Source organism: Crocuta crocuta, unplaced genomic scaffold (assembly GCF_008692635.1).
Source record: "Crocuta crocuta isolate KB4526 unplaced genomic scaffold, BGI_CrCroc_1.0 scaffold382, whole genome shotgun sequence".
NCBI lineage: Eukaryota > Metazoa > Chordata > Mammalia > Carnivora > Hyaenidae > Crocuta > Crocuta crocuta.
In genome coordinates this window covers 3,784,482-3,856,570 of record NW_027531873.1, presented here as the reverse complement: position 1 = coordinate 3,856,570, position 72,089 = coordinate 3,784,482, and the positions used below count along the sequence as shown (strand labels likewise).

Sequence of the window (72,089 nt, the reverse complement as noted above, 5' to 3'; positions counted from 1 at the left end):
CCTGCAATTTGTCAGTTATAGTTCAGGTTTTCCTGAACTGATATTAGTTCCTGTGTAATTTTCTGCTTGTAAGTTTCTACTCAGATAAGTTGAAATTTTCTGTACTGCCTATCTGTCTCTCCAGTTTGGGGGGCAGTGATTTAGCCCTGTCACCTCACTTCTCTGACAAATATAAAAGTTGTTGCTTTTTACAGTTTGTTCAGTTTTTATTTACCGTTCAGATGAAGACTTTTAATTTCCTTACATAGATACCAGATGTCAGAAGTCAAATCATTTACTTTATAGAGGCTCAGTTTCATTGTATGTAAATACACTAGTCTGCATCCTCAATAGTAATTAACTTTTTCAAAGAATTAAGTGGTCATTCAGAAAAAAATTTGTGTTAAAAAAACACATTTGTTTTTCATTTAAAATGAAAATTATTTGATCACATCTCAGGAAAATATACACATTTATAATTTAAACTGAGTATACTAAAGAGCAGTAAATACGGAGGCACTTTTCCAATTATTTGTGCTGAAATTAGATCTTAGATCCCAAGGAGAAGCTGGGCAAGACTCATCTTCTGAGACAAACAGTTGCTCATCAAGGACTACATTCCATTTTAGGTATAAAATTACATAGATACTAAAATCTTATGTGATCCCACTACCCATTACAAGATATTTAAAGCCCCAGGAGATAAAACATTGATGCTATGGGAAAATTATTTAGATAGTAAATTCTATAGTAAGTCACAATGATAGATTTTAAGAAAACACAGAAGACTGGGATGATAGTTTACTTTTTTTTAACCCTTTAATCAATTTCTGAAAAATGTGATTTTGGCTATGAGCAAAAAATCTAAAATAAGACACAAACATAGAAAAGCTCCAGAGATGTCATATAAACTCCAGAGCTCATGTGTTGCTCAACAGAAACCTGACATATTTCAGACTTCACATAAACCTTCTGTGAGTATGAGTGAGAAGGATGGAGGAATGATAGCTGCTGGATTTTTAAAGGAGGCAGCTCATGGGGTTGAGATTCATTCGAAGTGTTAAGTGGAGCAGAGCAAAGGATGAAAAGAAGGATCTCATTGGAGTAGAAGACCTAAAAAGATTTTCTGAAGATCATGAGTCAAGAGAATGAAATAGATGTGAAAGCTTTTGGATTTATATAGACAACTGTTGAAAGTTTGCATTTGACACATTATTTAAATGGATCCAGATTTGCAAAGGTGAAATGTGGACCTGCTAATCTAATGTATCTCTAAGCTTTGGAAGACAAGAGACTATATGTGTAATTATTATGCAAGGGATAACAGATGAAGATGATTCAAATGATTCAAGTGATGGAGTTGTTGGATTGTTGAGCAAGCAGAAAACCTTTATCTTCCCCAACACATTGAGTGTCTGCTCCCTTCTGAAAGGGACTGCCTGACTTTCTGCTCACTATTTTCCTAGTTATTAAGAAAACAAACTAATTGCCTCCATAGACTGCATTATGTTCTTTGCGATTACAATTATTTGAAACCCCTTATCAGCAAACCCAAATAGAATAAAGCTTCTTCTTCTATCTCCCTAAATGCTTGTACATATCTGTGTTGTAGCCCTTATCACTCTGTATGGCATGGGTCTCAACATTTTGGTTTTTGAGCACAAAACTTTTGGCAGAATATTCAAAGGCATTAATTTGTATCTATCACTATAACTGTGTTAAATGGGTAGCACTTCCGCTTTGTGTTGTTATTTGAGAGGGTTGTTTAACTCAATAATTTATACACTCAGGAGGCAAACTTCTCAAGATTTTCAGTAAATGCACAAGTTCTCAACCTCTGTATCTTTTACTCCTTACCGTCTTTATCCTACAATCTGTCACATTGCATGAGCTCTTCAGCACCTTATCCAATCTCATTGTATATATCCTAGTTAGTAATAAATAAAATTTTCCAAATGATCCAACTTTGGCATATACCAAAGTTTGGAAGATTCATAGTATACCAGTATCACTTCATAGTGGTTGAAAACCAATTGTATCAAAATGGTTAGATTTTGGGGTGCCTGGGTGGGTCAGTGGTTTAAATGTCTGACTTCAGCTCAGGTCATAATCTCATAGTTTGTGAGTTTAAGCCCTGTGTTGGGCTCTGTGCTGACAAGCTCGGAGCTTAGAGCTTGCTTTGGATTCTAGTCTCCCTCTCTCTCTTCTCCTCTCTCACTTGTACTCTGTCTCTCCTTTTCTTTCTCTCTCTCAAAAATAAATAATAAACATTTTATTATTTATTTATTTATTTAAATTTTTAAAAATGTTTTATCTATTTTTTTTTGAGAGAAAGAGACAGACAGTGTGAGCAGGGGAGGGTCAGAGAGAGACACACACACAGAATCAGAAGGAGGCTCCAGGCTCTGAGCTAGCTGTCAGCACAGAGCTCAACACAGGGCTCCAATCCATGAACCCTGAGATAATGACCTGAGCCGCAGTTGAACACTTAACCAACTGAGCCACCCAGGCACCCCAATAATACACATTTTAAAAAGTTAAAATGGTTAGGTTTTTTTTTTTTTGTTTTTTTACTATTTACTATAATTGAATGAATGATTTGAATTGCGCATGAGATACCATAAGTATTAAGTCTATATATTAAAAATGGAGAAGTGTAAGGGACTTTATTTAAAATTTTTTTTAACATTTATTTGTTTTTTGAGAGACAGGGACAGAGTGTGAGCAGGGGAGGGGCAGAGAAAGAGAGGGAGACACAGAATCTGAAGCAGGCTCCAGGCTCTGAGCTGTCAGCACAGAAACCAAGACAGGGCTCAAACACATGAACCATGAGATCATGACCTGAGCCAAAGTCAGACACTTAACTGACTAAGCCACCCAAGTGCCCCTTAGAGACTTTAAAAAATATGCCATCCTGTACAATTTTAGTGTTTAATTTTTAAGTCCCATAATTCTTTGAATAGAGCCACCACTAATTTTCAGAACTTTCATATAAACCTTTTTGCAAACATGCTTGCTTTTTCTTCCTTCATCCGGTATCTTCTTTCCCTTTTGCTTGACACAAACTTTCCTTAGTCTCTTCCCTAAAATTTCAGTACAACTGAGAAGTTACATAAACCTCAGTGTGAGAAACTTCAAAACATTAAATCTTTTTTTTTAAGCTGAGGAATGTATTTTATGGGGTTTGCCCAGGAGAGTTCATTATTGCAAAGCTGGTTGTGGCACCTAAATAATTAACCTATAACCAATATATGGGTGAAATTACTGCCTTGAGCTCGCCTTGGTGACTGTTTGCCAGTAAATTAGTAGAATAAATAATTTACACCAAAATGCAGGCCTGAGATAACACTATTAAAATGGATAGGACTTGTTCATTAATTGTAAGAAATTAGATGAAACACAATTCCCCAAGTGTGAGCTCTCCTGTGGTGTAAATGGTATGTTGTTTCTATAGTTGCATGAAGGAATAGATGAAGATCCTGGAATTGCTCTGTTGATGCAATGCCTAATTGAGTAAGGTGTGTGTAAAGCATTGTGCTAAATATACATGGAAGAAGGGGTGGGTGTCTGTGTGAAGCTTTGAAATGATTAGAAGCAAGCAAATGAGAAGAAACATTTTTTGGATTAAAAAAATAAAATTACTTATTTTTGTTTTCAGTTTATGACAATGGTTCTTGAACTTTTGTTGGTTTAAAATAATCGGGAGTACAACCCCCCCAAAACAATCTGATTCAGTAGATGTAGGGTGAAGCCCCAGAATATTCCTCTTAAACAAGTACTGCAAGGGTGATCCTGATTCAAATAATTGGTGGACCAAATTTTAGGAAGCACTAAATTGAGTACTTTTAGGAAGCACCACCGTTTTGATGGGTCTGACCCCCTTTTCAACAAGGTCCCTCTCTTATTTGCTTGTATAGCTCCAGTACTTAGATTGGTGCCTTTATTTAATAAATATAATTTCTGCAGAGAGTACTGTGCCTACCTCTGTGGATTAAGTGGTCAATAAGGCAGGTAGAGCTTTGACTGCTTGGGTAGAGGGGGCAGTTTTCAACACTTCACCTCCTGGCACGTTCTCTCAAAGTGACTCCTTTGCAACAATTTCAAAGTAATTTATTGACATGCTGATAGAGACTATGATGAGAAGATGATGTCAAAGGAGGCCGTGCAAACCAAGAGTTAGAATGTTTAACACATAATGGAACAGTGCTCACATGATGAGTGTCTTAGTCTGTTCATGCTGCTATATCAAAATGCCACAGATTGAGTATCTCGACCAAAATTCATTTCTTGCAGTTCTGGAGGCTGGGAAGTCCAAGATCAAGGCACCAGTATGGTCTGCCTCATTCTGGTGAAAGCTCTCACCCTGGTTCACGATAGGTGCCTTCTCTATGCATCCTCACATGGTGGGAGAGGCATACAAAGGAAAAACTCACTTCCTCTGTGTTTATACTTTACTCACATGCTACTACCACATTTACAACACTTCTGACACCAGACGTATGGATTTTTTTCCCCTACTCCAAGCAATTTTCTGTGACACCAGGTGGGTGTCCTACAATTCAATTTAGTTCTGACACTAATTGGAGTTAGCACAGACTCCACTGGTTGAGGGCTTAGTCCTAAGAGACTGCCCCCACTTCAGATACCAGTTGCAAGTAAGAGGTCCCCAGGTCACCTAAATCTTCGTCTGACTTGGCTATAAATCGGAGGTTCCCATGAACTCCATCCCCTTTGGATTGGATTATTTGCTAGAACAGCTCATAGAACTCAGGGAAATGCTTATTTATGTTTGCCAGTTTATTATATAATAAAGGATATGATAAAGGATACAGGTGATCATCCATAAGAAGATAATTTTCCCATATAAGGGTGAGGTCTGGAAGTTGTCCAAAGTGCAGGCACTTCTTTCCCCATAAAGTTGGATGTGCCACCCGCCTGGCACATGGATGTGTTCACGTACCTAAAAGCTCTCCAAAACCTATACTTTTGAGATTTTTATGGAGAATTCATCACATAGGCATGATAAATCATTATTGCAATTTCCAGACCCCCTTCCCTTCCAAAAGACTAGGGGGTGGGCCTGAAAATTCCAAGCCTCTAATCATGGTTTGATTTTTCTGGTGACCAGTCCCCATCCTGTAGCTATCCAGGAATCTACCACAAACTGCCTCATTACAACAAAAGACACTTATCACCCAGGCAATCCGAAGGCTTTCAGGAGCTCTATGTCAGGAACCAAGTCAAAGATCAAATATTAGAGGGGCACCTGGGTGACTCAGTAGTTTGGGCGTTGGACTTAGGCTCAGGTCATGATCTCAAGCCCCTCAAGGGGCTCTATGCTGACAGCTCAGAGTCTGGAGCCTGCTTAGGATTCTGTCTGTCTGTCCGTCTCTTCTCCTCCCCCATTCCCACTCTGTCTCTCCCTTTCAAAAATAAATAAACATTTAAAAAAAGCTTTTAAGAAAAAGATCAAATATTAGACCAAAAGATGCTCCTAGTACTCTTATCACGCAGGAATTTACAAAAGTTTTAGGCACTCTGTGTCAGGAACCAGAGGCAGAAACCAGTGTATGTATTTTCTATTATTTCATCAGGGCTAGAAAACTTTATGGGGCCTCTTTTACAGAGACACTGCTCCCATTCATGAAGGCTCTATCCTCATGACCTAAGAACTCCCAGAAGGCCTCACCTCTAATACCATGACACTGGACTTTAGAGTTTCAAACTATGATTTTGCAGGGGACACAGACATCCCGATCATAGCAGTGAGACAGATAGGAAAAAGTTGTGTTGCCTTCTTTATGTTTTGCTTCCCCATGAGCTGACAAGAGTGACCTTATTTCCTGGCTTTGACCCTCCTCAAGGATGCTCTTCTGTTGTTAGAACCACAGCCTAGTGGATGACACAATAGCAAACAGATAGTTTTCAGTCTGGTGTATTACATAAAAGATGCTAAGTGAGCAGGTAACAATTGTTGCTGACTTAGTCTGTGGTGGTCGGGGGAACATTATTGAATTGTTTTTTAGGCTGACAAATGAAGTCAGTGTAATTTAGCTAAGCCAAGAGTGTGGGGGTGGCGATTGATGGGGGTAAGGTTTTCATGTGAAACAAATTGAATGAAGGGGTGACTTTGAGGAAGAAAGCCTAATTTGTGACAAAAGCTGAAAAACCAGTAAGGCTGGATCCCTAGAGAGTGATGGGAGATAGGCCAAAAAGATAAACAAGGGTCAGACCAAGGAGAACTTTGCAAGTCACTGAAGATTTAAGCTGAGTGGCTAGGCACTTAATACATATTGTAGTTGAATATCACAATAATCTCAAAGTTGAGAAATAATCTCAAGATTAATAAATTTCCTTGATATTGAATATGGCAGACTCTCCAAATTTTCTAACTCCCCTTCTTGCATGCTGAAAGGGCTCCAGCTTGAGTCCAATAATATACCCAGCCCCAGAGGATGAATCAAGGTAGGTCTAATATTATAATTGTGTCTGTTGTGTCTTTTTAAGCTGATAAATGAAGTCTTCCCATCTTTCTTCCCATTTGCCAGCTACTTATTACCCCAGCCTCCCTTGTGTTGAGGAATGGCTTACATATGGTTTATATCTGGCCAACTAGATGTAAAGGAATAATACATGCTGAGTGCTTGTATGAGTTTCCTATTGCTGCTGTAATAAAATGCTACAAACTTAGTGCTTTAATGCACAAATGTATTCTCTTAAAGTTCTGGAGTCCCAGAGTCTGGACTCCATCTCATTGAGCTAATGTGGTATTATCAGCAGGGCACTTCCCACTAGTGACTTCAGGAAAGAATTAGTTCCTTTGTCTCTTCTAGCTTCTGGAGGCCACCTGTGTGTCCTTATATTGCTCCTATCTCCCACCTATAATTATATTACCTACTTTTCTTCTGTGTCATATCTTCCTCTGCCTCTTTCCCTAAGGATATTGGTGATTTCATTTAGGGCCCACCCAAGTCATCCAGAAAAATCTCCCATCTCAAGCTACTTAATCACATCTACAAAGTCCTTTTGCCATATAAGGTAATATTCACAGGTTCCTGGGACTAAGGCAGAGATATGGTGGCCATTATTCAGCCCACCACAATGCCTCTGGGTAAGTTTTTACTTCCTGAAACTGGACAGCTTCTTTTTAAGTCTTCCCTTTCCTTGTCAGGAATTTTTTTTGGTAGCCATAGTATTTTATTAATTAAAAAAATATATATTTTCCCAGCTTTAGTGAAGTATGGCTGACAAGTAAAAATCACATCTATTTAGGTAGTAAAATGTGGTTTTTTGAAAGTGTACAACATGAAGATTGTATATATACACATATATACACACATACATATATATATATGTATACATATATGTAGCGAAATGATTACCACAATCAAGTTAATTAATACATCCATCATCTCACATAGTTATTTTATGTGTGTGTGTGTGTGTGTGCTGAGAACACTTAAGATCCACTCTCTTAGCAATTTTCAGGTATATAACAGAGTATTATTAACTATAGTCACCAGGACTTAATCATCTTATAACAGAAAAACGCGGACGCTTTGACAAACATCTCTCTATTTTCCATACTCACCAGCCACTGGCAACCACCTCTACTCTACGGTTCTTTGAGTATGATTTTTTTTTTCAGATTCCACATATAAGTGAGCTCATACAGTACTTTTCTTTCTTTTTCTAACTTTTTTCACTTAGCATATTGCCCTCCAGTTTCAGCCTTGTTGAGGCTTTGATGCCTAGAGCTGCTACAGCCATTTTATAACCAGTAAATTACATCAGAGTGTGAAAACCCCACACACTGAGGTCAGAAAAAGGCTGGGCTCTTGATAGCAATGTCAGGGTGCTGAGTAGAACCTTGAACAATATGCCTCCAAATACCCTGTTAGGTAAGATCATTGTCTTTTCTCTTTAAGTCACAGTTAGTTGATACTGTTAACTGTAGCTGAACACAATCCTCACTGCTCCATTTGGCAAATTAAGTGTGGTGTTATTTGCAGCCAGGAAAATGTTATGACTAGGACCTTAATACTATGAAAATAAAAGAAATCTCGTTTAAGATAGAGTTGGGAAGCCCTAAAGGGGGAGCTCTCACACACTACCACTTGGACTAATTAGCAAATGATGCATTCTCCCACAGCAAGAAGCTTAGTTTACAAACAGCAGGAGGAAGGAAGAATTTCTCCTCACCCAGCAACAGCCCAGCCAATGAAAATTTGTGAAACAGCCCCTCCCAGCTTCCTCCTTTCCCTGATAAAAGCAAACCCCTCTCCATTGTTCTCTGGACTTGCCTATAGTTCACCATCGTTTCTTTGTCCCAAATTGTAATTCCTTTTCTGTTAGCACATAAACTCATTTGTCCGGTAAAATAACTGGCTCCTTTGTTTTTTTAAGGTGAACAATATACATATAGAAACAGAGACTTTCCGGGATAAAGGAGAATAAAGAGAGCATCTGGTTCAGCCTTGCTATTTTAAAGCTTACTAATTTGAAGAAGATTACTAATTTGAGGCTTAGAGAGGTGATAGATTTCTCCAAAATCAACAACCAAAATTTAGTTCACAACCTGGATTACAATTACATTACCTGGATCCTGCTTCAATTGTATTTCCTCTCAACCCATGAAGCCTTGGAACAATTGAAATAGCCTTGAGCGGGGGAGAAAAAGGCAAAGAACAAACATGTTACACTTGTGATGCTGGCTTTAACCAGGTTTCAAGTTCTTCTAATGTAATATAATTTAATGGGGAGAGCTCTTGACATTAAGAGGCAAAATTTATATTTAAACGGCTAGGATCGTGACACAGTAAGGCACTTTAAGGATGTTGGCAAGGAGAACTGTGAGTTACTGATGGTTGTTATTACACAAGAACAAAGAAATTGTTTCTCTAGGATTAAAGGTGTTTCAGTGCCATTGTTCCTCCTGGGAGGAGTAGGTTTCTGGATTCTCTTTTTCCCCCCTCAGGACAGCTTTATCCAAATAAAAAACAGTGTGTTTTATCACCCATAATGGAAAGTGCCCATCACTCTTTGAACATCATCATATGGTTGGTGGCCGGTGGATAATGGAGCACGGAGTGTCAAGGTGACTGGCTTTCAATGCACACAAAACTAAAAATTATAGACCTGTCATTCCAGAGGCAGGCCACAATTAGCTGTCTATGCAACTTGAATTTTCCATTTTGCCAGCTGAGTAATCAGTTGACTGGAGTTTCTCATTTTGGATGTATTTCTAAGCCTTTTGTGCACTGCTCTTTTAAAATGTGGATTCTCAAGTAAATAAACAGTGCACCTAATCAGATGTATTCTTTTTAGAAACACTTCTTCCCAAACATAAAGGCAAACAACAATATTGTTATGATAGTAACAACAGTAATATGATGAAATAATAAAAGCCTTGGGTATTTCATTCGGAGATGGTAAAGGTTCAAGCCAAAAAGTAAGAATCATGCCTTAATATCTAGGAGTCCAGAGTTGAGAAACAAAAACAGATTCTGGCAGCAGGTAGCTTGATAAGGTCACCAAGTAAGAAGTAAAATCAGTCCTAGAAATTAAAATTGGGAATTTCTGTCTTAGAAACAATCACTCACTCAAAACTGTTTGTTTTCTTTTCTTTTTTTTTTTTAAGTTTATGTATTTATTTTGAGAGAGAGAGAGAGTAGGGAAGTGCAGAGAGAGAGAGAATCCCAAGCAGACTCTGCATGGTAAGTACAAGCTTGATGCCTGATGTGGGGCTCAAACTCTCGAACTATAAGATTATGACCTGAGCTGAAATAAGAGTCGGATGCTTAATCGACTGAACCACCCATGTGCCCCTCTGTTTGCCTGTTTTCTATCTAGATTTAGTTTCTAATTCAATACCTGGGTTCTATCTCTACTCTACCCTAGTCTTTCATGGCTAAAAAAAATAATGCCAAAATGGGTCTATTGAAAAATTGTATTGCAGTTTCCTCTCAGGTTGCTGTAAGTGCAGTAAGTTCCAGGGCTCCACAATCTGAGAGCAGATTCTAGAGCATTTAATTGAACATGGATCTTTACCCTCCTTGTCCTTTGCCCCCTGTCTGCATTACTGTATCCCTTACGTGAATGTTCTCTCTTTAAATTTAAATTGCCAAGTGATGAGGACCTAAGTGAAGTTGACAATCAATGTGAATTAAAGAAAATATCAGATGTTTGAGATCAGAAGTCTTTGAGTGAAATTCTCTTTTCAAGTCTTGTAAATCTTGTGATTTTATTTAACTTCCCATCATGGTTTTGATGATTGGTAATGTTAGGCAAGTTTACACAGAATAGAAGAGATTTGCCCAATAGAGTAACAGCACTGTATTTGTGTTGTATTGAAATAGGTCCTAACTAGACCACTGATGGTGAAATATTGACTATTCTGGTGTTTTGAATGATTGAGTGTCATATTTTACTGGGAATTGATTTCTGAGCCTCCGTCAAGGAGTGATTGAATTTGCAATTAGAGTCACTCTGTTGTGTAACTCAGATTATGCAAAGATCATTCTGAAACAGCAACTGAGATATCACCCAAGATTGGTATATGTCTTCTCTTCAATTTCTCTCTGTCTCTGTCTTTCTCTCAATTTTTGGTGTATATTCAGTTTTTAAAGGACCAACAGACTTTTTTTCATCTCTCCAGAGAAAAAAGACAGTCTAAGATTACAGAAGACTTGACTATCTATTTTATAAGAATCTAAATCTACCAATTGGTTAATATTCTGTCTCCCATTTAAAAAATAGTAAGCTTTGCCATTGATTCCTAATGATTAGCATGAAAAGGGAAAGGCTTTTCAAAACCAAGATAGAATCTCTTTAATTCCAAAAATGTCCATTTAAGAAATATAAACTGAAGATAAGCAAGGGCTATTTTCTTTAAAGGAAAGCATTTTCAAATGAATAGAACAAGCAAATGTGGACTTAATTAGGTGGAGTCAGATGGGTATTAATTATTCACCTTTCCAGTGCCAGAATAGTGTTGTTGCTAAAGAAATGAAATAAGGCATGCTATTGGCTTCTTTCCTTTCCTTTCTGTTGCTGCTGCTCTGATCTGAACTGGCTGAAGATGCGATAGCAGGAAGACAGGATGAAAATTTGCCCTTCCCTTCACTATTGAGGGTCGATTGTTTTTGGGAAGTGTAGTTTACTCATTGAAATCACATGTTATTGACTATCTGCTTTGAGATATAAGGAGCTTTCTTATGTTTGGGAGATGCACATACCAATATGTTATACCTTAAAAATAGCTAAATAAACTTTGTCCTCATTTTCAGAGTTCCATGTAGTCTAGACTTAGTATTTCAGATAGTAGCCAAAGTGGCCAATAATTCAAATTGATGATAATCGCATAGAGACTAGGTTTGTTTACTTTTGCACCGTCTCTTTTAAAAGCACTCTTACACATTTGCTCCCTTACCTGGGTGAGTCTGTATGATGCACATGCACATGATGCACATGGAGTCTATCCATGAAATATACTTAACACCAGCATAGTAAAAGATCAACACTTATATGAGTACCAAAAATGTGTTCATTCCAAGTGGGAAAAAGTGGGGTCAGAAAGAATCTAGGGATGAGGGATTTGGGTTCTAGGCCTGACAATGATAGTGACTACTTGTTATCTACCTCTCAATATTGATCAAACTCTGTGTGTGTGTGTGTGTGTGTGTGTGTGTGTGTGTGTGTGTGTACGTTGGTGGAGGTAAGACTGTGTGACAGGATGGGGCTGGAGAGGGTGGAGGCAGTGAGAAACTCACCGACCCTGAAGAGTGTTTCCAAGAAGTAGATGCCTTTGTTACCATGTTTACATACTAATTATACTTGTACTCTATACACTTTTAATTCTTTAGGTAACCTCATGTTAACTGCTTTTATAGCGGAGGAAACCAAAACCCATGAAGACAAAGTAACATGGCCCAAATTGGACAGCTTGTCAATAGCAAAGCTGGAACCAGATTCTAAGCTTCTGATTTTCTGTGTAAAATACATTTTTCATTAGGGGTGCCTGGGTGACTCAGTTGGTTAAGTGTCCAACTTCGACTCAGGTCATGATCTCACGGTTCATGGGTTTGAGCCCCGCATCGGGCTCTGTGCTGACAGCTCAGAGCCTGGAGCCTGCTNAACCACCTCTACTCTACGGTTCTTTGAGTATGATTTTTTTTTTCAGATTCCACATATAAGTGAGCTCATACAGTACTTTTCTTTCTTTTTCTAACTTTTTTCACTTAGCATATTGCCCTCCAGTTTCAGCCTTGTTGAGGCTTTGATGCCTAGAGCTGCTACAGCCATTTTATAACCAGTAAATTACATCAGAGTGTGAAAACCCCACACACTGAGGTCAGAAAAAGGCTGGGCTCTTGATAGCAATGTCAGGGTGCTGAGTAGAACCTTGAACAATATGCCTCCAAATACCCTGTTAGGTAAGATCATTGTCTTTTCTCTTTAAGTCACAGTTAGTTGATACTGTTAACTGTAGCTGAACACAATCCTCACTGCTCCATTTGGCAAATTAAGTGTGGTGTTATTTGCAGCCAGGAAAATGTTATGACTAGGACCTTAATACTATGAAAATAAAAGAAATCTCGTTTAAGATAGAGTTGGGAAGCCCTAAAGGGGGAGCTCTCACACACTACCACTTGGACTAATTAGCAAATGATGCATTCTCCCACAGCAAGAAGCTTAGTTTACAAACAGCAGGAGGAAGGAAGAATTTCTCCTCACCCAGCAACAGCCCAGCCAATGAAAATTTGTGAAACAGCCCCTCCCAGCTTCCTCCTTTCCCTGATAAAAGCAAACCCCTCTCCATTGTTCTCTGGACTTGCCTATAGTTCACCATCGTTTCTTTGTCCCAAATTGTAATTCCTTTTCTGTTAGCACATAAACTCATTTGTCCGGTAAAATAACTGGCTCCTTTGTTTTTTTAAGGTGAACAATATACATATAGAAACAGAGACTTTCCGGGATAAAGGAGAATAAAGAGAGCATCTGGTTCAGCCTTGCTATTTTAAAGCTTACTAATTTGAAGAAGATTACTAATTTGAGGCTTAGAGAGGTGATAGATTTCTCCAAAATCAACAACCAAAATTTAGTTCACAACCTGGATTACAATTACATTACCTGGATCCTGCTTCAATTGTATTTCCTCTCAACCCATGAAGCCTTGGAACAATTGAAATAGCCTTGAGCGGGGGAGAAAAAGGCAAAGAACAAACATGTTACACTTGTGATGCTGGCTTTAACCAGGTTTCAAGTTCTTCTAATGTAATATAATTTAATGGGGAGAGCTCTTGACATTAAGAGGCAAAATTTATATTTAAACGGCTAGGATCGTGACACAGTAAGGCACTTTAAGGATGTTGGCAAGGAGAACTGTGAGTTACTGATGGTTGTTATTACACAAGAACAAAGAAATTGTTTCTCTAGGATTAAAGGTGTTTCAGTGCCATTGTTCCTCCTGGGAGGAGTAGGTTTCTGGATTCTCTTTTTCCCCCCTCAGGACAGCTTTATCCAAATAAAAAACAGTGTGTTTTATCACCCATAATGGAAAGTGCCCATCACTCTTTGAACATCATCATATGGTTGGTGGCCGGTGGATAATGGAGCACGGAGTGTCAAGGTGACTGGCTTTCAATGCACACAAAACTAAAAATTATAGACCTGTCATTCCAGAGGCAGGCCACAATTAGCTGTCTATGCAACTTGAATTTTCCATTTTGCCAGCTGAGTAATCAGTTGACTGGAGTTTCTCATTTTGGATGTATTTCTAAGCCTTTTGTGCACTGCTCTTTTAAAATGTGGATTCTCAAGTAAATAAACAGTGCACCTAATCAGATGTATTCTTTTTAGAAACACTTCTTCCCAAACATAAAGGCAAACAACAATATTGTTATGATAGTAACAACAGTAATATGATGAAATAATAAAAGCCTTGGGTATTTCATTCGGAGATGGTAAAGGTTCAAGCCAAAAAGTAAGAATCATGCCTTAATATCTAGGAGTCCAGAGTTGAGAAACAAAAACAGATTCTGGCAGCAGGTAGCTTGATAAGGTCACCAAGTAAGAAGTAAAATCAGTCCTAGAAATTAAAATTGGGAATTTCTGTCTTAGAAACAATCACTCACTCAAAACTGTTTGTTTTCTTTTCTTTTTTTTTTTTAAGTTTATGTATTTATTTTGAGAGAGAGAGAGAGTAGGGAAGTGCAGAGAGAGAGAGAATCCCAAGCAGACTCTGCATGGTAAGTACAAGCTTGATGCCTGATGTGGGGCTCAAACTCTCGAACTATAAGATTATGACCTGAGCTGAAATAAGAGTCGGATGCTTAATCGACTGAACCACCCATGTGCCCCTCTGTTTGCCTGTTTTCTATCTAGATTTAGTTTCTAATTCAATACCTGGGTTCTATCTCTACTCTACCCTAGTCTTTCATGGCTAAAAAAAATAATGCCAAAATGGGTCTATTGAAAAATTGTATTGCAGTTTCCTCTCAGGTTGCTGTAAGTGCAGTAAGTTCCAGGGCTCCACAATCTGAGAGCAGATTCTAGAGCATTTAATTGAACATGGATCTTTACCCTCCTTGTCCTTTGCCCCCTGTCTGCATTACTGTATCCCTTACGTGAATGTTCTCTCTTTAAATTTAAATTGCCAAGTGATGAGGACCTAAGTGAAGTTGACAATCAATGTGAATTAAAGAAAATATCAGATGTTTGAGATCAGAAGTCTTTGAGTGAAATTCTCTTTTCAAGTCTTGTAAATCTTGTGATTTTATTTAACTTCCCATCATGGTTTTGATGATTGGTAATGTTAGGCAAGTTTACACAGAATAGAAGAGATTTGCCCAATAGAGTAACAGCACTGTATTTGTGTTGTATTGAAATAGGTCCTAACTAGACCACTGATGGTGAAATATTGACTATTCTGGTGTTTTGAATGATTGAGTGTCATATTTTACTGGGAATTGATTTCTGAGCCTCCGTCAAGGAGTGATTGAATTTGCAATTAGAGTCACTCTGTTGTGTAACTCAGATTATGCAAAGATCATTCTGAAACAGCAACTGAGATATCACCCAAGATTGGTATATGTCTTCTCTTCAATTTCTCTCTGTCTCTGTCTTTCTCTCAATTTTTGGTGTATATTCAGTTTTTAAAGGACCAACAGACTTTTTTTCATCTCTCCAGAGAAAAAAGACAGTCTAAGATTACAGAAGACTTGACTATCTATTTTATAAGAATCTAAATCTACCAATTGGTTAATATTCTGTCTCCCATTTAAAAAATAGTAAGCTTTGCCATTGATTCCTAATGATTAGCATGAAAAGGGAAAGGCTTTTCAAAACCAAGATAGAATCTCTTTAATTCCAAAAATGTCCATTTAAGAAATATAAACTGAAGATAAGCAAGGGCTATTTTCTTTAAAGGAAAGCATTTTCAAATGAATAGAACAAGCAAATGTGGACTTAATTAGGTGGAGTCAGATGGGTATTAATTATTCACCTTTCCAGTGCCAGAATAGTGTTGTTGCTAAAGAAATGAAATAAGGCATGCTATTGGCTTCTTTCCTTTCCTTTCTGTTGCTGCTGCTCTGATCTGAACTGGCTGAAGATGCGATAGCAGGAAGACAGGATGAAAATTTGCCCTTCCCTTCACTATTGAGGGTCGATTGTTTTTGGGAAGTGTAGTTTACTCATTGAAATCACATGTTATTGACTATCTGCTTTGAGATATAAGGAGCTTTCTTATGTTTGGGAGATGCACATACCAATATGTTATACCTTAAAAATAGCTAAATAAACTTTGTCCTCATTTTCAGAGTTCCATGTAGTCTAGACTTAGTATTTCAGATAGTAGCCAAAGTGGCCAATAATTCAAATTGATGATAATCGCATAGAGACTAGGTCTGTTTACTTTTGCACCGTCTCTTTTAAAAGCACTCTTACACATTTGCTCCCTTACCTGGGTGAGTCTGTATGATGCACATGCACATGATGCACATGGAGTCTATCCATGAAATATACTTAACACCAGCATAGTAAAAGATCAACACTTATATGAGTACCAAAAATGTGTTCATTCCAAGTGGGAAAAAGTGGGGTCAGAAAGAATCTAGGGATGAGGGATTTGGGTTCTAGGCCTGACAATGATAGTGACTACTTGTTATCTACCTCTCAATATTGATCAAACTCTGTGTGTGTGTGTGTGTGTGTGTGTGTGTGTGTGTGTGTGTGTGTACGTTGGTGGAGGTAAGACTGTGTGACAGGATGGGGCTGGAGAGGGTGGAGGCAGTGAGAAACTCACCGACCCTGAAGAGTGTTTCCAAGAAGTAGATGCCTTTGTTACCATGTTTACATACTAATTATACTTGTACTCTATACACTTTTAATTCTTTAGGTAACCTCATGTTAACTGCTTTTATAGCGGAGGAAACCAAAACCCATGAAGACAAAGTAACATGGCCCAAATTGGACAGCTTGTCAATAGCAAAGCTGGAACCAGATTCTAAGCTTCTGATTTTCTGTGTAAAATACATTTTTCATTAGGGGTGCCTGGGTGACTCAGTTGGTTAAGTGTCCAACTTCGACTCAGGTCATGATCTCACGGTTCATGGGTTTGAGCCCCGCATCGGGCTCTGTGCTGACAGCTCAGAGCCTGGAGCCTGCTTCAGATTCTGTCTCCCTCTCTCTCTGACCCTCTCCTGCTCACTCTGCCTCTCTCTCTCAGCAATAAATAAAACATTAAAAAAAAATTTTAAAAGATACAGTTTTCCTTAAATGAGTTGTTTTAACCATGGGACTCTGAAAACAAGCAATCTTTTCAAAATAGCACTACATCCCTGTAGGTTCTCTCAAATAGCTCTTTTAAAAGTTGAAATAATTATATCATCTTAACAAGTCCATTATAAATTTTGATCCAGTATAGAAAAATGATTTATATATGTTAATTAAGCTACCTTCTAAATTCTATGACTATAAATGGAAAGAGTTATAGATAATACAGCACAAGATTCCACTCTTCATTTAAAAACATGTTTTGTTGGGGCACCTGCATGACTCAGTCAGTTAAGCATCTGGCTTCATCTCAGGTCATGATCTCACAGTTTCTGAGCTCAAGCCCTGCACTGGGCTCTCTGCTGTCAGCACAGTGCCTGCTTCTGCTCCTCCTCGCTCCCTCTCTCTCTGCCCCTCCCCAATCATGTTCTGTCTCTCTCCCAAAAACAAATAAACATTAAAAAATAAACAAACCGGGGCGCCTGGGTGGCTTAGTCGGTTAAGCGTCCGACTTTCGCTGAGGTCATGATCTCGCGGTTCGTGGGTTCGAGCCCCGCGTCGGGCTCTGTGCTGACTGCCAGCTCAGAGCCTGGAGCCTGTTTCAGTCTGTGTCTCCCTCTCTCTCTGACCCTCCCCTGCTCGCGCTGTCTCTGTCTCTCTCCTAAAAATAAATAAAACATTTAAAAAAATTTAAAAAAAATAAACAAACCAAGTTTTGTTGAGGGGAAGGTATATAAAGACTAGAACATGAGTCAAAATCACTGAATCAACTTGTGTGATGCTGTTTAGGTAAAATTCCCTGGTGAGGCTGGAAATCGCTCAAGAAATGTGCATTTGTAGACGCGTGGTAGAAGTTTGCCTTAAACTTGAGTCAGTTGTTATTATCTTTAAAAGCAATGTTCTGTTTGGTAAAGTCCGGGAATCATGTAGCAAAGTATCCTTTTCTTTGTGAGAAGAGGTAAATTAGGCCACAGTTCTCTTAAAAGATTGAAAGATTTATGAAAAATACTGTGAATCATAATAGATATTTCATTTCTACTAAAAATAAGACTTTCTACTAAATATAAAATATTCCATTTCTACTAAATTAAGAGAAATTCCAAAACAGTTTTGTAAGTAGATATTTTTCATGTAAGGTGCTACATTTGTAAAAAGGCAGGTGAGTCAGAAACAATGTCATGAAGAAGGTTATTTATACACAAATGAAATGAATTAAACTACACATTAGTACAGCTCTAATAATGTGTTCTACTTCTCTTCCAAATCTCTGTTTATTACTATTTTGTAACAAACTTTATGTATATTATAACTCACTGATGCCGTGGTGGTTTTTCTGGGGGAAATGTACCCTTTTTCCCCCCAATGGAATGGAGGTTAACCAAATTTTATAGCTCCATTAAACTATTTTTTGCAGATCACCAGAATTATGCCATTACTATAAATTATCTTAAAATTAGATGTACATAAAGATTGGCCATTTAATGAATGTATTATTCTTTGTTAAGATTATAGGTGGGCTTATATCCCACACTAAAGTGGACATAAATAATGTAGTGACTGCTAAGTCAGGTTAATATTAAAAACAGAGTTTTGTGGTGCATCTTAAATACCAGCATTCTTGATCCTCTAGTTAAAAAGAAAAAAAAAAGACAACAAAAAGTCATGTAGCAGTAGTTTATCCTTAACCTCCCCTCCCCACCCCCCAACCCCAATTCATCCGGCTAAGTTTTGTGGGGCTTTTTCTTTTCATGAAAATTATTCTGTCACATCATGTGCGTGTATCTGTCACTGAATCTGAATTGCATGTGAATTACACCTTGAATAGATTCCCCAAACTGGAGGAGCGAAAATGTGCCCCTTCTGAATATTTTAGACTTGTATGAGTTCTCTAATATTTTTGTTTTTGTGCAAGGCCGCTGGTAAGGCGGCCTGGAGCCTTGAATGCTGACAGCCTCCATTAGCATGAATGCTGTTCTCTTATCTCCCCTCGCTCTCCTCCACTCCCCCCTCGCTCTTTCTTGTCTGACGGTTCCCTGACACCGTTGACAAGGCTGACACCACCAATCAGCTTCGACTCAGCAAGGTCACTGTTCAGACTTGACTCGTGATTGGCTGCTGCGTTTCAGCGTGTTATTACTGTCTGATTTGATCGGAGGCAGGGGGTGGTCTCCAATCAAACAGAGAAAAGGTCCTAGAGAAGGTAATTAAATCCTGTCAGAGGCAATTATCGGTTCCAGGGCCATGACTCTGGCCCTGAATGCAGATGATCTGAAACTGTATTCTTGTAGAAATTCAAGAGGGCTCCTGGCATGGTTCAGCTAGGCATAAAGGAAGCAGCAGCCTTTCTGCAAACAATGCCGCTCTGTATTTTGAACCTTTCTGTCTTTTTCCCCCTTTACCCGAAGACTTCTGTTTTCACTGATCAAAAATATTCCTTTTCAGGTCACATTCTAATTAATTTAATAGACAAGGTTTTCCTTTCTTGTACATAAATAATGACGAGTTTTACCAAGGAACTTCTGCCCCCAACACTGGCTGTAACAAACAGCATTTAACAAGGCAAACCAAAGCATTTAATGGAAGGACACCAATCTGCAGTTTAGACCAAGGGAGAAAAAAATTTGAAAAGCACTCGCGTGGATGTTCTGCCTGAGGTGGATCCTGCCCTGTTTATACCTCACCACGCACACGATGGAGTTTGCTGTGTGACAAACCTTGAAGTTTCTCCAAGGTAGTCCAGTGATGCCAGCATGATGCATTTAACACCTATAGTTTTTAAAGGACAGAAATACACTGCAGCAGATTTTAGTGAGGAAAATGCTTCTCTCTACCCACCAAAAAATATTTAGGAAAGTTAAATTTTTAAACTGAGGCCTGGAAAATAAAAACAAAAAAAAAGTTATCTTTCTTTTAGGTTTTTATATTTATTTTGAGAGAGAGAGAGAGCAGGGGACGGGAAAGAGAGGAGAGGGAGAGAATCCCAAGCAGGTTCCACTGTGAGCGCAGAGCCCGAAGTGGGGCTCGAACCCACAAACCCTAAGATCACAACCTGAGCCGAAATCAAGAGTCAGGTGCTTAACCACCTAAGCCCCCGAGGCACCCCAGGAATATTGGTTTTTTAATTGGGAGGGAAAGCAAACACACACCCCATAGGTACAATATTGCTCAAATATACATAGAGGACTTCAGTTTTGTTTCCCTGTGTGATTTCTCTTCAACTGCTACTTGTCATTAAGTAAGCTTTGCAATGTGGTTTTTGCCCAAGAACTTAGCACTACAAAGTGAAGCTTTTTCCAGATCCTGAATATTATTAATTGTTCTCAATGATATTAATCTGTTCAGCATGAAAAACATTTGATCCAGTATGAACGTACATCATAAAGTTTCTATATCCTCACACCTTGGCTTTAACAGGCGTTATGAAATGCCAACCTTCCAAATGGATAGCCTTGATTTTGACCTTTGTGTTTTGTGAGCATGAGTATTATTTTTTCAAGAATAAGATGTTCAAAACACCATTAAAGCAATTTCTGTATTGTTGCTGATGAAACCGTTTACCCACTAGAGTTTCTCCCAAGGGAAGAGTTAACTTTCCTCTAATCTTGGTTGTTTTCTTTGTTCCTAAACCACCATATTCTTTAATATGCCTGACTTTATTTGTTTTGTTGGAACATAAACAGATGCTTTAATCAAAACATCATTTTAAAAAAGTAGTCATTGCTACTAGTCCATTAATCAGGAAGATGTATCAGGCTAGGAGAGAAATTTGTGGGAGAAAATGTTAATAATAATGAAACTGTTTTGGACACTGGTCGGGTGCATTAAAAATAAAAGTCTCAAGTCCAGATCTGTACACATGACTCTGAAAATGATGTTTAATTCATTCTATATTGTGTTTTGGGAACAGCAAAGTCTTCATCTACTTCCCTAATAAAGATAAAATTGATATGTAGATAGAAGCAAACAGTTCACAAATCTGGCAGTTTTATATATTTTAGATCATTAGAACTAAGTTTCACTACTATTACATAACAATTTTGCTTTTCCTTCATCTGAGTGACAGCTCTGTTTTACTTGTGAGCTAAGATGTTTATTTTTATTTGACCAATCATTGTACATAACTGTGTGGTTAGATTGCTTGGTTTGGTTTGGTTTTGTACTAAAGTCATGGCTGTCTTTATTAAAACACCTCTTTTGAAAGAAGGCTCCCTCTTTGAAGAAAATAAACAAGTTTTATATGGAAAATACAAAAAAATTGAAGTATTTTCTCCAAATATTTAAGATCTGTGCTCCCAAACAAGAAAAAAATGAAAAAAGATAAGATAAAAGACTGGACCATGTGCTCAGTTTACTTGAGACTCTGTTCTCAAGGTTCTGTTGCCCCAGATGTGCCTTTTAAGCTGCCACTAGACTGGAAACTACTTGAGGACAAAGATCATGTCCTACTCCGTCTCGTATACCCAGACAACCAGTAATTTGAAGACTGTATCATTCTCCCCATATGGGCCTCTGTGAGATGGAACCACTCCCAAGCGGAGATTTTGGAAATCATCAGTGACTATATAGTGATATTATTTAATCAGAGAAGATTAATTAAAATGTCCTGTTAGGGAGTGGACCCTGATCTGAGGACAATTACCTCTGTCAAAGTGTGTAATTTATGCTCTAAATGAAGATGAGAACTTCTTTATGCTATTACTTTATTCTGTTAGCATTTAAGCACTAACCATCAGAATTGCCTTCATGTAAAATATGTGAAGTTATTAGAATTATAAAGGTGAGCTGTCTGCATGTGTAAAGAGGACTCTCCAGGGGACATTATATGGTGTTCAATATTAAAATGTATTGTAATATTCACAATGTTTATGCTACCCTATGTTCAGTTGCTTTGGTCAATGTTGTTGGAATGGGGGAAAAAAGGATTTGTCTTTTAATTGGTCTCTTCCAGATTTCTGGTGAGATTCCTACCACTACTGGGTGTAGAAGTATACAGCCCAAACAAAGCCCATTGGGTATGTGGTGCATCTGGGAACAATACTTTATGAACAATAATAGGAGCCTGTATACGTTCCCTGCCCAACACCAGAATAACCCCACTGACTACTGAGTGCACTGAAAATACATGACTATATAAGATAAAAACCCACTGCAGTTCTTATTTGTAAGTTGGAACACCTCAAAAGCAACTGAAAAAAAAAAGATGACATGAAAATCACTATTAAGCAACATGTACTAAGAACTATATATTTTTTTAAAAGGGGGTTGGCAGTGAAAAATTAGCTGGACCTTGCCACAAAGGGAATGAAAAAAATTAACTTTCACTGTTTGGGGATGTCGCTGTGAATTTGCTGTATTGCAAGCTGCATATTCACCCCTCAAGGGATCTGAAAACTTATCAGATTTTATTAATTTATTGGCTCTGCGCTGAGGTGTATTGTAAACCAATTTTAAGTACTTCATTTTCGTATTTATTCACTGCTTACTAAACGAAGCAGCCTTTCCTACAAACCCCAAGGGTTTCCATAATCAGTTATATTATGCCTTTCCTCAACCTGAGGATATGAAATCTAAATACATTTAAATATTTTATTTGATGTTTCTTAATGGGTGTCACCTTCATTCTTAATTTGCAAAATTAGGGACATTTTCTTTCCACAGCAGCCTCAGAGTTGCAGATTCAGGGTGTGATTGAAGAAGTGTCCCCTCTATTTTTAGTAGATGGCATTTTTTTACCCCCTTCTTCTGGAGATATAAAAAATCTGGAAATGTGGTGGTGGGGTATAACTACTAATTTTTTTTAGTTGACCATGAATATATTTTTTATTTCTCATTTGCTAAAGTTTGTATATAGTTGACCTACAATATTATATTAGTTTCAGATGTACAACATAGTGACCTGAAAATTGTATACATTATGAAATGCCCACCAGAATAAGTGGAGTCACCATCTGTCACCAAAGTTATTACAATATTATTGACTATATTCCCTATGCTGTACTTTTCATCCCCATGACTTATTTATTTTATCGCTGGAAGACTGTACCTCTTGAACCATAGAAATACTAATTTTAGAATGACTGTGAAGTTGAGTGGCAGGGCCAGAGAATGGTGGGGAGGAGAGGAGAGCTGTGGTTTGGCACCAGGAGATCTGAAGGCCAAGAAATGGGAATAAAGGAAAGATGGAAGTAATGAAGGAAGGGCTGCTGGGAGAGAGATGAGGTAGAAGTGAAGGGTGGAGGGTGCCTGGATGGCTTAGTCGGTTGAGCGTCCGACTTTGTCTCAGGTCATGATCTCATGGTTCGTGGGTTCGAGCCCCATGTGGGGCTCTGTGCTGACAGCTAGCTCAGAGCCTGGAGCCTGTTTCAGATTCTGTGTCTCCCTCTCTCTCTGACCCTTCCTGATCACTCTCTCTCTCTCTCTCTCTCAAAAATAAATAAAACATTAAGAACAATTTTTTAAAAAAGAAGAAAAGGGTGGAAATAAAGAAAGAAAACCTCCTTGGTGAGTTGGAAGGAGAGGGGCACCTGACTAGACCTCACAGGAGAGACTTGGTTCTAGATCAGGCCGTGTCCTAATTAGCCCCCAAGAATGTTACTTCTAATCAGTCCTGCTCAGCATCTGCTGCATTTCTTTCCCTCCTCCCAGGCTTACCAGATAAAATACAGGACCCTTAGTTAAACCCAAATACCAGACAAATACTGAATACTGTTTTATTAAAAATATGTCCCAAGTATTGCATGGGTCACACTCATACTAAAAGATTATTCACTGTTTGTGTGAGATTCAAATTTTATTGGTACTTTCTTTGCTAAATCTGGCAATTCTACCTACCCACTGGAGACTGTTACAGGAAGATGCTGAGCTTCTCCAAACCTGAGGGCCAATGTCAGTGTCAGTATGAAAACTGACCCTTGACTCAAATTTGTACTAAGAACTTTAAGGTTAGTTTATTTCTTGCCTCTTACCTCTGTCAAGCAGGTTGCAATAAAAGAATGGTTCTAGGGACACCTGGGTGGCTCAGTCGGTTAAGCATCTGACTTTGGCTCAGGTCGTGATCTCACGGTTTGTGAGTTTGAGCCCCACATCGGGCTCTATGCTGACAGCTCAGAGCCTGGAGCCTGCTTCAGATTCTGTGTCTCCCCCTCTCTCTGCCCTCCCATGTTCATGCTCTGTCTCTGTCTTTCAACAATAAATAAATGTTTAAAAAAAAGAATGTTTCTAACTATGAGGTGTCAAATAATATAATAATCAGGTGATAACAATTATTTTTTTCATTGTTTTATAGTTGACACTTTGAGATCTGAGGAGATGAGGTGCCAACAGATAAATTTCAATAGCTTCCTGAGCTTAGATGAGAGTGATAAACTGCCAATGGTGGTAGATATAAAAAGTAGGAAATAATATGAGGATGATGGGGAAGTGGAGGTAAATTTTTTGAGTGAGGGAATTTGATAAAGAACAGGCATCAACAGTGAAAGAAGATGCTGAATGAGAATGGGCACTGTTGGGTGCTTTGTGAATCTCAGGAAACAGCAAATTCAACTCTCTGGGCCTCCCTTTTCTCCCTGGTGAAATCAGTTGCTTGGACGAGATAGCAAATTTTTGACATGCTTACAACCACTTCCCTTTCCATAACCATCCAGACTTTGATAACCAATTACATCCCACTGTCTTGTTCAACCTTGACATGGCTTCCTCATCTCCTTCAGTTAAACAATCCAGGCAACTCAATTAATACATTAGAGAAATAAAATAGGAGATGAAAACCTATTCCTTTACCCTAGACTGAATTAGCTCAAACAACTTGTGCAGTATTAAAATTCTTTCATGCCTGATGTGTCAAAATCTCCTTACTTCCTTCTAATTCTCCTTTAGGAGATGATACAAGCAGTAGCATATTATAATTTGACCCCTCACATCAAATGGCTTCAAGTTCCAGAAATAAAAAAGATATGTGTTCTTTTCAATCTATTTTTCAAAATTCTGAACAGAGAAAACAAAAAAAAGACATTTAAATTTAATTTTATCAAGATGAAGGGAAAAATTGATTTTTGACCACATTATCAGATATATAGATTTCAAGGAACCAGCATTATTTTGTGAATATGTTTTTTCCCTTTCCCACATATGTCAGATTGTAAATCCATTTTGAAGTTACAATGACTGGTTTTGTTGTTGTTGTTTTATTAGATTTTCCTTAAAGCAGAACCCCAATCTGGCCTTGAAAACAAGTCTCCTCAAAACACAAAACCAACCCTTCCTTCAAAGATCATCTGCATTTCTCCTTTGTTCTTACAGAAAGTGGCACTTCCAAATTACACATCGTGTTGGAAAATTGTGGAACAGGTTGCCACCCAGTTTTAAGAGAAAGCTTATTAGCATATCTTGAATAATCTTACCCTCTTCTTATGATACCAGAGGTTGCAGGAATGTAAGATAAGTCATGTTTTGAATTTTATTTCATCAAACAACCTTTAACAAAGCCCATACTGACTATATATTGAATATAGTTGGATTATATGAAAAAGCTGACTGTCTTCCTAAAACTTACACATTCTTTGGGTCATTGTATACTTTAAAAAATATGCTGTGTTCTTTTCATAATATAAATATAACAGATACTTAGTGTGGAAAAGCTTGCAAACACAGACAACACAAAGAGAAATAATGATTCACATTTCTTCCATCCAGAAGTCACTATGCTTATCATACTTTTACGTTCTTTATGTTCCTTTATGCTCTCCCCCTTCTCTCTCCTTCCCTTCCCCCCCTACCCCCTTCCTCATTCCTTTCTGCCATCTCTCTGGCATCATGAAGCATCTATTGCTTTCGTTTTGTCCCTGATTTACCTTTAGCAACATATTATGCAAATGATTCAGATAAATGTACATACTTCCTCAATATTTTTTCCTTGGAACTTATTTGGAAATATGTTCACATTTTGCATACTGTCCCTAATTAAATATTATCCATCAATAACTTGAAACCTTCAATCAGTTAACTATTATTCATCATGTTTTTTAGATTGTACCTGCTTCATTTTTTCTGTTCTCTATGATAGATACTAATAACAATGACTCTATATTGTATTGGCATAGAACTATTTTAACTCTTTCACATATTATCTTCCTAGAGTGTCATAGCCACCCTTCCAGAAAAGTAGGTGGGAAAAGCTCTCTTATCCTCATTACTACAGAAGAAGAAACAGCTGAGAAAAGTTTATGGTAAACTAGTTAGTGGCATTGGCAGGTTAGAGACTAACTTTCCTAATTCCTCTTCAAAACTCTTTCTTGAGCAATACCTAACCTTCTAAAAACACATAAAAAGAGTTTTTAAAGAAAAACACCATATGTATAACATTTAATGTTAAAAAAGGGAACTCAAATAGAATTTGCCACTTTGTCAGACTCAACACACAATTTTGATGTGATGCCAGGATCTAAGGAGGATTCATTACACTGAAAATAGACACTTCAAAGTAAGCAGAGTGGACAAATTAACTCATCATGAACAGATGATAGTTGTTATGTTCAATTACTTTGTGAGTTCTTTTCTTCAGAATATTATGCAGTATGTTGCAACTATCTAATGTTATTTGGTGTCCAGTAGGACATTGACCTTAATGAAGAAAAAAAAAATCTCTATGTGCTTCCTTAGTCATGAAGAGCTTAAGAATATGAAAATTGTTATGCCTTTAAAAATTAAAGTGGGAGGAAAAAAAATAGAATCTGAATTTTAAAATTTACACTCACAGTATGACCAAAAGGTGAGAGTTTTCCAAACTGAGCCTGGCTGCTTTCTGTAGGAATGACATTCCCGCACAGGTGTCTGCTGACTCAGTTTTGGCTTTATACTTGGAAACCCTGCAGAGGTAAAGAAATTTCTAGCACATGGTTGTCAAAATATTAAGCCATTCTTTAAAAAGAAGTCTTTATGGAATTCTAGTGTATGAAATAAAGAAATGTGGAGCAACCATGGTTAAAGCAGGAGTGACTGGAGGATAAATCCCAATACCTCAAGATTTATTCATATATATTCATTGATTTATTAAAATTTTTGTAACGTTTATTTTATTTTTGAGAGAGAGTGGGGAAGAGGGAGAAAGAGAGGGAGACAGAGGATCTGAAGCAAGCTCCGGGCTGACAGACAGCAGAGAGCCCGATGTTGAGCTCGAACTCATGAACGGTGGGATCATGATCTAAACCAAAGTTGGACACTTAACTGACTGAGCCACCTAGGCATGTCTCATTCATTCATTTTTAAACATCTGCTGTCATTGGTGATGGGGACCCATTGGAGGGCAAAAAGAAACAAGGTCTCTGACCTCATGAAGCCTACAGTCTAGTAGAAAAGACAGATACTGATCAGTTAATCCTCTTATCAGGTATAAAGCTATGGCTCTACTGTAATGCACAGATGTACATAATGGTATAAGAAGTTTTAATGGGTGACATAGTCTATTTGAAGAGGTCAGAGAAGTCTTCTCCAATGGAATGGTGCTTGGGCTTGGATTTGTAACATGAATGGACATTTACTAAGGAAAGGGGACAATTAAGGTATGCTAGGAAGAGGGAAAATTATGTGCAAAGATCTATGCCCAGAGGTGAATGAGAGGAATTGAAAAATTAAAAAAGAAATCAGTCCTGGATCAGGGACAAGAGAGGGATATATCAAATGAGATGGGGCTAGACGGGCAGGTAAAGGCCAAGCCATGTTGGGGGACAGCTGGCTGTGTTCAGGGATTTTGTCATTGTCTTTGGAACAATGGGTGTATGTGGCATGACTCGATTTGCAGTTTTGAGAAGATCACTCTGTTATGGTGTGTAGAGTACTCTGGGGAGGAGACTGTCAATAGCTGTGAGTAGGTAAGTCAATGGACGAGTGCTGTGATCCAGGCAAAAGAGGACAAGAGAACAGTGGAGAAAATATAAAGCAGGGGATGGATTAGAGCTGTTTAGAAAGGAAAAATTTGCAGGACTGAGAAAATATTAGGGGAGAGTTGGGAGGGGAGAAGAGGCCAAGAGTGGGTTTCTGACTGGTGAAATAGGGAACAACCGATGACAGGGTTCATCCCTTTAGAGCAGGGACAGCAAACTGGAAAGCCAAATCTTGCCTGCTGCTTGTTTTTGAAAGTAAAGTTTTACTGGAACACAGCCATGCTCATTTTTTTTAACATATAATGTGTGGCTGCTTTTCTGCTATAAATGCAGAGCCGAGTAACTGCACCAGAGACTGGCTCACAAAGCCTCAAATATTTATTTTCTGAGTCTTCCCCCCAAAAATTTGCCAACCCTGGCATTAGAGAGGGACTACTGGAAACAAACATGAGTTTGAGAGGAAGATAAGAGTTTGGTTTCATACGCATGTGTTCGAAGTGCTTTGAAAAAGCCAAGAGAGGAGTCAGGTGGGAAGTTACATACAGGAGTCTCCAGATACGAATCAAGTGCATGAGGCTTGTAAGGAAGTCATGAATAGGGATGAAGTCAGCTAAGGTGGGGGAGGGGGGCAGTTAGAGTCACAAAAAGAAGATGCCTAGGACAGCGCCTGGAGAAACTCCATCATTCGAGGGCCAGGTAGTGTAGTGGGTAGAGAGTGTGTGATGTCAAAGCATGTGGCATTACCGAAGCCAGGTGTCTTAGTTTCCTAGGGCTGCTGCCACAAAATGCCACAAGCAGGAGGCTTAAAACCACACACATTTATTCTCTCACAGTTCAGGAGGTCAGAACTCTGAAATCAAAGTGTTGGTGGTGTTGGCTCTTTTCTAGGGGTCTAGAGAGAGAAAATCTATTCTACCTGTTTCTTAGTTTGTGGTGTTGCTGGCAATCCTTGGCTTATGGACATGTCACTCCGGTCTCTCTGTTGTCACATGGAGTTTCCCTTTTCTTTTTTAAGTTTCTTTATTTGATTTGAGGGGAGGAGGGTTAAAGAGAGGAGGGAGAATCCCAAGCAGCCTCTTGGGATGAGTTCTCTTCTGCTGTCAGCATAGAACTGGATGTGGGGCTTGATCTCACAAATCTTAAGATCATGACTTGAGCTGAAATCAAGAGTCAGACGCTTCACCATCTGAGCCACCCAGGTGCCCCTGGAGTCCTTATATGTCTCTGTATCTGTCTCTTCTCTTCTTATAAGGACAACAGTCCTATTGGATTAAGGGCTTATCCTATTCCTATATGACCTCCTCTTAATTTAACTAATTACATTTGTAGTGATCTTGTTTCCAAATAAGGTCAAATTTTGAGGTTTGGGGTGTACCTGAATTTCAGGGGGACATGATCCAACCCAGAATACAAGGGGAAAAGGTAAGTGTCCAAAGGAGGCCATGTTACTAGCATCTGATGCTGAGGAGAGGTCCAGGGAATGGTTTCAAACTTGTTCCAGTTTATTGGAAAGTGGAGACCTGTAGATACAGGTTAAGTAGATTATGCTTAAAACTGGATGTGCAGATTCCCTTTTTGTTTCTGGTCATGCTAGAGTGTTATTGATGACATGTACTGGAGAGTCCATCTTTATCTTTGAGAGATGGCCCAGTCGGAGTCCCTCACATGGCCCAGGGGTCCTGGCTCGGGAGCAATGTGAGAGTACAGATGCCACCTTTGGAATTTCTCTTTTTTGATCTCTGCAACCACTTGATTTCCCTTGGAGATCTTTCCTTAAGTAATATCCAAGCCCTCTCCTATTTAGAGTGCACAAGGGCTAATGGGATCACTCACTGAGGTGAAATGGTTGCAGATGGTAATGTGAAAAGACTAATTTATTTTCAGAGGCTTTTAGGAATTCATGTGCTTTTAATGATAGCTTACTATAACCACAAATCCCTCATTTTCATTCTTTAAAGGGAGAGGATATTGCCCATTATTAACAACAGAGGAAGATAGGGTAGGCAGCTAATTGACCCAGCAAAGCTGACACAATTGCGGTGGGGTTATGAAAGCTGAAGAGTTTTACTATGCTCCTAGGACTTTTGTCTCATTTTTTATATCGACTTTTTTGACCTCTTGGCAAGCCATTTTCACCTGCTCGTCTCTCTTCCTCAGTCAGGCTTCCAGCTGCCAGGCCCACAGTGAGGTCGGTTTTCTACGATCTTTTTTTTCATCGAAAAGCTGATGCTGCTGTGTCCTCCCACGGGCGAGTGGACAGCTTCTTCCTGAAGAGGGCAAAAATGGGTGGGACTATTCCTGTCTGTCACTCTGCTCTGGGATTCTGGTATCTGCTGCTTCTTAAACCAAGGGATGGGGATGACACGTTGCCTGTCACTAAGGATGAGGGAAAATGGGGGTAGGTGGGAATGGAAAGATGTGTTTTCTTTTAATCTTGACAGGAAGGGAGGGGGGGGAAAAAGCCTTCCAGAGCTATAGATTGTAAACTTCAGGAGGGAAAATGTTGGTTTCTTCCCTGGTTCCTTAAGCCAGGTAGACTTGGTGGTACCACATATCTGTAATTCTAATAGGCCAGGGGGCCTAAGACAGCACACAGCAAGGCCAGAGTTTGCATTTGCTGAAAGCGTCCATGCCTTCCACCACCATTTCTACTCATATTGGATTCTTGGTTCTGCTACCCAGATTTATGTCTGTCACTGAGTTGCAGGTTTATTCTCAGAAATTCCAGGTCTTGGATTTTTCTGAGGGGTTTTTAGAGGGCTACTCTGGCCATATGAAGTCTGTCAGCTCACAAAATATCTCTTAACCTATTATGTCCTCTTTATATGTGTACATATAAATGGAATATATCTTCCTTCTAGGGATGGATATGAGAGTTCAGTGGAAATATCATGAAAGATACCTCATATACAGTAAGCACTTAATAATGGTTGGAACAGAGGTGCCTGTGTGGCTCAGTCAGTTAAGCATCTGACCTTTGGCCCAAGTCATGATCTCATGGTTTGTGGGTTCAAGCTCCACATCAGGCTCTGTGCTGACAGCTCAGAACCTGGAGCCTGCTTCAGATTCTGTCTCTCCCTCTCTTTCTGCCCCTCCCCCACTCACACTCTATCTCTCTTGGTCTCTCAAAAATAAATAAAAATGTTTTAAAAAATTTTTAAAAATGGTTAGTATGATCATCATCATTACAAGGAGAATCCATGGTGAAAATGTTTTAGATACATATAATGAAATTTGATATGGTTGATTTCCAGGTAATATTAGTTATATTACCTACATGGACATGTTTTCTATATTTTATTCATAATTCTACTTTCTACTGTTATAAAATCCCTTAAATGGCAATCAAAAGTAATTGTGGATTATTTGGAGAGATTAGAAATAGGCAGGTAGAAAAAAATAGTTAAGGAAATTGTATTTGCTTTGGTCGTATATGTTGTCTTAGGCATTCTAAAATTTGTCTTTCCATATCCGTGTCCCACCCCTCTATGCTTCTATACCCAGTTCTGTTTCCTGGAAAGCTACCTTCTATGGACTGAAGTTCCCTTATCTTTTCCTGAGGGGGAGGCATCAGTAGAAGATTGGAAGGTGAGAATAAAGTAAGTTCAGGTTCTGTTTCCCTGGCTCCTCTCCCTACAGTTATAGGCACAGATGTCTCAAAGTTCCCATAACCTATTCTTCCTCATATCTTCCCCATTGTTCTTTCAAGCTTAAGGATGGTGACCGTTCCTAGATGTTGTTGACATTGGGATATTTCACCCTTCCTTGCAGGTTTCTTTTAACCTTTCCCAGACCCTTATACATAGACCGTTTGTTAAACTCTTCTCAATTAACTCGTTTCAATATGCTACCAATTTTTTTCACTAATACACGAGTGTTTCACCAATTACAATGTAATTTGCCACCATAGCTGAATTTTATTTTTTTAATTGTTTAAAATTTTATTTTATTTTTAATTTTAATTCCAGTATAGTGAACATACAGTATTATATTGGTTTTAGGTGTACAGTTCAACAATTCCATTTATCACCCAGTGCTCATCTGCCAAGGACACTCCTTAATCCCTGTCACCTATTTCACCCATCCCTCCACCCACCTCTCCTATGGTAATGATCAGTTTGTACTCTATACTTAAGAGTCTGTTTCTTGGTTTCTTTCTCTCTTTTTTTCCCTTTACTCATTTGTTTTGTTTCTTACATTCTATATATGAGTGAAATAATACCATAGCTGAATTTTGAATAATGATTTTAAAAATAGCACCCAAGATTCAAAGGAAATTAGTCCAATGTATTTGTCTTCAATTTCAAATGTTGAACGGAAACACTGAAATGATGATCACCTACACTAATCACTAATCTTTAGATTTACTGTTTTCTTAAATTTAAAAAAATAATGTCTTTGTTTTATTTTGAGAGACAGAGAGTGAGTGGGAGAGGGTCAGAGAGAGAGGAAGACACAGAATCTGAAACAGGCTCCAGGCTCTGAGCTAGCTGTCAGCACACAGCCCGACGGGGGGCTCGAACCCACGGACTGTGAGATCATGACCCGAGCCGAAGTCAGATGCTTAACCTACCAGCCACCCAGGCTTCCCATGTTTTGGTTTTTTTTAATTTTTTAATGTTTTATTTATTTTTGGGGGGGGGCAAGCAGGGGCAGGGGGGGATGGGAAGGGTCAGAGAGAGACACACACATAGAATCTGAAGAGAGGCTCCAGGCTCTGCGCTAGCTGTCAGCCCAGAGCCTGGTGGGGGGGGGGGAGGGACAAACCCACAAACGGCAAGATCGCGACTTGAGCCGAAGTCGGTCGTTTAACCGGCTGAGCTACCCAGGCGCCTTGAAATATATTGTTATTTTTACCTCTATTTCAGTGCCTACTACCCAGGATAATACAGGATGTATGAAAACATAATAAAGGTAGTCCACATTTGTAAGGATTTACTATGTTCCAGGCAACCTTTAAACCATTTCAGTGCTCAAAATAGCACTATGAAGTAGTTACTGTTGGTATCCATTCTGCTTTATAGATGAGAAACTGAGATGTGGAAAAGCTAAGAAGTATGGTCCAGATCCCATGGCATGTAAATGGTTGAGTCATGCTTTCAACGGAAGCATCTGATTTCCAACTCCAACACCTGGAACCATTGTGCTGCAAATGACCCACCATTGTTGTCATCAAATGATTTTGTAGCAAATTTCAAAGGTGAATGAATGTATCAGTCAGAGTTCCATCAGGGAATGGATGACATGCTCGAAATTGCTAACTGAGAAATGTTTAATAAAGGACTTATTACAGAGTTTAGGGAAAGCAATGGGTAAATCCTCTAGGGCTGGTAATATTGGGGAGTTTTAATACCCTACACCTAAAAGGATGTGATAGGGAGGGGTAGTAGAATCTAGAGAGACTAGATATAGCAATAAGCGAGGATTGCCGGGTAAAATCTGTGGCATTTAGCTGAGGAATGCAGTCGGCTGCCCTGACCACACAATGAAGGAGGCAGAAGAAATGCTTCTCTCTCCTTTCCCTCCTATGCATCCATATCCTGCTGTTCTCTCCTGTTGGAGACAAATAGAATACAGAAAGCCAAGAGCCCAGTTGATCGTCTATAAAGCTTTACCTACCAGATCCAAAGCAAGATGGGGAATATCTTGGAGGAGTAACAGGAAATACTCAGCAGAGTGAATTTTTCTATTAAGGAAATGTTTTTTTGCTCCTGGAACAGTTTTATACAAAACTGAAATCTAAACTAAAATTAGCATATTCAACAAGGTGTTAAAAAAGATCCCTTTTTTCCTTTTCTTTATTTTCATTGCTTTTGGAAAGGAGCTGAGCTTTTGTAAATACCCCCACATATTGTTTGCTTAGTTAAATCTTTGTGACAAAAATGCTTGTATGTCTTTGAATATGTAAGTATAACTCAGTGGATAGAAGCCACATTTTGTTTCCAAACAGTTATCAACTCAAAAGAGTGAATCACCTTTAGGCTATTGTGTATAGTTATCACAATACATAAAGGGATACTTTAGGCTAGAATAATTTAAAGCCATTCACATTTTTAATACTAGAGATTGGACCAATCTAATCATAAAAGTTTTAAAAAACCTTTAGAAATTGTATGAACCTTTTAGATGATCTGGTTTAACTTCCTACTCATTGAAAGAATGCTCTCTATAAGTGATCCTAAAAGATCACTTTCCATGCTTTGAATCCATTAATTGAGGAGACCAAACTTTCTAGAATCCTATGACATTACTGATCTATAATTCTCACTTTTTCCAGAATGGACTTTACCCTCTTTTCTATTATTATTTCTATAGTATCTTCACATTATACCATTATATTATTGGTATATTGAAAATATATTGAATATAGCTATATTCAATTTTTGAAAATATTGCTTCAAGTTATCTAATTTCTTAAATGAGCAGAGGCTAGAACATGGCAGTGCAGAATGGAACAGTGAATTAAAACTTGGTTCGCCTATCTAAGCATTTCTTGGGGAAGGAAGAAAAAATGTTGAGATGCTATGCTTGATTCAAGCTAGCATATTCACCTGGATGGGACTGTATACTTGAGTATGTATAAAGTGTTCTGTTTTACATATTTCATTTGATCCATACAATTAGATAGATACTACTATGCCTATTTTATGGCTATGAAAATCAATTCATTTCCTATAGACAGACAGAACCAAAACTCTGTCCTAATTCTGTCACAGTTCAAACAATGTTTTTCAAGACAGAAGAAGAGAGAAGGAGAAATGCCTCTGTAGGGGGTGCTTAGGAATGTGCACGGGCATTTATTATTAATTTTTTGACTATCACAATGATTGGGGGTGTTACTGGTGGCCAAGGTTGCCAACACAATAGTGTTCAATTAAGAAACACTGACTTAACCCACCTTAAAATAAAGTGGAACACTGAAATTGTTTAGATCTTAGGGAGAAAATTAGAATATTCACACATTATTATTTTATAGAGTTTGATTATGGCTATATGCTTTTGCCTTTTAAAAGACTGTGGAGGGGGGAGAAGTTAGATTTTTTATAAAAGAATCTAATGGATCTGGATGAAGAAAGTGGATGCTGAAGGGAAATCTTCATATTCTGAAATAAGTAGAGGACCATGTGGTTGCAAATTCTGTTGAATTCTAGAAGCCTCATTTTCCATCATGGTTGAAGTTGCTATGAAGAAGTAAAGGTGTATTATGCGGATTGCCAGTATTTATGAGTGTTCCAGGCAGCACATTTTAAGCCGCTAAACTGATGCTTGAAAGGCTTCTGGGAAGCCTTATTGTTAAGCTCATCTCCTCTCTTGTAGTAGATGAGTTATAGCCCAGCCATGGGCTCATATGCTTTCTTGTATATGTTCAATAATGCAAATTGGCTGGAGGGGGGAACAAATATTTTGAACTTAACAGTCTCCCTTTTGCTCTGATTTGAGAGATGCAGACAAAGAGAAACATCTTCTTGGATGATTCAGTCTCTGTATTAACCTTCCCACTGCCAGGCCATTCCTCGTTTATTCTCTTCTCTACACATGCAAGAGTTCTCTACGATACTGGCTTTTAGTTTGTGTTCAGAGGTTACAAGGCACTTCCTTGGGGGTCACTGTAGGAAGAAGTGAAGTAAGGATCAGGGTGTAAGTGAGGTGAGAGGTTGGGTGCAAGCTGAGGGCAGTCTGACTCCAGAGCATGTGCTCTTAATCATTACAATGTAGACCAGGTTCAATGCTAGCTCTATCCCTTATAAGCTGTTGATCTTGAGCAGGTTACCTAACAGGATATGTAGAATGAGGGGGAAATAGTAGCACTCATGGAATTATGAAAATTTAATGAAATGATGGAGGTAAAAGTATCTCATCTACAGTAAGCACCCAATAAATGCAAACTATTATTATTATCTATCATCTGGTCCTATCCTCTTTCCCCAGCTTCTACTCTGTCTTGACAATTCCACAATGTACACTATAGTAATATCAGAATAACTAGTCAGCATCCTGCTAAAGCTTATGCTGTACCTCTTCTATGAAATACCACTCTTCTGCTCTATGGGGCACAATCCCAATATCCTTCCATGTCCAGCTAAAACGTCCACCTGGTTCACTTATCAGGATGAACTATACCCTCTCTCGGCTTCTGATGCAGACACATAGCCAGTAACCAGCTTCTAACTCCTCTTTGCTTACACAACCCAGACTCTGTTTATGGCAGTGATATGCCACACCCTTGGAAAGATCATGATTGTTCTAAACCAGTCTAAACCAGCAATACCTTTCCCTGCTTTCCTAAGCTTCATTGTATCTGGAAGTGGTCATAAGATCCATTTCTGGCCAATAGGATAGGAGGGTAAATCTCCTGGGGGAATGTCTGAAGAATTCTTCGCTTTTTCTACAAAGACAGTAATGTGACTGCTTTCCCTGTCTTATCTCCTTTTCCTCTTTCCTTCATTGAAGATGTTAGACCCATCACAGTAGCTGCCATCTGTGAAAATGGGCGGTAAGTTTGAGAGAAAAGTCTAGAAAATTGATAGAAAGTTGACTCTAACGTAACAGGGTTGCTCAACCAATGGAAACCACCTAACCTCATATTTTTTATTATGTGAGAGAATAGCCTTTATTTTTTAAGCCCTTGAAAGTCAAATTTTGTATTATTGTAGCTAAATGTGTTTCCAGCTAAAGAGAAGTAAGAGTATTTAAAAATCTACAGCTCAGATGTTTTTGTTTAATATTATATACAGTCATTGCAGAAAACTTACAGAGTACGAAAGGACCTGTGCTGGACTATTTTTCTAACTATTTGGGGCCTCTCTAAATATTCAGAAGAATGCAGTTCTTCCCTATGAACGCAAGGTATAGCCTTGTGGCTTGTTTAGACCAACGAAAAGTGAGGGAAGTGCCTGTGCCACCTTTAATAAAAAGCCATTTGTTTTTACCTGTGTCAGGAGACTGGACTGAGAGCTTACCCTGCAGTCATGGATAAGAAAGATAAGAGTATGGGAGAGGGCTGTATCTAACAAGAAGGCAGACACGAAGAAAAGAGACAAATACAGTATTGGGATCATTTCTTTGTGAAGCATAAGTGAACTTAAACTGATTGATTTAGAACCAGAAGAAAAAGAAGAGAAAGAAAGTGTATTTGTAGTTATTATTTCCTCCATTAAAAATTATTAGTAGTAATTTTCATAAACATTTAAAAAAATTTTTAAAAAGGGAGGGCTCCTGGGTGGCTCAGTTGGTTAAGCATCTGACTTAGGCTCAGGTCATGATCTTGCAGTTCTTGGGTTCAAGCCCTGTGTCGGGGTCTGTGCTGACAGCTCAGAGCCTGGAGCCTGCTTTGGATTCTGTGTCTCCTTCTCTCTCTACCTCTCCGCTGCTCATGCTCTGTCTCTCTCTGTCTCTCAAAAAAATGAAAAAAACACTTAAAAATTTTTTTTAAAAATTACTAGTAGTAATTTTCAATGCATTTAAAAATATTTTAGCTATGTCGTATTCTTGCAAAAACTTTTATAGTAGGATTATTTCCCCTGCAATTAAAGTTCTTTAGAACTTTCTTCATTATTACTCAATGTCCTATCATTCAAAAACACTTTTTATAAACCACATAAAGGGCATCTGTGTCATTATTATTTGTGTGAACACATAGAGCCTTCTTTAGGATTCCTTATATATTTCTGTAGCCAAGTATCTACCCCAGTACCTGATATATAAACTCTCAATTTTTTTTTATTCAAGATAAGAGGAGAGAGCAGAAATGATATACTACTGTAGAAGAGATATAGTAGGAAGCACAGGAAAAATGTCAACAACATAAACCACATTTTGTCTGGGTCCCTATTTCTTTTTGAAATTAATCATTTATAACTTCTCTGTCTATCCCTGTTATATCCCGTTTCTCACTGCCTTGTTGATATTGATAGAAGGACTCCAGAGAACTACATGCTAAAAGGTGACTGCTTTTTGTCACATAATTAATTAAATAATTTATTCATTTTTTTAGATAAAATTTTTACTAAATAAATGCTTATCATGTGCCAGGTCATGTTGTAGGCCCAGCAGGCACAGAGGTAAATATGATAGCCAAGGTCTCTGTTTTATATAACTCCGCATTCTGCTAGGGACAGAGGAAAGGTAGAAAACAAAGAAATTCACAGAGAAACAGACAAATGACTTGGCACAGAGATGTGTTATGAAGGAAATAAAATGGGGTCATGTTGTGTAGACAGCAAGTGGGGAAGCGGAGAAAGGAGTGGGTGGCTTTTAGCCTGGGTCATGAGAAAAGGTCTCTTAGAGATGACCTTTGCCAACAGCCCCCACAAGAGATATTCAGCCATTTGAAGATGAGATGCATGAGTGTGCCTGGCAGAAGGAACGGCAGGTGCAAAGGCCCTAAAGAATGAGCTCTACATACTTGAGGGGAAAAAAGGACAAAATGATGAGTGAGGGGAGTTGGAAGAGATGAGGGGAGGAGCTTGGCAGAATCCAGACTATGCTCAGTTTTAAAAAGCATGATAAAGACTTTGGATTTACTCTAAGAAGGTGAGGAAACTAGCAGAAGACTTTGTGCATTGGAGCAAAATTAGAACACAGTCTGATTTCTTTTTTAATTTAGTTTACTTATTTTTAGAGAGAGAAATGGAGAGAGACAGGGTGTGTATGCATGAGTAGAGGAGGGGCAGAGAGAAGGAGAGAGAGAATCCCAAGCAGGCTCTGCACCATTAGTGCACAGAGCCTGATGAAGGGTTCGAACCCATGAACCAAGAGATCATGACCTGAGCTGAAGTCAAAAGTTGGGTGCTCAACCAACTGAGCCATCCAGACACCCCCAGAGTCTGATTTCTGTTCAGAAATGTTCACTGAGCTGCTGTGTGGAACAGTGGCAGTGAAAGGAAAAGAATTAAAGTGGAGAGAGTAGTTGGAAGGCATTGCAGTTCTCTGGACAAAAGTTGGTGGTGGCTTAGACTATGATGTTTTGGTGAAGACAGAGCAAAGCGAATGGATAGGGGATGTGTTTTGGAAGTAGAGCCAGCAGAACTTGTTGGAAGGTTGTACCTCTTTTGGGTCTCCTTTGTACTTTGTGCTGTGTTGCTGGATGTGAGCCTGTGTCAAAATGTCTCCCTTGGAACCCTGGTCCTACCACTTATAGACTGTGTCATTTGGAACAAGTCACTAGACTCCTGTGCTTCAGTTTCTGCATGTTTCACACACTTTGCAGGGTCAAATAAATGAATCAATGCGTCTGGAACACTTAGCACAATGTTTGGTCCATAGGCAGAGTTTGAAACAATTTTAGCAGTTATTATTATTGTTAGAACTATGGGATCGATAGCATTTTATTCAAAGACAAGTATACTTAAACCACTTGGCCTGAAGCGGGTAGTGAAGAGATGTGGGGCAAGTACTGCAGGAGGTTTATCTCAGGAGACTTCTGTCTCCCAGAGGGATAGCTTCTCATTTGGCTCTAGACTGAATGGCTGAGATGTATTCTCCTTCACCAGTAATAATTCAGTGCAGGATATAAAAGCTGCTCAGGAAGAAGCATAATACTTTTTTCATCTTTGGTAATTCCCCTTAAGATCCCCCTTTTTATTCTAGCACATTATTCATCTCTAATATAAAGGAGATAATGTGGAAATTAAAGTGCTAATTTCAGCTGTAATGGGAACCAGGCCACAGTGTGGGGATTAAGAGACAAAAGAACAGAAGAAAAAAAACCCTTCTCAGCCAGGTTGCTTTGAGCCTATGGATTTTTATGAATAATTTGCCCAGCATTGAATGGAAAATGACCCTTTTATTGGTAAATTTCTGAATGCTGTAGAATTTAGTGGCACTCATGGTAATTCATGGCTCCATACATCAGTTACAAATGTTTCTTAACTGATAGACTGTGAGAAATGTTGCAGGCAAGGTAAATGTTATGCAGTCTACCTATTGTTAGATTTTTGTTCACCAGCAGTAAAAGCTACTGTTTATTGAGTGTTGACCAGGTACCAGGAACTATTTCTGACATATCCTGTCTTCTTTAATTCTTACTAAAACTCTATAAATAGACAGTATTGAGGCTCAAAGAGGTGAAGAAACTGGCTCAAGTTTACACACAGTAAGAGGTAAAGCTGGAATTTGAACCCAGATCCATCTGTAAATTCTGTCCTTTAAACCACTCTAATACCTACCTCTGTCAAATGTCTTATCAGATAAAACACCTGTGTTTTATATGAAATATAAACCCATTTAAAGAAAAAAAATAGCATTTTATAGGAGCAAAGGCAAACATTTTTACATATTATAATTCACGTGGAAAAGATACCTTGTTTGTAACTCACGTTAAGAGTATCTTATATTGTTGACCATATGTAGTAAGCTTGAATGTGTAAGACCTTTTCTTTCCCTTTTTTAAGTTAAAAATGACCCAACCTGCAGTTTAAAGGCATGTGAACAGGGGAAATAAACCCTGAAATATTAGATTCATGTATGGCTTGGTTTGTCTTTGAATTACTGTTTTAATCATTTCTAGCCATGAACCTTGTCAAATTGACATTTTGTTTATTTCCGAGAAAAATAATATAGACCAAAGTCATAATGTCAAGAGAGTATATAGAAATCCTCCCTAATCCATCTCATCCCAAGGAAAAGTGCAATGGTATTGCCTTTCATAGATTAACTCCTTCATTTCATAAGCGGAAAATATCCTAGAGCTGCACTATCCAAAATGGTAATATGAGCCACATGTGGCTCTTGAACATTTGAAGTATAGCCAATCTGAACTGACGTGGGCTTTTAAGTGTGAAATCCACACCAGGTTTTGAAGACTTAGTATAAAACAACAATGAAATAATGCAAAATATCCCAACAATCATATTTTATTGATTACATATTGAAATGACAATACATGGAAACAGTGGATTGAATACAATAGACTATGAAAAATAATTTCACCCATTTTTTAAATTTTTATATGGATATTAAAAAATTTGAAATTGCACACATAGCTCACATTACTTTTCTACTCGGTAGCGCTGTTCTAGAGTCCTATATTTAATGTATTTATTTTCAAGCCCATTTTGGAGGTTAATAGGGGAAGAATTCATGCCCACGGATATACAAAGAGTGAGTATATAATGCTCCACATCTGATATAATGTAAAATCAATACCAGATCCCCATCTAATTGCCAAGGGTAATAAACTCATGCATAAATTCCACAAAGCCAAATACCTTCTTGGGAACTCATCTGAATTATGGAAGGTACCCTAGCCTTGCAGTCATGCAGGCCTGATTTTAAGTATCGAATAGCCATATGACCTTGAGTATCAGCCACCTGTGTTTATTTCATGTCTTCCCAGCCCCACCTCTTGTACAGCCACTGCTGTCCTGGCCACTTCTGTACAGGCTTCAGTCAGCTTTTGGGCAGGTGAAGTAGAACAGTGCTTTGCCACATTCCACCCATATCTCCAGCTTCCTGCCCGAGGGCTTAGACATGGGGCACCCATGGGAGCACACATGTAAAACTAGAAGGTCAAAGGGGTTAGTACCTGAACAGTCGCCTTAAGCAGTCAGGGTAGACAACCAAGGATAAACTCTTCTCTCTTTCCTAAAGTGTGTCATATGCACAGTAATATGACACACTTCACCATCCTCCTCAGAAGGGTATGGCAGGACTAAGCTCTGTCACCTTCAGAGATGGTCAACTTTATGATGCATCCTTGTATTGGCTTTTCCTTCTTTTCCCTGCATCCCTCAGTCGTGCTCCTTGGCTCACTTCCTAAATAAACTATCTGCATGTAAGCTTTTGTAACAGGCTCTGCTTTGAGTGGGGGGGTGGGGGGGTGGCGGGGTGAAGGCTACGGCACCTTGGGAAAGTGGGGTGCTTTTATGAATTTCAATTTTTCCATAGGTAAACTGGGGAACAATGTCAATTTTTAAGAAATGCTGTAGGAATTAGAAAGAATGTGTAAATCTCCTAGCAGAACCCTTTGACAGCCATTATTATCTTCTCCCTTAACATTTCTTAAGGCAAAATCCCAAGTGGGTGGTGCTAAATAGCATCTTTTATAGTTCTTTCACATAAGCCCTCGGAAAGGCAATGGTTTTGAAAAGTTTTATTTTTCTGAGGGGAGGGTCTCAACTTTACCACTCTAAAATAACCCAAGCAGATTAGAAATAGAAATATATGCCAAAGGAAAAAGTCTCTTCCTTGGTAAACTAATTCACTTGTAAATGAAAGAGGGGAGGAGATGATAACGCCATGGGAGATAGGGCTCTGGTCTGGGACCCATTCCTTTCCTTTTTCTCTTTCTCTGAATCTGAATGTGAGAAATACAAGCACAGGTGAGGTCACCCCCCCCCCAACACATACAATGGGTTTAGAAAGAAAAGCAAAAGTGCTTATTTTCTTTTTAAAAAAGTGTTGAGGGGCACCTGAGTGGCTCTGTTGGTTGAGCATTCGACCTTTGAGTTCAGCTCAGGTCCATGGGTTCCAGCCCCGAGTCAGGCTCGGCACTGCCGGACCCAACATTCTCTCTCTCTCCTTCTTTCTCTGCCCTTCCCTTGCTCCTATGCTCACTCTCTCACTCTTTCAAAAATAAATAAACATTAAAATTTTTTTTAAGTTTTCACTTTCAATGTAAATTGTCTGAGTATATGTGTGTGTGTATGTGTGTGTGTGTGTCCTTAGACGACACATGGAATGCACCATGCAGACACTCATAGACAATGAGAGAAAGAGAGAAGAATGACAAATAAGAAGCAGGAGGAAATAGAGAGACAGAAACTAAATAAGACAGAGAAAGGGAAGCAATAAACTAGCAATGACCTGCCGAGAAGCTGACCAAAAATGTGTGTGAAAGAAGAAGGAGGAAATCATAACCAGAGAACTCCCTACCGGGGACAGAGAGGCTTCTCTAGGGAATAGGGACTCCCTCTTCCTGCCAGTTCTTGAAAGCCTTGATTTTCCTCCCCTCCAACCTCCCCGCTGATTTTCTACCTCTCTTCATTAATTCTCTTTTCCATGGCCTTCTTATTATTTATTCCCACCACTGAATTTTTCTTAGTGTTCCACTAGAATTCCATAACATTTATCAACATTCAGCAAAATATTTTTGAGCACTTAAGGGATTATATGCCAAGTATAATGCAAATGACACATACCAATTTACTGAATTAAGTGAAAAGAAAAAGAAAGATTTTTCTTAATAAATAAATATGAGGGTCAGAAATAATAGAAATGGCCAGAATGGATATAGAGCTATTTATCTCAGCATTTTCCCCATAATCAAAGAATTTATAACTCTTTAATAAAGAAGATTATAAGTTATACAAGATATAAATGAAATATTTATGTAAAATTTTACATTTTATATATGAAGAGTTCTCTCTCACAAAACTGATGATATATTATTATTATCATTCTTCCAATTTTGCAGCTAGGGAAAATGAGTCTCAGAGAAGGTGGGTGCTTTGACCCATGTCATTTGAAGCTGATGCTCAAATATAGGTCTTTTAACTTCCAGTCCAGTGATTGTTTTACCATACCACCTCATGGTACTATATATCACATTATTAAATAAATGTGAATTTTATTATGTATTGCATTTTATATTTTATTTTATAAACTGTTAACGCTATGTAGCTTACTCAGTACCCATTATGTGTTGGTAGCAATTTTTGTAAAGACAACCATTAGAATTAGTTCTATTCCTAGGAAGTTCACCTTTTCAATTTAATTGATAACAGATGCCCTCTTACATTGGGCAGAAGGACATTTTCAAAGTTTCCCAATGCAAAAATCTTCAGTGCACAGAAGTATGGATTATTCTATGTCAGAGAATAAATTCCAAGTCCATCATAAAAAGAAAATGTAAAATCCACCGGTAAGACTAGGTCTCATGAGCAACCATTCTTAAAATCAAGAGTTCTCTAATTTCAGCCTCCACTGGTTATATTGAAAAGAAATTTTCCCTTAAAACTCTTGCACTAGACAGTTTTATACTATAAACAAACAAAATTTTAAATTTCAAAAGTTAAAAAAATGAAATGTTATTATAAGATGAACTCTGAGCCCTATCCATCTGCAGATATCTCCTGACTGCTGAGGGAAAAGAGTTACTGTCTTTAAAGACTTCCTCACTAGAAAATTCCAGAACCCCAACTCCGTCAGTTGCTATTCTACTCTAGCCTCAGCCCCAAACTAGCCATGTGACCATGAATCAGTGACTTAATGTGCCTGGGACCCAGTTTCTTTATCTGGAATTTAATTCAATAAAAATTTACATTTGTCGAGCACCTGGATGACTGAATGACTCTTATTGACTCTTACCATGTACCAGAATATTCAAAGGGCTTTGTATATATTGTATTCTTGATTTTCAAAATACTTTATGAGGTAGGCACTATTATTATCATTTCAAATTCCCAGATGAGGAAACAGAGGCCCAGAGAAGTTAAGTCACTTAGCCAAGCTCACACAGCTAGTAAAGTGACACAACTAAGATTTGAACTCTGGGGGAGTTCAGTTGCAGCACCTGTGCCGTTAATCACCCCTTTATGCATCAGTGAGGGTGGTTAAGGTGACAAGAAAAGAAAATTCAGAAGTAGTTTTACAATTAGGACATTGATTGTCTCCATGACAAGGATTCCAAATGTTGGTGGTTCTGGGGTCGGTTTAATGGCTCCATGATGTCATTAAAGACCAGGGTTATTCCCTCCCTTCTACTCCTCTTTCCTCAGTATATTGGCTATTGTCATTCAAGCTTGATCCTTTGCGATCACAAGAAAGGTGCTGTGATTATAGAATCAGCTTCTCATTTTGATCAGGGGGAATATTCTTTCACAGAAGACTCAAGCAGCCTATCCCAAACTGGGTAACATGTCCACCGAAATTGCTAGCAAGCGAGATTGAGATTATAATTTTGCTTTCAACTAATCAACGTTAATCACTAGGAGGGACCTATTTTTGCTGAGCATTTTCCTCTATTAGTATTTTATGAGAAACAAAGTGAAGATTTGACTATTAGGGGACAAAGGATGATGACTGTCAGAATGCTTAAAAGCCAACCCCACTTTCACGGAATTTACAACCTTCTTTGCCTCTTTCACTTCCTGTATTTAAGTGTCACTAAGTCCTAATACGACTGTCTTCTAGATTCGTAAGCATATCATAACACTACACTGATTCAACAATGAAGTCTGGTCTTTTATTTTTTTTAAGTTTATTTATTTATTTTGAGAGAGAGAGAGAACCAGAGAGAGAAAGAGAGAGAATCCCAAGCAGGCTTCACCCTGTCAGTGTGGCACCTGATGCAAGGCTTGATCTCACAACCCATGAACTGTGAGAATATGACCTGAGCTGGAATCAAGAGTTGGACACTTAACTGACTGAGCCACCCAGGTGCCCCAAGGTCTAATCTTCTTAAGAAGACACAGAAGCCCAGTCCTTCCTGGGTCTACCTTACCTTTCCATCTCCAATTCTGAAAGTCCCACTCTAGCTATGATACAGCCACCATGGAAAAGAGTTACTGGAAGTCCCCTGTATACATAGAGTTGTTTTATGTTTGTGTCCTCAATTCATACTTATCTTTCCACTTGGACTATTCTTCCTCTTCTTTCCTTCCTATACAATTGCTACTCTGACAGAACTATGTGCCATTTACTAAGAGTAGACACTTAGGACAGAATAGTCCTTGTGGGAGAGGATGAATTTATCTATCTATCTATCTATTTAATGGTTTATTTATCTGAGAGAGAGAGAGCGGACAAGTGGGGGAGAGGCAGAGAGAGAAGAGAAAGAGAGAATCCCAAGCAGGCTGTGCAATGCCAGTGTGGAGCCCAATGTGGGCTCAAACTCATGAAACACAACATTAAGACATATGCCCATGTCAGACCTTAACCAACTGAGCCATCCAGGTGCCCAATGGGAGAGAATTTAATAACCTCCAAGTAGGAGGTTATAAAGTAGGGTGATAACAGTAGATCTAAAAACAGTGTATACATGGAAAAGAGTTTGCTGAGGTAAAAGTGATAAGTAGAAGAAGTATCAAACATTGGAGGATGATAAGGCCAGTTAATTAATAGAGGGGGACATGGAGGAAAGTCAGTTCTCTTTGCACATCTTGTAGCTAATGAGAAGATGTTCATCAAAACTGAAAGTAAAAATGCGATGCTTACGAGAGACGTTTGACCTAATGATTCAGGAGTCATAAGTACAGATATGATAGATGGCCATTTTTCTGGTTTTCCTCACAGAGAGGATGGAGGGGAGGGCCATTCATGGGTCTGTGGAATGAGGGAAGGAAATAGGAATGTGTATTACCACAAGTAATGGAGCATGATTTTAGACCAGAATTGAAATGAAGATTAGAGAATGCCAAGATCTAGCCAGAGAGTCAAGTCTGAAGTAACTTGTAAAGCCGAGAAGGAACTGAATAAGTACTCGAAACTGAGATGTGAAGTAAAACGAACTCGAGAACTGAGAAATATGAGCTAAAGGAGAAAGGGTTTAACATCAAGCAAGGTGGTCTGAATGACACTAGTTTGAAGACATGGCCAGTGCCTATGTAGAACTTTGGTATTTGTGAGGTAAATGGGTCAGGGTTATTTAATGGAATGAGCCCAGTACAGACGCATGAACAAGGACAACTTGGAAATTACTCTTCAAATTTGGGATGAGATATAAAAGAGAAAAGGAAGTAATACAAATGCAAATACAAATACAAAAAACCTGGTATACTCTTACAGGGTAAGCAAAAGAAGAGAAGCCACAAAATATTCTGGGAAATATTAATCACGGCCTACGAGGAAAGCCTGAGTGGAAGAATAAGAGGTGAGGGGTACCTGGGTGGCTCAGTCAGTTGAGAGTCTGATTCTTGTTTTCAGCTCAGGTCATGACCTGGTTCAGGGTTCGAGTCCCACATCTGCCTCTGCACTGAGCATGGAGCCTGCTTGGGATTCTCTCTCTCTCAATTCCTCTGCCTCTCTCCCCTTCTCACACTCTTTCTCTAAAATTAAAAAAAAAAAAAAAGAGGTGAAAATCTGGTGACACATATTTAGTTGTAAGTATAGAGATAGCAACAGAATAAAAGGGTTAAGTTGATAGTGTCTACAATTTCATCTGGCTCAAAATTCTATGATCCTTATCAGAAAAGAATTCTGAAAAAAGATCCTAATTCATGCAACCCTCATATCAATTTATTGATATCATTTGGATTTGAGGACTACAAATGTAAAAACATAATACTCCTCTCTGTAATGAAGTAGGGAACAAGACAGGTAACTGAGCTTTTCATGTAAAACAAAAACAGTTCTCAAATTTAGTTCTTCCCTTCTCCATGAGGGTTGATGTAGCTGTTTCTTTTCCAGTAGTAGTAAAAAATCTAGGCAGGGACTCAGGGACTCCAGTCGTCAACTTCTGATTACCCCTTTGTTTTTATTGTAGGAAGGGAATTAGTGACATCTGTCTCAGTGAGCATCTGGTGACAGCCCAACAATACACAGGCACAGAGAAGGACCACATCTTTCTGGATCCCCGTGGATTGAAGAACTTGCCTCTGGAGCCCTTCAGTATTCAGAATAAGCTTGAATGATTTTTATGAGGTATGACAGGCAAAGTTGGAAAAGTTGAAAAAGAAAATCATGTTCTCTTAAAACCTTTCTTTGAAATAATATTTGGTTTCATTCTATGATGTACCTTTGCTTTTTGGTTTCATTCATAAACTCTTTGGGAAGAGTCTCAGTCTGTTTGGGTTGCTAAAATAAAAATACCCTAAGCTGGGTGGTTTATACACAAAAAACATTTATTTCATGTAGGTCTGGAGGCTGAGAAGTCCAGTACCATGCTGCCTGCTGGTAGATTCGGTGTCTGGTGAGAACCCACTTCCTAAGCAGCTGTTCCCTCATTGAGGGGGAAGGAGCTGGGGAGCTCTTTTATGTAGGTACTTATGCTGTTTGTGAGGGCTCTGCTCTCATGATTTAGCATCTTCCAAACACCCCATTTCCTAATACTGTCACATTATGCATTGGGTTTCAACATTTAAATTTTGGGAGGACACATACAATAATGAGTAAGGTAACAACAGAGTGAGTGACAAAAACTTTCAGAACAAAAGATTCCCAGTTCCCTTTCTGGCACAGCTATATTATGAGTTGGCATATCTGCCTTCAGGGGCCCTTTCTTCCACACCAAAAAAAAATGTAAAAAAATTTATGACTGTGTTAGTACAAAGACAAATATAACCTAGGTTGATTATTATACATTCATTGTTACTAAAAGAAATAAACATGAAAAGATGTGGACCATGTAGCATCATGGATCCTTGGCATTGTGCCTAGTCATTGCCAGCCCTGTTGTGGAAAGCGCCTTCCTGACCAGCTCTATCTCATCACAGACTCTTCTCCACAGTCCTACTTACCTGCTCCTACCTGTGGGAACTCCTTTAATAGTTACTGTCTGTCTGACTCATTTTGCGATTAGTACAGTCCACATTCTATTATCATTTTTCTGTTATGAGTGAGTTCTCTATTCCAAGTAGATTTTAGGTTGCTCAAGGGCAGGGGCCATGTTCTATGCTTCTCCCTCTACTTGGCACTGAGTACATTCAGGGATAGCTGCATTTATTGAGCATATGATATGTGCCAGGCATAGTTCCACTATATCATGGTATTATCCTCACTTATTAGAAAAGGAAATAAAGTGTATGGAAGAAAATCAACTTGCTCCAGGCTTCTCATTCAGACTGAGATTTTCAGTCTAAGTTTCTCTGGTTCTAAAGACAAACTGTCTTTCTACTCAATGACACTGCCTTCACATGTGGGTGGTGGTTGTAATGGTGATGAAGATGAATCAAGAGAGTGGAAAAAAAGTGAAAAAGAAATCAATGAAAAGCTCTTCAGGCATTTAAAATTTGTATAGTAGAGTACATTTAAAGCAAACACTGCTTAGCTCTCTTTCATAGTTTACTTGAAATCTTTTTTTTCTCATATTTTATTTTTTTAAGTAATCTCCGTACCCAACGTGGGGCTCCAAATCATGACCTCGAGAGCAAGAGCCACATGCTCTCCTGAATGAGTCAGACAGGGATCCCTTGGAACCTTTATTCTAAGCATTTTAAAAAGAAAAGGTGCCTCTTTACCATAATGAAATAATGGGATGGGTAACCTACCCCTGGTGTAAAGGAATCCCTCATTTAACATGGTAAAGATTTCGATGTCACATCTTTTTAAATCAGAAGAAGGAAAGTAATTTTTCCCAAGGATAATATGGTCAGGCACTAATTCCTCTTCTAATATATCATAATCATGTTCCATGTTTCAGCCAATATTGGGCTATGTCAGAGCTAGGTCCAATAGCATCTATTCAGTGATTCCAATTTTGGAGCAATATTAGTTCTCCATGGACAAATCCAACACCAATATGTTCATATCTGATATGCTTTCATGACACTTCAGAGAGAAGCTCATGATTTTGCTGTTCTCATGACATCATATAACAACCAATGAGTATTTTTGTTTGTTAGTTTTAGTTGTTTGCTTTCTTGGCTATTTTCACACCACAGCTTCAAGTGGGAATAGATTTGAACCATGTGCTGCAGTTTGTCAATTTTAAACCTTATGTGCCTAGAAGGTGAGAAACCACAGAAACACAGAAGAGAAAAACCATTTTTGTATACGCAAACTTTTGGATCCTGGAAAGATTATGAGCTCTGGATGAAGCACGCCTATCCTTGGATCCTGCCTCTACTGCTTAAAGTCGCTATGGCTTCAGGCAAGTCACCTAATTCTGCTGTCTTATCTATACAAGTGTTGATAAAGTTTATACCTCTACCGGTTAGTTGTGTGGATAGGCGATTTCCTATGGAAAACACTAGCATGAGATCTAGCATGTAGTAGATGCCTAATAAATGTTAGCTTATTAATAGTAGTTTTATGATTACCATCTCATAAATGAGATCATTTATGAGATCATCATTCAGGATGATCCTGAAGAGTCAATCAGGAAAATTAAGGCAAAAACAGCCCTTGAATTGACTCATTTGGGCTTTGAGATGGGACAGGCATTTTATGTTGCTGAAACAGGGAAATATGAGTGTAAAATCACATTAAAATGTTTCATGCAGGGAAAAATAAGTGGTCCCCTAACTTGATTTTGCTCATTTATTTTTTTTTAGCAAGCATTAAACTATAATCAGACCCTTAGAACTGGGAACATCTCTTGGCAATTAGAGGTTCATGTGTAACAACTGAGCTTTTTGGGGAAAGAGATGCTATTATCACACTGGTCCATTCTCTCTTCAGCAACCTAAAGCCCCCTTTATTACAACAAGCATTTTGTAACACACTTTTACCAATCTGAAATGAAACTCATAGATAAAATAATCTATTTATTCAGAATTTTTTCTTATTCCCTAATTAAATATAAAGGAAACATAAAAGGAAAGTAATATATAATAAAATAATATAAAATGCTTGGGCATAGCTATACTAAAAGACCTAATAAAGTTGTCAGATGTCTGTACTTATAAATAAAATCACCTTGACTGTGGTAACTGCAAACACAGACTGATACAGTTCTCTGCATTGGCAACTCAGATACCTAGAGTTGTATTGTTCATTGATAATAGTTTTTTGAAATGGTGAATGACTCTTGATTAAATTATGGACAAAGCAAAGTACAATCTTACCTTGATATATATAATTGCATTCCTGAAAAGTACAGTATATATCAAAACTATATAGAAATATTTTGTGTTATATGTAATGGAAGGTGAGGCTCTATGCCAAGATACTTATATTTTCTAAATAGTTTATTGTCAGGTTGGTTTCCATATAACAACCAGTGCTCATCCCCACAAGTGCCCCCCTCCATACCCATCACCCTCCTTCCCCCCACCCCCATCAGCCCTCAGTTTGTCTCAGCATTCAAGAATCTCTCATGGTTTGCCTCTCTCCCTCTCCCCAACTATTTTTCCCCTTCTTCTCCCCCATGGCCCTCCGTCAAGTTCCTCCTAATCCACCTATACATGCAAACATATGGTATCTGTCCTTCTCTGCCTGACTTATTTCACTCAGCATAATACCCTCAAATTCCATCTACATTCCTACACATGGCCAGATTTCATTCTTTCTCATTACCATGTAGTATTCCATTGTATAGATGAACCACATCTTCTTGATCCATTCGTCAGTTGACATGACATTTGGGCTCTTTAAATGTTTTGGGTATTGTTGAGAGTGCTGCTATGAACATTGGGGTACATGTGCCCCTATGCATCAGCACTCCTGCATCCCTTGGGGAAATTCCTTGCAGTGCTATTGCTAGGTCATAGGGGAGTTCTATTGTTAATTTCTTGAGGAGCCTTTACACCATTTTCCAGAGGGGCTGCACCAGTTTACATTCCCACCAACAGTGTAGGAGGGTGCCAGTTTCTCCACACCCTCGCCAGCACCTATAGTCTCCTGATTTGCTCATTTTAGCCACTCTGACCGGTGTGAGGTGGTATCTCAGTGTGGTTTTGATTTGTGTTTCCCTGATGAGGAGGGATGCTGAGCATCGTTTCATGTGTCTGTTGGCCATCTGGATGTCCTCTTTGGAGAAGTGTCTGTTCATATCTTCTGCCCATTTCTTCACTAGATTATTTGTTTTTCAAGTGTGGAGTTTGGTGAGTTATAGATTTTGGATACTAGCCCTTTTATCTGATATGTCATTTGCAACTATCTTTTCCCATTCCATTGGTTGCCTATCAGTTTTATTGATTGTTTCCTTTGCCATTATGCCAAGATACTTATAACTAAGTTTTTCATTGACATGAATGTCTGAAGGGACATTCTAAACCTGCATAAAACTTGGGATAATTTTTCATTATGCAAGATTATCCTGCACATTATCAAGTATCTAACATCTATGGCCTTTTATCATTTATACCTCAATAATATCTACCGGTCATTGGGATAAAATAAAAAATCTCCATTAATTTTTTAAAGCAACGTGTAGGGGGCCATCCTGCTCTCATTGAGAATACTGCACCAGTCAGACTAAGAACTTGAAATCCTCTGAACAGGGTGACTTTGCTTATTCTCTGTTCTGTGCATTGGATGCTCCTCCTCTGCTTGGCCTTGACACCGTTTACTCATGGCTGAAAGGCCCCGTGCAGATGTCATCCAGGAAGTCATCTCTAAAGCCCCAGTTACTCTTCCCTTTGTATTCCCCGAAGATCCTCTGCTTAAGACTTTCATGACTTTGATTGTATTGTTTTTTCTGTTTTCATTTCTATTTTCCAATGTTATTCTAAGAGCCACTGTTGACAGAATCAGTTCATATATGTTTATATTTACTTATTTTAAAAATGTATTTCTTTATCTTTAGTGCCTGACTCATAACTGCCACATAGGAAGGATGGGTGGAAAGATACTTGAAAGGATTAATAAATGAATGACAATGTTTATACATATATTTATTATCTACTTTTTTAAGGTACTGTGATTAGCTCTGGGGGAGACAGTTAAAACTGGATCCTGCTCTCAAGATGTTTACAGTCAAGAAGGAGACTTAGATTACTCAGACATTTTTTTTTAAAAGTATATATATATATATATATAGCATAATAATTAGAAATGGAGTGAAAGTATTCTACATGGTGCCATCTACTTTATTTTGAATTGGAGAAAACAAAAAGACTTGTAAAACCCCAAGTTTAGGAATCATTAGGGCTATTTTAGGTGCGTTAGCTAGGTTATTCTGATGCGGTGCAGAACAGCACAAGATTGTTTTTAAATAGCAGTTTTCATACTTGGGGTATTTTAAAGTACTTTCAAGTGCTTTACAAAGTAATGAGTTANAGACTTAGAGAAATCAGTCATTTTTTTTTAAAAGTATATATATATATATATATAGCATACAAATTAGAAATGGAGTGAAAGTATTCTACATGGTGCCATCTACTTTATTTTGAATTGGAGAAAACAAAAAGACTTGTAAAACCCCAAGTTTAGGAATCATTAGGGCTATTTTAGGTGCGTTAGCTAGGTTATTCTGATGCGGTGCAGAACAGCACAAGATTGTTTTTAAATAGCAGTTTTCATACTTGGGGTATTTTAAAGTACTTTCAAGTGCTTTACAAAGTAATGAGTTAAACAATGGTAGTGAGAAACTATGTATGCTAATGGAGAAAGCCATTATGCTCTTGACAGTAGCTCAAACGGGACTGTGGAAATTAGAGGCAGTTTTACTGATATTGGCCAAGATTTGGAATTAATCCTTGCTCCTTTTGAAAACTGCCATGGGATCTTTAAATTGCACTTGGATGGCCACTGTGTTTAATAAGATTGTTTTCTGGACCTGAAAGTGAACCAAAAACTTTTTGTCCAGACATTCTAAATAAAACACATTTGGAGATAGCATTTTTTTTTCCCATAATGAATTTGGATAATGAAAGATTTTCATAGAAGAAGAATCAGGGAAAAAAAACAAGAATCCCCATGACCATTCCCTAGCTTTTGGAAGTAACCTCACTGAAAGTTCTGAAATATTCAGATAAATGTGTTCCAATTTTGCCTTTGCTCTTCAGGGTTCTGGCTGAGACTGATGTAGAGGTGCCAAAAATCTAATGAGAAAGCCTGTTCATGGACAATTTCCATACCACTTTTAACAGACTTGCAAGGTTAAGATCTGAATAAATATGCAAACTTTATGATATCAGGTGGAATAATTTCTCATGCCTTTGGCCTTTTAAAATTTTTGTATGAAATTCTATCCAAATTTTATACAAATATTAGTGACAATTTATTGGCAAGAGTAAGACAATTTGGAATTTAAAATTTATTTTAAAATATTGTATTGCCTATTAAGTTAATATGAACTTAAAAGTTAATACCTTTATTAGTATGCTTGAGACATCGCCACTATAAGCCTACAATGAAATCTATAACTTAGATGGTTGATGTTAAACATATTATTAAATACAATTCTTTAAAATTTTGTTTAGAATTTGCTGAACACTATGTCACTGCAATTTCCTATTCATTTATTCATTCAGCAGAATGTGGATGGGTACCTGATGACCAAGGGATACATATTAAAAGAGAAATGAATCTTGGTAAAGATGCTGAAGGTAGATGCCTATTTAGTCCAGCTTTTACAGATAGCAATAATAAGATGATACATTAGCCCTGAAATTTAAACTAATCTCCAAAGTATAAGCTTTTAGTTATAAGCTCTTTTGAAATCTTACAGAGGTTTTAATATGCCAAAATCTTCTCTTTAGGATTTGCTATTCACTTAAACCTTTCAAGTCTATGCAGAATACATCAACCAAGCCACTTTTAGAGGCAAAATAAGAAGGAAGTGTGTTAAGTGTTAGTGTCTGCATTACTTGCCCCGTTGAATGTGAAACAAAACAAAACAATACATTTTTTATAAGTAAAAGTTGCATAAATTTGACCATAGATGGCTTGCCTTCCTCAGCCTAAGCAAAAGCTAAACTTGACATGATGATTTAGGTATCACATTAGGTTAGCCCTAGTGTGGGTTTCAGAAATTGGTAATTGGTAGGGGCACCTAGGTGGCTCAATCGCGACTCTCCATTATGGCTAAGGCCATGATCTCATGGTTTGTGGATTTGAGCCCTGTGTTGAGCTCCACACTGACAAGTGCAGAGCCTGTTCGGGATTCTCTCTCTCCCTCTCTCTCAGCCCCTACCTGCACATGCTCTCTCTCAAAATAAATAAATAAACTTAAAAAAAAAAAGAAATTGGTAATGGCTAAGAAGCAGATATTTTCCAGATATCAACATTTCAATGCAATCCTGAAACTTTCTAGGGGTGAAAGCCGGTAAGAATGTAAAGCTATTGGAAATGTAACAAATCTTTCCCAAGACAAAAGAAAACATTTGAAAGATAAGTCTTTCTCTTTTGTGATGTCTTTCTCAGTTCCTGGAATTATAATGATGACCCAAACTAAGGAAAGAGCTGTGTATCATAATGACAGAAATACTCATTTGGCATGTAACTCAGTTCTCATAATCTTACTTCTGCCATTAACCCTGCTTTCCTGTAGGCAATGACCAACCTATCTAATTTGCCACTCTATTCCCAATGCCTAGTGTATCGAGTATAAGTGTCCCTTAAATATGTTTTGAATGAATGAAAATACTTTTTGGAAAATTGCAGTTGGCTATGACTTTTGTCTTGGCCTTAGCATCTTCATTTGCTAAATGAGCAGTGTAGGCTAGACAATCTCCTTATCATAACCCTCCCAGTCTAGGACAACTTTTAAACTACTAGCACTTGTTAAAAATACAGATTCAGGACCCAACTGAGTCAAAGTCTCTAGGGATGGAGCCTGGGCAATTGCCCTTTTAATGCTTCACAGATGCTTCTTATACACAGTAAATTTGTTCTAGGGCCATACCACACCAAGGTATTTGCATATAAAGGGCAAGAGTGGAAGTGATAATCTGGATAATTTGGTTGTCTAATACCTAACATTCTTACCTTAGAGTATGGATATTTTATTTTATTGTATTGTTTTAAAAAATTGTTTAAATATTTATTTTTTAGAAAGCGAGAGAGAACAAGCATGTGATCAAAGGAGGAGCAGAGAGAGAAGGAAACACAAAATCCAAAGCAGGCTCCAGTCTCTGAGCTATCAGCACAGAGCCCAATGAGGGCTTGCCATCTGTGAGATCATGACCTGAGCTGAAGTTGGATGCTTAACCTGACTGAGCCACCCTGGTGCCTGGAGTATGGAAATTTTACACAAGGCCTTTCTATCCAGAGAATTTCCTCCATTTTTGATGAAAGTAGACAAGAATACAGTATTTCCAAATTTGGTTGAAATGCTATAACTCTTAAATAAAACAAATTCTACTTTTCCTTTCTTCATGAAGATGTAATTTTCAAGCTGTTAATCTTTCCATTTGCAGATACATTGCTAAACTGGATTCTGAAACATTGTACTACAAACACAGAAAAATTTCTTTAACTGGCAGATAAAAATAGGATTGGCTTTCTCAATATTCAAACAAATCAATCTCTTAGAATGTTAATTGACATCTACTTTTCTGATAAGTGGGGATTTTTTTTTAAATAAAAGTGTAATCTTAAAAGTCCTAAATTTAAAAGTTGGCATTTGTAGATGTAAATTATTCATAGTGACAATTGAAAAGACAACTCCTTTTACTCAAATCTCTACCAACCACAGAAAGTACCAATGAAACATGATCAAACAAACTTCGTTACATCCTTTCATTGACATTCCCAAAGGCCCAAATTAACAGCTGGGTTTAGGATGCTCAATCACTTCTTTGTTCTTCCAAACTTCATACTGTTGAGGAGGTGTAGATTGATATGACTCAAAAGAAGCCAAAGCAAAGATATTTGGTTTATATATCTGAACTCCAGTCAAAGTCAAATAGGTAGACTGTTAAGGTGGACCCAAGAGCCAGATTTTCAGACTTCACTCAGGCAGAACTTGTGCTATGCTCCCTCTTGTTTGAGTGAGTTGTCCAAACCAAACACAGCCAGTCATTTCCAGTTTTTTCCATCAGTGTGCATAGTTTCCAACTGCGGAAATAGAGAGACAATTTGCTTGACTTCATGTCAGATGTCAGGCCTGTTGACCTTCAAGGAAAGCTGAGCTTGACAATGGTGAACATTGCCCAGAGTATGCGAGTCTGTGGTCTGGTCTAAAATATTTGCTCCTCTGCCAGAAATACAGATGGATGTAAAATAGGAACATTTTAAAGGTTTAAATTTATACAGTATGCTTTAAAGGACACATTATACTGAAACATTTTTTCTTTATTTGAGAGCTATCATATATTTAAATTGTAGATGCAGAATATTAAGCTGATTGAGAAGATACGGCATTTCCTTCATATTTAAAATATACAGTTGATTTCAGGACATACTGTTACATAGAAAAGCAATGTACAAAGGAGATCATGGTTTCTAAACACCATTCTGCAGTGAAAGGAAGCAGAGCTCCTTAGGAAAAGTGGTTGATTCCAGAGCTGAGTCAAGCAAAACACAAGATGAACCTGGATATTGTATGGTACCAGAATATAAGAAAATGCTCAACAGAAGAAGGGCCCTATCATAATTGTTCTTTTCTTCACAAGCCAAACTTAAGGAGTTCCCAAATGACCAAAGCTAAAACACTTTGAATAATGAAATAAATGATAGGATTGAATTATAACCTGGAGAATAAAATAAATATCCCTGAATCTACACTGATATAAATAAATTTGTGGTTAAATATTTGGTAAAATAAGTAAAGGAGAAGAAAGAGCTCCTCCCTACTATAAAATTATGATTAATAAAAGTACAAGGAAAGAAGAAAATGGAAAATCACCAAAATGTGTTCTCCCAAGGTATTTGCCAACCACAAAAGGAAAAAGAGTAAGTTTACAGCGGTGAAATGCATCAGACACCAACTTAACCAAGTGATCAAGGTCAACATCGCTAGCAACAAAGACAAATCAATATCATAGGGACATATCATTTCTGTGGTATTCTTGCCAAAAATGCATAACACCATTCCATTCACAAGAAAACAGTAGACCATTCCAAGTTTTTGACACAATACCCTATCAATACTCCTCAAAATGTCAAGGTCATGAAAGACAAGAAAAAACTGAAGTACTGTTACAGAATGCAGGCAACTGAGGAGAAATAACTAAATACCATGTGTTGTGTCTTTCCTGGACAATATCATGGAACTGAAAGACAACATTCATGGAAAAATGGGTGATATTCAAGTAGGGTCTGTAGCTTAGTTAATAATGTTATACCAGCATTAATTTTCTTGTTCTGACCACTATGCTGTGGGTATGTTAGATAGAGACAGGAGGGGCTGAGTGAGGGCTACCTTGAAACTCTCTGTGCTTTAGCTGCAAGTTTTCTGTAAGTCTAAAATAGGCTCAAAATAAAAAGTTAAAACAATAAAATATAATGTGATGAGTGAAAATTGTTTTAAAGGCAACTTTTGGATGTGTCCTTTTTAAAGTTTTTGTGGAGTTTATATATAGTCCAGACTCTTTAGCATGGCCTGCAAAGATTTACACCATCTGGCCTTTTCTTACCTCTCCCATGTCATCTCCAATTCTGTGCCACCCACACTGGTTTTCTTTCTGTTCTTTGAGCATGCCAAATGAATTCTCAGCCACACACACACACATACACACAGACACACACATCTCCAGATTTTCTCAAAATTGGCTTTTTCCCCCTCATTGTTTAGCAGTGTATATTAGCAGTGTCTCAGGAAAACAAAGTCTTATTTCTCACTTATGTTGCATGGCTGATCCATTCACTGTGAGTTTGCAGTGGATCTATATTTTCTTTATTCTAGGATCCAGGCACAAAGAGCAAACTCAATGTGGAACATGCCAAACTCATGACAAAGGGAAGGGAAGAAGTGGGTTGATACAATCACACACCAGTTCCCAGAGCTTCTCAGTGGAGCTGGCACACTGTTGCTTACACTCACGTTTTATTGGTCATAGCACATCATACAGCCAACCTTGATGTTAACATGGTAGGGAAGGAAACTTCTCCTAAAGAAAACCCTGCAAGTCATATGGTAGGGATATAGAATCTTTTCACAGGGAAGAAGGAGGACATTTGGAAGCAATAATGCAATAAGACTCAGCTCATGCGACATCTTTTCCAGGGTGCTTTCCTGTACCCTTTGTACCTTATGTCATCTCTCTTCCCCAAGGTCCTTCATATTCTATTATTTTGCTTTGTTTCTTATAACTTTCTGAAATATACTTTGTTAAAGTTTCCTTTTATTATTGATGTCTCCCACTAGAATGTAAATTCTCTGACAGTAGAAAGCTGATATAAATTGTTCATAGAACTATCCAACAGTTCCTGGCCCTTAGCTAAGTGCTCAATATACATTTGTTGGGTAAAAGGAAGCCATAGCTTGGAGCTTCTTAATTCCCATGTCTTTATAAAATGTATCACATACAATGTTCCACTAGTAATAGGCGCTGATAACTGTTTGTTAAATAAATGAATGCATATTTATATTAAATACAATTAAAGATAAAAAGAATATATTTATACACATATTTTTGTAATGGTTAGGATTACAGCTAAGAGAAAAATAGTCTCCCTATTAAGAGGAGATATTTTTATGCATTGAACTTTTCTCCAAGTACACTTGGATAAAGTAGATAAGATTTGATTTTTCTTATGTAGCTCCAACTAATCTCACCGATGAATAAAGTGTTTGAGGATTAAGTCTGGCAAATGCAGAACAGGTCTGCAGAATAGACAAATGAGCAATTTGTCTTGAAAGTGGAGTAGCAACAAGATGAGAGACTGAAGGTGGCTAGAGCAAAGGAGACAACCAGCTCAGGCACCCTGGTGTTTTATACTTTGAATGTTTTTTTTTCTTCCTTCTACTAGTAAGACCTACTTTCTGTAACTCATTTTAATAAGGGGAACTTGTTTCCAAAATTCTCTATTCATCTTGCCTTTCTATAATATCTGTGGAGTTTCTGTGTCCTTCCCTTCTTTGACTTTCCCCCTCCTCCTCACAAGGGCAAACTTGCATTTTAGTTTCTCACGATGGGTATGTCACCACAAAGGTTGACTGTTTAGCAATGACTGTTTGCAAGCCCAAAATGTTCACAGACCTGCTTAGATTTAGCCTTATGTATGGATGGAATTAGTGCTATAATTGCAGAAAATCTCAGGTAGACTTTGCCTGCCTTGATCCTTACATTTTCACTATTGGTAGTTCATTTATGTGGCTTTTAATTAGATGGCCCAAGATATGTAGGTTGCTTTCAGACATAACTATTTTAATATGAAAAAGATTTTGTTTATTTTTTAAAGAAATTTTTGTTGAATTCTAAGAAAAAGTGTTAGAATGCAGTGTCATTGTTGGGAAGAGGGACTTGGAAAAGCATGGAAAGAGTAGAACTATGAACTGGAAAGTTTGTGAAGACAATCCTGTTTATTGCCCAAGTTTGCCTTGAGCTGGCTTTGGCCTTAAATTAGCCACTGTTGTGGCTGTAAACCTACAACCTATTATTGCACAAACTCAGTTAAGACGAGGTCTGCAATGAACCCTGTTCAAGGAAGTTTAGTTATAGGAGGTTATCAATGGCCCAGTTATTCTAGTTGTCCTTCATGGCCATATTTCATAGCATAGACACCATTAGAGTAAGTTTCTAGAATATTACTTCCATCTTTCTCAAATGCAGACTTTAATGATTCCAGACAGTAAATAGTATTTACAATGGTATTGATGAATTATAAGTCTTTGTAATGAGATGGTCTGAGATTTAATCTTTAGTTTACCATTTGTCAGCTATATATAGTTGAGCAAGGTATTTCTCTAAACCTCAGGTACTTCATCTGGAAAAAAATTAAACTATCTCAGAGCATGTTATAAGGATTAAATGAAAACATTTATGGGGGCACCTGGGTGGGTCAGGCAGTTAAGCATCTGATTCTTGATTTTGGCTCAGGTCAAGATCCCACAGTTCATGTGATTGATCCCTGCATTTGGCTCCATCCTGACCATGTGAGGAGCCTTCTTGGGATTCTTTCTGTCCCCTCCTGTCTGCCCGTCCCCCACTTGCACACGTGTGCATGTGTGTGTGTATTCTCTTTCTCACTCTTAAATACAATTTTTAAGTAAGTAGGTAAGTAAATAAATAACATTTATGTTTCCTGTCAGGATAGCATCAGCTGTAGGTCAACAAAATCCAACTCAAACCAACTCAAACATAAAGAAGTTATTAAGTCTTGCAATAGGCAGTTGAAATTGTAAGGCTGACTTTAGGCATGGTTGGATAAATATATTCAATGAATATATTCAAAATCTGACTCTTCTTCACCAGCTGTTGGCTCTGCTTTTCTTTGTTTTGGCTTTATTCTTGAGTAGTCTCTCTTCATGTGTTGGCAAAGATCATAAACAGCAAGCTCCAAACTTACATCTTATATCTTAGCAACTAGAGTGAAAAAGAATATCTCTTTTTCCATGGTTTCAGCAAAAGTCCTAGGACTGAATCTCATTTATGGATCATGGGTTATATGCTTTAGACTGAAGCCAGGAGAAAAGATTCTCAAATTGGCCCAATTCTGGAGCTATTTGGCTAAGCCAGCCCCACCCAAAACAACGTGGACAGAAAAATGGATGACAGATACCTTCTTTCAACAAAAAAGGAGAGGGTTGCATTACCACAAGAAGAACTGGGAGTAGACAAAACAACAGGTATTCACTACAATATTTAAGGCATTTAGCACAGTGACTGACACAGATCAAGCCATCCATGGATGTTTGCTATTATTAATGTTACTAGTTCCCTGGAGAAAGAAATATATAGTGACCTTAGGTAGAGAACACCATAGGAAACTCTGGCTGATGAAAAGTTAAACAAGGATTTGAAATGTGAGAACATGACTGTTCTTCTTGTACTTTCTAGTTACAGTAAGCAACACAGTAGGTGGCACATAACAGGTGCTCATAAATCTTTGCCTAGTGAATGAATACATGCCAGGAATCGTGCTATGCACTTCACATCCAATAGCCATTATAATACAACATAACCAAACTGCTTCTTTNTAGAGAACACCATAGGAAACTCTGGCTGATGAAAAGTTAAACAAGGATTTGAAATGTGAGAACATGACTGTTCTTCTTGTACTTTCTAGTTACAGTAAGCAACACAGTAGGTGGCACATAACAGGTGCTTATAAATCTTTGCCTAGTGAATGAATACATGCCAGGAATCGTGCTATGCACTTCACATCCAATAGCCATTATAATACAACATAACCAAACTGCTTCTTTGTATCTCCTCCCGATAGTCTCTCTCTCTTTTTTTTTTAATGTTTTATTTATTTCTAGGAGAGAGAGAGAGACAGCGTGAGCAGGGGAGGGTCAGAGAGAGAGGGAGTCACAGACTGAAACAGGCTCCAGGCTCTGAGCTGACAGTCAGCANATTTCCAAGTAGGAGCTGACATAAAGCCTTTATCAAGGATCATTCAATTTCACTGTTTATTACAGAACCTGCTTTAGGGTGCTCTTGTAGCATGTCATTTCTTTCATCAGCAAGGAGGCAAAAGGAAAGAACAGAAAATTTATGCTAAAGATAGTCCTCCTAAAAGTCTGTGACAACAGAGAAAATCATAAAAACACATTATATTGAAATTGAGGAATATTTTATTTTTAGATGGTTTTCTTTTTTTTTCCCCCGTAGTTTATTGTCAAGTTGGTTTCCATATAACAACCAGTGCTCATCCCCACAAGTGCCCCCCTCCATACCCATCCCCCTCCTTCCCCTCACTCCGACCCTTATCAGCCCNATGGCTAAGAAGCAGATATTTTCCAGATATCAACATTTCAATGCAATCCTGAAACTTTCTAGGGGTGAAAGCCGGTAAGAATGTAAAGCTATTGGAAATGTAACAAATCTTTCCCAAGACAAAAGAAAACATTTGAAAGATAAGTCTTTCTCTTTTGTGATGTCTTTCTCAGTTCCTGGAATTATAATGATGACCCAAACTAAGGAAAGAGCTGTGTATCATAATGACAGAAATACTCATTTGGCATGTAACTCAGTTCTCATAATCTTACTTCTGCCATTAACCCTGCTTTCCTGTAGGCAATGACCAACCTATCTAATTTGCCACTCTATTCCCAATGCCTAGTGTATCGAGTATAAGTGTCCCTTAAATATGTTTTGAATGAATGAAAATACTTTTTGGAAAATTGCAGTTGGCTATGACTTTTGTCTTGGCCTTAGCATCTTCATTTGCTAAATGAGCAGTGTAGGCTAGACAATCTCCTTATCATAACCCTCCCAGTCTAGGACAACTTTTAAACTACTAGCACTTGTTAAAAATACAGATTCAGGACCCAACTGAGTCAAAGTCTCTAGGGATGGAGCCTGGGCAATTGCCCTTTTAATGCTTCACAGATGCTTCTTATACACAGTAAATTTGTTCTAGGGCCATACCACACCAAGGTATTTGCATATAAAGGGCAAGAGTGGAAGTGATAATCTGGATAATTTGGTTGTCTAATACCTAACATTCTTACCTTAGAGTATGGATATTTTATTTTATTGTATTGTTTTAAAAAATTGTTTAAATATTTATTTTTTAGAAAGCGAGAGAGAACAAGCATGTGATCAAAGGAGGAGCAGAGAGAGAAGGAAACACAAAATCCAAAGCAGGCTCCAGTCTCTGAGCTATCAGCACAGAGCCCAATGAGGGCTTGCCATCTGTGAGATCATGACCTGAGCTGAAGTTGGATGCTTAACCTGACTGAGCCACCCTGGTGCCTGGAGTATGGAAATTTTACACAAGGCCTTTCTATCCAGAGAATTTCCTCCATTTTTGATGAAAGTAGACAAGAATACAGTATTTCCAAATTTGGTTGAAATGCTATAACTCTTAAATAAAACAAATTCTACTTTTCCTTTCTTCATGAAGATGTAATTTTCAAGCTGTTAATCTTTCCATTTGCAGATACATTGCTAAACTGGATTCTGAAACATTGTACTACAAACACAGAAAAATTTCTTTAACTGGCAGATAAAAATAGGATTGGCTTTCTCAATATTCAAACAAATCAATCTCTTAGAATGTTAATTGACATCTACTTTTCTGATAAGTGGGGATTTTTTTTTAAATAAAAGTGTAATCTTAAAAGTCCTAAATTTAAAAGTTGGCATTTGTAGATGTAAATTATTCATAGTGACAATTGAAAAGACAACTCCTTTTACTCAAATCTCTACCAACCACAGAAAGTACCAATGAAACATGATCAAACAAACTTCGTTACATCCTTTCATTGACATTCCCAAAGGCCCAAATTAACAGCTGGGTTTAGGATGCTCAATCACTTCTTTGTTCTTCCAAACTTCATACTGTTGAGGAGGTGTAGATTGATATGACTCAAAAGAAGCCAAAGCAAAGATATTTGGTTTATATATCTGAACTCCAGTCAAAGTCAAATAGGTAGACTGTTAAGGTGGACCCAAGAGCCAGATTTTCAGACTTCACTCAGGCAGAACTTGTGCTATGCTCCCTCTTGTTTGAGTGAGTTGTCCAAACCAAACACAGCCAGTCATTTCCAGTTTTTTCCATCAGTGTGCATAGTTTCCAACTGCGGAAATAGAGAGACAATTTGCTTGACTTCATGTCAGATGTCAGGCCTGTTGACCTTCAAGGAAAGCTGAGCTTGACAATGGTGAACATTGCCCAGAGTATGCGAGTCTGTGGTCTGGTCTAAAATATTTGCTCCTCTGCCAGAAATACAGATGGATGTAAAATAGGAACATTTTAAAGGTTTAAATTTATACAGTATGCTTTAAAGGACACATTATACTGAAACATTTTTTCTTTATTTGAGAGCTATCATATATTTAAATTGTAGATGCAGAATATTAAGCTGATTGAGAAGATACGGCATTTCCTTCATATTTAAAATATACAGTTGATTTCAGGACATACTGTTACATAGAAAAGCAATGTACAAAGGAGATCATGGTTTCTAAACACCATTCTGCAGTGAAAGGAAGCAGAGCTCCTTAGGAAAAGTGGTTGATTCCAGAGCTGAGTCAAGCAAAACACAAGATGAACCTGGATATTGTATGGTACCAGAATATAAGAAAATGCTCAACAGAAGAAGGGCCCTATCATAATTGTTCTTTTCTTCACAAGCCAAACTTAAGGAGTTCCCAAATGACCAAAGCTAAAACACTTTGAATAATGAAATAAATGATAGGATTGAATTATAACCTGGAGAATAAAATAAATATCCCTGAATCTACACTGATATAAATAAATTTGTGGTTAAATATTTGGTAAAATAAGTAAAGGAGAAGAAAGAGCTCCTCCCTACTATAAAATTATGATTAATAAAAGTACAAGGAAAGAAGAAAATGGAAAATCACCAAAATGTGTTCTCCCAAGGTATTTGCCAACCACAAAAGGAAAAAGAGTAAGTTTACAGCGGTGAAATGCATCAGACACCAACTTAACCAAGTGATCAAGGTCAACATCGCTAGCAACAAAGACAAATCAATATCATAGGGACATATCATTTCTGTGGTATTCTTGCCAAAAATGCATAACACCATTCCATTCACAAGAAAACAGTAGACCATTCCAAGTTTTTGACACAATACCCTATCAATACTCCTCAAAATGTCAAGGTCATGAAAGACAAGAAAAAACTGAAGTACTGTTACAGAATGCAGGCAACTGAGGAGAAATAACTAAATACCATGTGTTGTGTCTTTCCTGGACAATATCATGGAACTGAAAGACAACATTCATGGAAAAATGGGTGATATTCAAGTAGGGTCTGTAGCTTAGTTAATAATGTTATACCAGCATTAATTTTCTTGTTCTGACCACTATGCTGTGGGTATGTTAGATAGAGACAGGAGGGGCTGAGTGAGGGCTACCTTGAAACTCTCTGTGCTTTAGCTGCAAGTTTTCTGTAAGTCTAAAATAGGCTCAAAATAAAAAGTTAAAACAATAAAATATAATGTGATGAGTGAAAATTGTTTTAAAGGCAACTTTTGGATGTGTCCTTTTTAAAGTTTTTGTGGAGTTTATATATAGTCCAGACTCTTTAGCATGGCCTGCAAAGATTTACACCATCTGGCCTTTTCTTACCTCTCCCATGTCATCTCCAATTCTGTGCCACCCACACTGGTTTTCTTTCTGTTCTTTGAGCATGCCAAATGAATTCTCAGCCACACACACACACATACACACACACACACACATCTCCAGATTTTCTCAAAATTGGCTTTTTCCCCCTCATTGTTTAGCAGTGTATATTAGCAGTGTCTCAGGAAAACAAAGTCTTATTTCTCACTTATGTTGCATGGCTGATCCATTCACTGTGAGTTTGCAGTGGATCTATATTTTCTTTATTCTAGGATCCAGGCACAAAGAGCAAACTCAATGTGGAACATGCCAAACTCATGACAAAGGGAAGGGAAGAAGTGGGTTGATACAATCACACACCAGTTCCCAGAGCTTCTCAGTGGAGCTGGCACACTGTTGCTTACACTCACGTTTTATTGGTCATAGCACATCATACAGCCAACCTTGATGTTAACATGGTAGGGAAGGAAACTTCTCCTAAAGAAAACCCTGCAAGTCATATGGTAGGGATATAGAATCTTTTCACAGGGAAGAAGGAGGACATTTGGAAGCAATAATGCAATAAGACTCAGCTCATGCGACATCTTTTCCAGGGTGCTTTCCTGTACCCTTTGTACCTTATGTCATCTCTCTTCCCCAAGGTCCTTCATATTCTATTATTTTGCTTTGTTTCTTATAACTTTCTGAAATATACTTTGTTAAAGTTTCCTTTTATTATTGATGTCTCCCACTAGAATGTAAATTCTCTGACAGTAGAAAGCTGATATAAATTGTTCATAGAACTATCCAACAGTTCCTGGCCCTTAGCTAAGTGCTCAATATACATTTGTTGGGTAAAAGGAAGCCATAGCTTGGAGCTTCTTAATTCCCATGTCTTTATAAAATGTATCACATACAATGTTCCACTAGTAATAGGCGCTGATAATTGTTTGTTAAATAAATGAATGCATATTTATATTAAATACAATTAAAGATAAAAAGAATATATTTATACACATATTTTTGTAATGGTTAGGATTACAGCTAAGAGAAAAATAGTCTCCCTATTAAGAGGAGATATTTTTATGCATTGAACTTTTCTCCAAGTACACTTGGATAAAGTAGATAAGATTTGATTTTTCTTATGTAGCTCCAACTAATCTCACCGATGAATAAAGTGTTTGAGGATTAAGTCTGGCAAATGCAGAACAGGTCTGCAGAATAGACAAATGAGCAATTTGTCTTGAAAGTGGAGTAGCAACAAGATGAGAGACTGAAGGTGGCTAGAGCAAAGGAGACAACCAGCTCAGGCACCCTGGTGTTTTATACTTTGAATGTTTTTTTTTCTTCCTTCTACTAGTAAGACCTACTTTCTGTAACTCATTTTAATAAGGGGAACTTGTTTCCAAAATTCTCTATTCATCTTGCCTTTCTATAATATCTGTGGAGTTTCTGTGTCCTTCCCTTCTTTGACTTTCCCCCTCCTCCTCACAAGGGCAAACTTGCATTTTAGTTTCTCACGATGGGTATGTCACCACAAAGGTTGACTGTTTAGCAATGACTGTTTGCAAGCCCAAAATGTTCACAGACCTGCTTAGATTTAGCCTTATGTATGGATGGAATTAGTGCTATAATTGCAGAAAATCTCAGGTAGACTTTGCCTGCCTTGATCCTTACATTTTCACTATTGGTAGTTCATTTATGTGGCTTTTAATTAGATGGCCCAAGATATGTAGGTTGCTTTCAGACATAACTATTTTAATATGAAAAAGATTTTGTTTATTTTTTAAAGAAATTTTTGTTGAATTCTAAGAAAAAGTGTTAGAATGCAGTGTCATTGTTGGGAAGAGGGACTTGGAAAAGCATGGAAAGAGTAGAACTATGAACTGGAAAGTTTGTGAAGACAATCCTGTTTATTGCCCAAGTTTGCCTTGAGCTGGCTTTGGCCTTAAATTAGCCACTGTTGTGGCTGTAAACCTACAACCTATTATTGCACAAACTCAGTTAAGACGAGGTCTGCAATGAACCCTGTTCAAGGAAGTTTAGTTATAGGAGGTTATCAATGGCCCAGTTATTCTAGTTGTCCTTCATGGCCATATTTCATAGCATAGACACCATTAGAGTAAGTTTCTAGAATATTACTTCCATCTTTCTCAAATGCAGACTTTAATGATTCCAGACAGTAAATAGTATTTACAATGGTATTGATGAATTATAAGTCTTTGTAATGAGATGGTCTGAGATTTAATCTTTAGTTTACCATTTGTCAGCTATATATAGTTGAGCAAGGTATTTCTCTAAACCTCAGGTACTTCATCTGGAAAAAAATTAAACTATCTCAGAGCATGTTATAAGGATTAAATGAAAACATTTATGGGGGCACCTGGGTGGGTCAGGCAGTTAAGCATCTGATTCTTGATTTTGGCTCAGGTCAAGATCCCACAGTTCATGTGATTGATCCCTGCATTTGGCTCCATCCTGACCATGTGAGGAGCCTTCTTGGGATTCTTTCTGTCCCCTCCTGTCTGCCCGTCCCCCACTTGCACACGTGTGCATGTGTGTGTGTATTCTCTTTCTCACTCTTAAATACAATTTTTAAGTAAGTAGGTAAGTAAATAAATAACATTTATGTTTCCTGTCAGGATAGCATCAGCTGTAGGTCAACAAAATCCAACTCAAACCAACTCAAACATAAAGAAGTTATTAAGTCTTGCAATAGGCAGTTGAAATTGTAAGGCTGACTTTAGGCATGGTTGGATAAATATATTCAATGAATATATTCAAAATCTGACTCTTCTTCACCAGCTGTTGGCTCTGCTTTTCTTTGTTTTGGCTTTATTCTTGAGTAGTCTCTCTTCATGTGTTGGCAAAGATCATAAACAGCAAGCTCCAAACTTACATCTTATATCTTAGCAACTAGAGTGAAAAAGAATATCTCTTTTTCCATGGTTTCAGCAAAAGTCCTAGGACTGAATCTCATTTATGGATCATGGGTTATATGCTTTAGACTGAAGCCAGGAGAAAAGATTCTCAAATTGGCCCAATTCTGGAGCTATTTGGCTAAGCCAGCCCCACCCAAAACAACGTGGACAGAAAAATGGATGACAGATACCTTCTTTCAACAAAAAAGGAGAGGGTTGCATTACCACAAGAAGAACTGGGAGTAGACAAAACAACAGGTATTCACTACAATATTTAAGGCATTTAGCACAGTGACTGACACAGATCAAGCCATCCATGGATGTTTGCTATTATTAATGTTACTAGTTCCCTGGAGAAAGAAATATATAGTGACCTTAGGTAGAGAACACCATAGGAAACTCTGGCTGATGAAAAGTTAAACAAGGATTTGAAATGTGAGAACATGACTGTTCTTCTTGTACTTTCTAGTTACAGTAAGCAACACAGTAGGTGGCACATAACAGGTGCTCATAAATCTTTGCCTAGTGAATGAATACATGCCAGGAATCGTGCTATGCACTTCACATCCAATAGCCATTATAATACAACATAACCAAACTGCTTCTTTGTATCTCCTCCCGATAGTCTCTCTCTCTTTTTTTTTTAATGTTTTATTTATTTCTAGGAGAGAGAGAGAGACAGCGTGAGCAGGGGAGGGNAACCCCCCAGTCTCTCTTTTTTAACAGGCTTAGTGTAAGGTGTTTTAGACTTGAAAGTGCATATAATCACATTGAGATCTTGTTCAAATGCAGATTCTCAATCCATGAGTGTGGGATGGGTTCTGAGATTTTGCATTTTTAACAAGCTCCCAGATGATGCAATTACAGCTGATCTGCAGACTGCCCTTTGAGTATCTAGGTTCTAAGGTTCTAAACTATTTCCAAGTAGGAGCTGACATAAAGCCTTTATCAAGGATCATTCAATTTCACTGTTTATTACAGAACCTGCTTTAGGGTGCTCTTGTAGCATGTCATTTCTTTCATCAGCAAGGAGGCAAAAGGAAAGAACAGAAAATTTATGCTAAAGATAGTCCTCCTAAAAGTCTGTGACAACAGAGAAAATCATAAAAACACATTATATTGAAATTGAGGAAGATTTTATTTTTAGATGGTTTTCTTTTTTTTTCCCCGTAGTTTATTGTCAAGTTGGTTTCCATATAACAACCAGTGCTCATCCCCACAAGTGCCCCCCTCCATACCCATCACCCTCCTTCCCCTCACTCCGACCCTTATCAGCCCTCAGTTTGTTCTCAGCATTCAAGAGTCTCTCATAGTTTGCCTCTCTCCCTCTCCTTAACTATTTTTCCCCTTCTTCTCCCCCATGGCCCTCCGTTAAGTTCCTCCTAATCCACCTATACATGCAAACATATGGTATCTGTCCTTCTCTGCCTGACTTATTTCACTCAGCGTAATACCCTCAAGTTCCAGCCATGTTACTACACATGGCCGGATTTCACTCTTTCTCGTTGCCATGTAGTATTCCATTGTATAGATGAACCACATCTTCTTGATCCATTCGTCAGTTGATTGGCCATTTGGGCTCTTTAAATGTTTTGGGTATTGTTGAGAGTGCTGCTATGAACANGATTTTGGATACTAGCCCTTTATCTGATATTTCATTTGCAACTATCTTTTCCCATTCCATCAGTTGCCTATTAGTTTTATTGATTGTTTCCTTTGGGGTGCAGAAACTTTTTATCTTGATGAGGTCCCAATAGTTCATTTTGGATCTCGATTCCCTTGACTTTGGGTATGTGTCAAGTAAGAAACTGCTGCGGTTGAGGTCAAAGAGGTTGTTTTCTGCTTTCTCCTCTAGGGTTTTGATGGTTTCCTGTCTCACATTCAGGTCCTTTATCCATTTTGAGTTTATTTTTGTGTCCGGTGTGAGAAAATGATCTAGTTTCATTCTTCTGCATGTTGCTGTCCAGTTCTCCCAGCACCATCTGTTAAAGAGGCTGTCTTTTTTCCATTGGATACTCTTTCCTGCTTTGTCAAAGATTAGTTGGCCATACGTTTGTGGGTCCAGTTCTGAGTTCTCTATTCTATTCCATTGGTCTATGTGTCTGTGTTTGTGCCAATAGCATACTGTCTTAATGATGACAGCTTTATAGTAGAGGCTAAAGTCTGGGATGGTGATGCCTCCCGTTTTGATTTTCTTCTTCAATATTACTTTGGCTATTCAGGGTCTTTTGTGCTTCTATACAAATTTTAGGATAGTTTGTTCTAGTTTTTAGAAGAATGCTGGAGCAATTTTGATCGGGATTGCATTGAATGTGTAGATTGCTTTGAGTAGTAATGACATTTTAACTATATTTATTCTTCTGACCAGTGAGCATGGAATGTTTTTCTATTTCTTTGTGGCTTCTTCAATTTCCTTCAAAAGTTTTCTATAGTTTTCATCATACAGATCTCCTATATCTTTGGTTAGGTTTATTCCTAGGTATTTTATGGTTTATTTGTGTAGTTGTGAATGGGATCAGTTTCTTGAATTCTTTTTCTGTTGCTTCCTTATTGGTGTATAAGAATGTAACCGATTTCTGTACATTGATTTTGTACGTTGCAACTTTGCTGAATTCATGGATCAGTTCTAGTAGGCTTCTCGTGGAGTCTGTTGGGGTTTCTGTGTAAAGTGTCATGTCATCTGAGAAAAGTGAAAGTTTGACTTCCTCTTTGCCAATTCTGATGCCTTTTATTTCTTTTTGTTGTCTCATTGCTGATAGGACTTCCAGAACTATGTTAAACAACAGTGGTGAGATTGGACATCTGTGTTGTGTTCCTGATTTCTGGAGGAAAGCTCTCAGTTGTTCCCCACTGAGGATAATGTTAGCTGAGGGGTTCTCACAGATGGTTTTTATGATGTTTAAGTTAAGTTCCTTCCACCTGACTGTATCAAGGGTCTTTTAAGAAAGGATGCTGTATTTTGTCAAATACTTTTTCAGCATCCATCGACAGGATCATTTGGTTTTTATCTTTTCTTTTGTTAATGTGATGTGTCCCGTTGATTGATTTGTGAATATTCAACTAACCCTGTAAACCAGGAATGAGTCCCACTTGATCATGGTGGATAATTCTTTTTATGTGCTCTTGGATTTGATTTGAAAGTATCTTGTTGAGAATTTTTGCATCCGTATTCATCAAGGATATTGGCCTGTAGTTCTCTTTTTTTTCCTGGGTCTCTGTCTGGCTTGGGAATCAAAGTGATGCTGGCTTCATAGAATGAGTCCGGAAGTTTTCCTTCCATTTCTATTCTTTTGGAATAGCTTGAGAAGAATGGATATTAATTCTGTTTTAAATGTTGGTAGAATTCCCCAGGGAAGCCATCTGGCCCATGACTTTTAAATGTTGGGAGATTTTGACAACTGATTCAATGTCTTCACTAGTTATGTTCTAATTTTCTGTTCAAATTTTCTATCTCTTCCCATGTGAATTTTGGTAGTGTATGTGTGTTTAAGAATTTGTCCATTTCTTCTAAGTTGTCTAGTTTGTTGGCATATAAGTTTTCATAGTATTCCCTGATAATTGCTTGTATTTCTGAGGGGTTGCTTGTAATAAGTCCATTTTCATTCATGATTTTGTCTATTTGGGTGCTCTCTCTTTTCTTTTTGAGAAGCCTGGCTAGAGGTTTGTCAATTTTGTGTATTTTTTTTTTCAAAAAACCAACTCTTGGTTTCATTGATCTGTTCAACTTATTTTTGGATTCTATATTTATTTCTGCCCTGATTTTTATTATTTCTCTTCTCCTACTGGGTTTGGGGTGCTCTTGTTGCTCTCCTTCTAGTTCCTTTAGGTGTGTTGTTAGATTTTGTATTTGTACTTTTTCTAATTTCTTGAACTAGGCCTGGAGTGCAGTGTACTTTCCTCTTAGGGCTGCCTTTGCTGCATC

At 38.0% G+C, this 72,089-nt stretch overlaps 1 long non-coding RNA gene across 2 annotated transcripts; it reads left to right on the top strand.

Moving 5' to 3' along the window:
• The first annotated feature begins 36,039 nt into the window (after window positions 1-36,039).
• Window positions 36,040-56,090, top strand: LOC144238915 (uncharacterized). Of its 2 annotated transcripts, XR_013337259.1 has the most exons (5): window positions 36,040-36,126; window positions 47,056-47,213; window positions 47,427-47,547; window positions 49,237-49,380; window positions 55,170-56,090. It is a non-coding gene; the product is annotated as an uncharacterized LOC144238915 (long non-coding RNA). The 2 variants fall into 2 exon arrangements; XR_013337260.1 differs by lacking the exon at window positions 47,427-47,547.
• Window positions 56,091-72,089: the final 15,999 nt, after the last annotated feature.